This window comes from Bombus affinis, unplaced genomic scaffold, assembly GCF_024516045.1.
Source record: "Bombus affinis isolate iyBomAffi1 unplaced genomic scaffold, iyBomAffi1.2 ctg00000412.1, whole genome shotgun sequence".
NCBI lineage: Eukaryota > Metazoa > Arthropoda > Insecta > Hymenoptera > Apidae > Bombus > Bombus affinis.
This window is the reverse complement of record NW_026109077.1, coordinates 9,473-81,561: the sequence shown is the minus strand read 5'-3', so window position 1 is coordinate 81,561 and position 72,089 is coordinate 9,473. Positions and strand designations below refer to the sequence as shown.

Genomic DNA, 72,089 nt, shown 5'->3' with positions numbered 1-72,089 from the left:
CGGCGAGACCCAGCGTCCAGAATGTCCGCACCACCGAGCGGTAGAAGAAATACGCACTATCTTCGGTTGGACATTATGGACGACATCGCATACCTAAGAGCGAGGGAGGTAAGGATCTTTCGTTTATTCTTTTTCACTTTCTACCGTAATAGATCAGCCACAGATAGTCCACTTCGACGAATAGTTTCTTTCGATCGACGAGGAAACCGTCGAAAAGAAAGATTTAGGATATTGCAGCCGTTCGCCGATCAGGAGCGCCATTTACGCCGAAGGAGATCCGTTCTCTTAGAACGTTCATAGAGTCGCCTGTCTACCGTATTGGGTCTGCCTCCCTGCTATTCCTTTGTCTATATGCTGTCGATGGCTTCAGCGCTTGAGAAAGCTAAAAAGACCAGATGTGGAGTTTTCCTAGAAGTGGTGACCACTTCAACAAAAATAAACGAAAGATCCTTACCTCCCTCGCTCTTAGGTATGCGATGTCGTCCATAATGTCCAACCGAAGATAGTGCGTACTTCTTCTACCGCTCGGTGGTGCGGACATTCTGGACGCTGGGTCTCGACGATTTGGTAATATTCTCGTCACGCCTCCAAAAGGAAAACAGGCGGCTGATTCGCGACGGCCAAACAAAGTCGGTAACACTGATTCCATCGTAACGATCGAATGTCCTGATCCTTCTCCGCCACGATCGCTCATTCGTCTCACCTGTCCACACAAACATCAAAATAGTTTCGATACGCGAGAACTGTCGTAGTGACGATCGAGCCTGGCGAAAGTCAAATTGACCAACTTCATCTTTGGACAATCTCATAATTTCGCAATTTCATCGTCCAAGTACACGATTGATTCTCACAAAACCTCTAGTTTCTTAGAGCTTAACGCCACGCTCATCTTTTCACTTTTATCGCATATTGTCTCACCACTTGCGATACTTGTAATTACTTTTCTCTACTTTTCAATTTTGGAGTTGGTCAATGTGATTTCCAAATGGCTCGATTGACTATGCGAGTCTTGGATAAAGATGACAATTAAACTATTCAGATTAGTCATGTTTATTATTTTCCTATCCTTATTTTTTATAGACTTAAAACAAAAAACAAACAACAAAGAAATCTACAACATCAATCGGCTGATGAACTCCATAGTTAAGTTCGAGCCACCTCTTGTAAAGAAAGAAATAATACAATGCAAAAGGTGCCAAAGGTACGGCCACACGCAGAAATACTGCAATCATAACTTCCGGTGCGTAAAATGTGCAGGTAATCACCCCACTGACCAACGCACTAAATCCCCGGAAACCCCCGCCAAGTGTATCCACTGTCAAGGAGAGCATCCTGCGAACTACAAAGGATGCTCAGCCTACAAAACACTACATAATATAAAGTATCCAAAACTAAGACCCAAGGACATAACCACACAAGAACCTAAACACCAAAAACTCACCACACCAACAGTATCCTATGCGCAGGCAACGCAAGGAAATGTAAACAACTCGAAAACACACAGTGTACACACAGAAAATACAATTCCCACCCCACAAAACACAGACAACTTTACCAGACTCGAAAAACTTATCGAGAAGCAAACTGAGCAAATTAACAACTTGCTGTCACTACTCACACTCTTCATGGACAAATTCATACGCACAGAAGCAAAATAAAACCAATGCGAATAGCTCTGTGGAACGCCAACGGTCTAGCTCAGCACAAATTTGAACTAGAACTATTCTTAAAACAACAGCAAATCGATGTGATGCTCATATCCGAAACCCACTTCACCGACAAAAACTACCTCAAAATACACGGCTACAACTTCTACCACCCAACACCCGAGCGGAAAGGCCCACGGCGGCACCGGAATCATAATCAAATCAAACATCAAGCACTACGAACTTCCACCATTCCAGAAAGACTACCTCCAAGCAACAAACGTAGCAATAGAAGACTGTCATGGTACAATCACCACTTCAGCTGTATACTGCCCTCCCAGACACTCCATCGCCAAAGAAGACTTTGACAACTTCCTGGACACCCTGGGCAATAGATTCATAGCCGGAGGAGACTACAACGCCAAACACACCCAATGGGGCAGCAGACTGGTTACAGTAAGAGGCAAAAACCTCCTCAACAGCATAATAACCAACAACCTCAACTACCTTACCACATACGAACCCACACACTGGCTCACCGACACAAACAAAATACACGATCTCTTTGATTTCCTCATAACTATAAATATCTCGTCAAGACACGTCCAAATCAATTCCTCGGCTGATCTCTCCTCCGACCATTCCCCCGTGATAGTAACAGTCATTTCAACAATCATCGAGAATACACCTAATGGCTCCATTCATAACCAACACACCAACTGGCAGCTCTTTAGAGAAATCTTCACACACACAACTTCAGCCTCAACTTCACTAAAAACCAATGAAGAAATCGAAGCAGCCACGGAATACCTAAACACGAGCATAATAAACGCTATCCGCTACTCCACACCGGCAATAACGTCCATCAGCAAACACGAATATCCCCAGTACATATTAAAAAAAATAGCAGAAAAACGTAGACTAAGAAGAGTATGGCAGACCCATAGAACACCGGAGGACAAACGCAAACTAAACAACGCAACTAGAAAACTATCCAAAACCATAAAAAACTACAATAATGACTGTTTTCACAAATATCTCGCCAGCTTGTCCCCCACAGCCGACTCCAACTACTCACTATGGAAGGCCTCCAGGAAACTCACGCGCCCCCCACAAATAATACCTCCAATCCGCCGCCCGCAAGGCGGATGGGCGCGTAGCCCTATAGAAAAAGCCAACCTACTTGCCAAACACTTGTCTGAAGTATTCAAACCCTATTCCTCCGTAGCTGCTGCAGACGTTACCGAACACCTGCACACTCCCTTCCAAATGTCCCCTCCTATTGAGCCCTTCACTTCTGCAGAGATTATACAAGCAATCAATCGCCTAAACCCCAAGAAAGCAGCAGGTCACGACCTAATAGGAAATAAAGCAATCAAGGAACTTCCCATAAAAGGAATTGCACTCGTCGCATCAATATTCAACGCTATCCTCCGCCTTCAACACATTCCCAAGGCTTGGAAAATCTCACTAATCACCCTCATCCCTAAACCCGGGATTTAAACCAATATATGAAACCACCTCCTATCGCCCAATCAGTCTTTTACCTACCCTGTCTAAACTATTCGAGAGAATGCTCACGAATCGTCTCCTCCCACTCCTAGAAGAATTGAAAACACTCCCAGACCACCAATTCGGCTTCCGAAAACAACACTCAACAGTAGAGCAAATCCACTGCATAACCCACATGATCAGCCAAACCCTTGAAAAGAAAAAATACTGTTCAGCGGTATTCCTAGACATCCAACAGGCATTCGACAAAGTATGGCATGAAGGGCTACTCTACAAGATCAAAAAGATCCTACCCCATCCATACTACTCCATCTTAAAATCCTACCTAACCAACAGACAATTCATAGTTAAATGCCTAGGCGCCTCTTCCGCAACATTCCCAATAGAATCCGGCATACCCCAAGGTAGTGTCCTCGGACCCCTACTGTTCTCCATCTACACTGCCGACTTACCTATATCAAACGAGGTAACAATAGCAACATTTGCCGACGACACAGCACTATTAGCTACACACGCAGACCCGGCAATTGCCTCATCCACTCTCCAGCGAAGTCTCGACTCCATGGAAAAGTGGTTCCAAAAATGGGGTTTTAAAATAAACGAAAAAAATCCTCCCGTGTAACCTTCACGCTCCGAAAACAAACCTGCCCCCAGGTCACCATTAACAACGCAATAATCCCAAGCAAGGACTCCGTAAGATACCTGAGCATGACCCTGGACAGGAGGCTAACTTGGAAAAAACATATCTCAGAGAAATCAAAGCAATTGAAGGAAAAACTAAGAAAATTCTATTGGCTCACGGGCCGACGCTCCAAACTAAACATACAGAACAAAATAACCCTCTACAAGGCCGTAATAAAACCTGTCTGGACCTACGGAATCCAACTATGGGGAACAGCAAGTAATTCCAACATTGAAATACTCCAACGCTTCCAATCGAAAACGCTAAAATCCCTATTAAATGCACCCTGGTATGTTACCAACGAAACAATCCACCGCGACCTCAAAATATCTACAGTCAAAGATGAAATACACAAGTTCAGAAGCAGATATAACACGATGAACAAGAGTCAACAACCACAACAACCCACTAGTCACCCAACTACTGGACACGACGGACCAGATCCGCAGACTAAAAAGAAAATACCCTCTAGATTAAATCCTTAGTTTCTACTAGAACCAACAATATAAAACTATTATAATCCATGTCATTGTATCACGCCAAACTAAGTTACTGAAAATTCTCAACGAGAATTGATTGTAAATATTCTAATAAATAAAAAAAAAAAACATCTTCTCAATTGCGCTACCAAATACCTGCGGACAAAATTGTTCTTATAAATTTATGAATATTATGTGTTTACGTATTTGAATGAAAAGTGTTTTTCTTCACTTCACTTCAATGTAACGAGACGTGTCTATCATGATTACACCGGTAAAAATTGAGACTAATTTGGAAATATATATATGGAAGCTAGAAGATGCTTATTGCAGACGTACACATAGCAAAAAACTAATGTACAATGTAAAGAGTATTTTTAAACATATGATTGATTAGGGGTAAAAATGCTCCTACTAAAAATATTGTGACTTATTTATACAATACATAATTAACTGTCCAAATACCGATGGTAATCAATAAGCATCTTATAATTCCTATTTACATTTGTTTCAAAAGTTTCTTTCGTTTCATAAGGAAATAATAGATGCACGACACTTTTTGTTTTATATTATTCTATCGATTTATGTATGATCTATTTTGTAGTAATAGAACAAAACGAAAGAAACTTTTGAGACAGCCTAATGCATCTTGAAATTCATGAAAAGCTTCAACAAAATATTCATGGAAAGTTCCTGTAAGCGTACTTTCGTGAGCCGTTATATGTATAATAATTCGTTACAATGTTAGTGATAGCTTGGAAAGTGAACTATTTTTATTATACATCTTTTTACTATCCATATTACGCTCATAGATACTCTAAAACGCCGCGATACTAACTCTTATCTATCATGTTTACGAATGCCTATAATTTGTGAAACCGCTTCTGATTATACGGAAATTTTGCAGTTGCTTGATGAATGAAACAGATTTGTTAAGAGAATCACATGTTATAGATACCTGAACTGTGATTTATTTAATATATCTTTTCTGATTTGTTATCCTGCAACATTTCCATGTTTTACGAAGCTTTAAATTAAATTTCACAAGTTTATTTTCCTTAAGCTAAAGACGATGCTGGTGAAATATTTATTTCTGAAGTAAAAAGTAAAAATATAGCTTACATATTGCTTGTATTTAATCATGTATTACGATTAATCCTGTTGCGATACTCGTATATTTCAGTTAGGCTCTGGTTTTAGTAAACAAGAAAGATGTATAATATCTTAAGAGGATGTTTAGCATGAAATCATGCTAATAAGAAGTTTTTCATGTTTTTCTTCAGGCTTAAAATATTTTTTAATGTTGTGAAAAAATTGGGTTGAAAATGAATAAAAGGGTGCAACAGGGTATTTAAACAAACTAATGTCTCCTATATGAATAAGTCGAGTGATATGCTGTAAATTATTTTCACAAAAAGACACCCATTTTTATTATTGTTTTCTAAACAAAATTCAATATGATTTGTTATACCTGTAATAGGAAGTTTCTTTAACTAACATTTAGTTATCGATCCTATTTTTATTGAAGTTTAACAATACTGTTCAATGTTAATAATTATTAATTTATAAGTGAAGGGTAATTCCAACGAAGAAAGATATCATTTGCAAACAAATAGTTTCAGATGAAATCAGCATTGGTACTGTAAATTTAAGATATTATAAATCTAATATGTATTGTATCGCAAAGCGGGATTCATGATGAAAAATTAAATATAAAAGTCCATGAAATTTCGCAAATTTAAACATCTCAGTTGATACAGCTTTAATAAATGTGGACAAAAGTTTAGTCTATCTTTATATTTAAATAACGCATGATATTTAATTCTACAGTATAATTAAACAAAGATTCGAAGCTGAAAATTTCGAAATATAATTGAACAATATATCGTACAATAAATGTTATATGATGTTCTGTAAAGGAGAATTGCATTTTTATGAAGAGGATCAAAGATAAAAGAGATTTTTGTTGAACGATACGACCGTTTCGAAATTCCATTTTGATCTTGTGTATGTATAGTGTATCTCGTACAAAAGATATTACAACAAGCGTCCAGTCATAATGTGAAACATTAATCAAAATTTCTAATCTCGAGTGTTTCAAGCCCCAGAACTCATCTTAATAAATATAAGAAGAACAGATTAAATTCAATCTTATTTTTCTAATTTTCTCGTTAATAATTAAATATGAGCATCAATCAATCAATAGTTCATAATGCACGGTATAATGCGTGTATAACATTCATCTGATTTCAATTAACTTACGTTTAAGCAAAATAATTATTCGAACTAGTTTATCATTCACATTATTACACATTTTAATTGTATATATATCTAGTACAACATAGAAAGGATGTTTTAGGATTATGAGTATTCCTTTAATTTTTAAGAAGAACAATAAGTATGCATAGTATTTCTTTTATCTCATATTCTAATTTCACCACATTTAATTTTCTAAAGAAAGATGATCCATTTATTTTAGATAACGCAAATCCTTTATTTTAGATATGCAAAGTCAAATATATTTTTGTCAATAAAGACACAAAAAATCTTAGATGTCTAAATGTCAGCTTTAAGAACAGTAGACTTGCCTGCCTTCAAACTTAAATGTCCTTTCCAGTAGTAAAACTTAAAATGACATTAACAACGGCAGTAATATTTACGCCTACAGATGGAGGATATTAGACTTCGATTAAAATACAAGTAGCTCAATAAATATGAGTCTAAGTACGATGGTTAAAGAATAACGATTCGTCATTCTTTATTCCAGCGCTTAATGCTATCCTTCTTTCAACAAATACAATCCTAGAACAATGCCGCTGAAGAGAAATGTTATGCGTGAATTTATTTGCCTTTGCGGGACGAAGGTATATTAAATTATTAAATGAAAATATTAAATGAAAATGAATATGTATAATTGTGTGTATAAAAATTGGTATATGTATGTATGTATAAAATATATATATTTATGTATATATATATATATATATATATATATATATATATATATATATATATATATGTCGGGTTGGCGTTAACATTAGAGTTAGGTTTAAGGGCGTGAAACGAATCCCTATTGGCGCTAGACGTGATCGTTATGCAATAGAGGAGATATTTACTAGTGCAAATATGACTATGATGGAATTGGACAAGTAATCGCGATAATTAGATACTCGAGAAGCAAATGACAATGATCCTAGGCTCAATAACGAATCCGCGGTCAACGGGATGACGAACTTTACCCTTCGTTAGCGTCTAAGTTACACTGTATGTTAGAGCAAGGGGCAATTATTACGTATACGAAAGACAGGTCGATTGCCGATGAGATGGCACTAGAGAGAGTGGCTCTCCGTCGCGGTGACGCTGTCGAAGAAATCTATGATGGGTGTGCCTAAGGGCACGATCATGAGAGTCCCAAGAGATCATCGGATTCGCGGAGAAAAGTCTTCGTTCGAAGGGTGAGGGAAATTGAAGTTGCTGTTAATTGGTCAATTTCCATGTTGGTGGTTAGAGAAAGATATTAGCTGTCCTTGGAAAAAGTTGCTAGCGGGAAGCGTCGTTCGTGGAAGGATAGATTTCTCTTATCTTCCCGTAGTTGGGGCACAGGCTATTTGTCTATTTGAAAGACTTTGTATAATTGAAACTTAATATTCGTAGCCGGTCCTCGCCCAGCTAAACATATACTGTGAAGATGCGTTGGCATCTGGCAATCATCTTACCCGAAGGACAAAGTCTGCGTGTGGCGAGCCACGGGGCAGAAACCATTGAAACGTTTACCGTCGTGCCCTGTCCCAAGTATTTCTTTTAAGAAGAGCTATAGAATTACTTCATGCCTTTGTTAGACAAAACGTTCATCCCTTTGACCGCGACTACGTTCGGCGACCGGTTGTCGCCTCGAGCCCGAGCTCACTATCATAAATCTCAAATAAATACAGTTGGATCGAATGACAACAGTTTCTTAATACGGCTATGGTGAAATCTAAATTTCAATACTAGGGGTCTTCCCAAAGTTCCAAAGGGAACGTTCCGGTATTCTTTCATCTCCGACATATATATATATTATTATAATGACTTATTTTAATAATGACTTAATTTGTATAGTAAAAACAGCTAAAATCTCATGTAAGATTGTTGGGATGTTACGTGATATTTCTGTTGCATCATTGATTATCGTTATACTTTGAAAAATAATTAAGGAAGCGAACAATGCGTGGACGATTATGGTAGTTTTATTAATAAACGAACGTTTAATAGAGAATATGGATTTACTGGATAAATAAATGTTTCATTAAATGTAACTGTTACGTGCAGAATAATATGTTGTTACATGTATGAACTAAAGTTGATGTAATACGCATATTATATTTATGGTTTGAAAGAATTAATAAAATCTGCTGAGATTCAAACGTATGCTCTCCCTTTTATTCTATGAGAATTAAACATTTAGAAGATTTTATGAAAATGCACTAAACAATCAGAAGCATCTGTTTCTCCTTTTCTTTTTCTTTTTTTTTTTTTAAATATGTTGATTGCCACGCGATTTTTATACTTATTTTGACTTGGATAGATAGATTAAAGCGTACCATACCAAGACATTTCATTCTTGCAAAATATTCTAGTCTATTTGCGTACCTAAACACCTAAACACCTAAACACCTAAACACTCAACGTGTTGAAGAATTTCTGTGCAAAACAATTCCATCGCTTTGTCACGCTTAACGGCTCAATCATCGAAACATGTATCATAACGCACGAATTATGATAAAAGAGAAACTGTCTTTCGAATAAAAGCAATCCGTTTGCCAGGTGCGCTTAAGGATGTACAGGACGTCGACGGAGCAAGTGTACGAAATACAGCCGCTGGAGGGTAACAGTTCCGCTCAACGTTACACTCAACAGCCGAAACAACGATTCTCTGAAATGCCTACTCCGTCGGTTTCGCCGACGTCTTCTCTCCGAAAGCGCGTCTCGGAACTGCCAAGAGCCGCGAGTGCATCCGTTTCCGGTGCTGCGGGCATTGTCTGCTCTAATACGGATCTGATATCGATCCTAAGCTCGTTAGCGTCTTCCGCGACGGAAATCAACCGATGCGGCGAGGAAGCGCCGAGTTCGCGGGACGATAGCAAATCAAACTGGCCCGGAAAAACGACCGAACAGAAAGGAAGTCGATCGAAGAGCTTCCGTTCCAATAGCTTCGACGTGTCGACATTGCACGGAGCTAAAAGTAAGCTTAGCGGATCCTCGAAAGCCGCTATTTCGACCTTTATGGCACCGTCGAATTGGTTCACGAAGAGACACCAACCGATGTCGAAGAAGCCGGAAGATTTAGTAACGGCCAGTTTAAGTCTCAAGTTCGATAAATCGAAGGTAGTGAAGGCGGTGAAGGAAACGTTGGATAAAAAGTCCCCTAATAGCGAGGTCAAACACAAAGTTGTATGGGACAACACTAGTGGAACCAAAGTGGACGCTCAGCTAGGTTGTATTTCTCGTTACGATATCGTTTCTTGTTTAAGAGCCATCGTAGGTGAAAGAAGGAATGCAAGAACGCACATATTACGCAAAAATCTATGGCAGATTCAAAGTACAGTACTCGTTGTGATATTCGGTAAAGATAATAAGTTCTCCTATGGAGATTTCATTTTTCAAATTATTCTCGTACAAGTACGTATTTGCATAAATAAATAACACACGGTCTCTGCGTAAATACCCAGGCCAGTTATAAATATTTCAGTTTACCAACGATATCTCAACATGTGGGACACTCACATGTGTGCTACTTCGTGAGCGATGATAAAGGCGCTGGTCAAGCCTTCGTCTCGATTTAACGCGCACGATCTCGAAGGACCTCCTATATCCAATCGCGTCAACCATACAGCAACATCGTGATTTACGTCCTTCGAGGACAGCATCTTTCTGTTCCATTTGTTCACGTTCTCGAGAGATCGTCTGGCATCGCCACGGCGGACCTACGACAACGTTTAATATTTTCTTAATAAAAGCTAGCAAATATTACGAAAATATTATATTTATTATTACATCATGCATTATATACTATATATAAATATTCGTCAATGATAATAAATATATGTGCAAGTAATCGTGTTGTTGATTGTAATCAAATGTAACTTGTAACGCTATTAGTATTTTAATCTTCCTGAAAAATGTTGAAATGTTGATTCGACAGCAGAGAAGAATAGCAGAAATAGAAAAGTAAAAGGAATCGCAAGTGTCGTATATCAATGATATTATCATAGGTCTATAACATTAAATTAAGATTCTTAAGAGATGAAAAAGGTTTAATAGTCGATTATACAGATATTTCGGATACACGATAAATGCGAGGTTTGTCAATGATCCGTGAAAATTGTTTGTTTGGAAATTTGTTTCCAAGGGATCGTTCACGGTTGTCCAATTTAACAAAATGGAACTCGTTGCATTTTATCGACCTAAAACGTCATGCGCAGATATTTTGACCTATATAATTTATATACCATACACTGTACAGATAAGTAGAAAATAAAATAATTGACACTCGCATATGCGTATCTCAGATAGTTACTACTTTAGTTAAATGATTTAATTTAATGGAAATCGCTTACCATAACGTCTCGTTTTTCCGCGTATAAAATCATTCGTACGATCACTAGAATCATGTTGGATTCGAGCGATGGGTCCATGTAAATTGCACTGACCTAGGATTAAAATACGTACGAAAATGTAACAGGCGTTAAAACAGTATTACAGCCTTACAAATAAATTATTATTCAAAACTCTCGTAAATACATCGTATCTTATATAATTTTCCTAAAAAATTAATTTTATTCGTTATATTTATCTTAGGAAATGTACGTTATTAATCTCAACAGCATTGGAAAACCAATTACCGAATGGCTGAAATTAATCGATTACAAAATTCCATTACGGATAAATTATTCGCTGAACTTTTTAAAAGATACGTGTAAGCTTTGAACAGTGTAAACAGAAAATACAGAGCTTCCATCCGAATATACGATCGAGATGTTTGAAAGCAAGTAGCGTACCTTGAAAATACAGAGATACGCATAACTCTGCCCTATGTTTCCCGGCTGCTCGCGTACATATGTAGGAGGAGGTATTCTATATCTAAGTATAATAACAGAATTTCGTTTGGTATTACTTACGATGTTTAAAAGAGCCAAGATATATTGCTGTATTCGAATTCCATGAAAATCTACCACGGAGTAATCAGCAGCTATTCCAAGCTCTAGCCATCGTGGCGGCGAATCCTTAGCAGTTGGTCTTTTCTCTAGAAATGACTTATCTTAGAAATCGACTTATCTTCCACGAAATTAGAAAGTCTACTCGACTCGACTTGATAGCTTAAACGCATGATTATTAAAAGCATAAATTAATATCTACGAGCAAGTATTCGTGGAATAATTATTATGATATAAATAATTATTTCAAAAGTATAATTTCAAAAATATCAATTCGGTATCACCGTGAATTTCATCCTGCAAATTTCTTTAAAATTCTTGACAAATTTTGGTAAACGTATTCCTCCAGCAAATTTGTCTATTTTTCTATTTTTTTACATTAAATTAGGCAAGATAGATAAAGATTCGTGCAATGGACAATATACATATGTGTAATAGACAGGGAATAATAAAATAAATTAAAAACAGCGAAATATAGATGAACGTGTAGAAGATCAAGCGAGAGTGGAACGCAATAGGGAGAATAATTGTAAACCGAGTTCCTTTTAAGGCTGAAGGTAAGCTATTCTTATATTACATGCTGTTATTATTACTTTTGTACACGATAGATTGGAATATCAGTACAATTTCTTTCTTTCAGTAATATTCGATGATTCGTTAATTTATTAACCGCTATATTGTACGTGGTAAGTAGAAAAGCAACGATTGTACAAGAATGGCATTTGGAAAAATATTTGACTTACTTGATAATCTGTTCCTTTGCCATTTAGGACCAGAGAAGTATCCAATTTCCTCGGGATTTGTTATTTTATATAGGTTGGGGTTGATAATCAATCTCGGATCCACTCGGATTGGTTATCACACCTTTTATTTTCTCTCTTATACAAAACACCAAATCACACAGCAAACGTCTAAACTCTCCCAATGCGTCTTAGCAATTAAGGCGTGGTCGACTCCTATGACAAAAGAGCGTCGTTAGGAGTCGTACCAACACAACCCTAGTAACCTTTTAGTAACTAGCGGTCATACCAACTGAGCATTTCTCAACGGGATTTACGTCGATCGATAATTCTTCCACCATTGTATCGTTGTATTCTGTGGAGACATCGTCTTTTTCATCGTATAGAATCAATTTCTCAGCTTTTGGATATTCCACGTCGAAGACGTCACCGGAAAGATTATAAAATCCCTGAACATCGTGGCATAAGGAATCGCGTTTGCTTCGTTTCGACTTTCTCGTACTTTCTACAACTTCAAATTTATTCGATTTCCCTGTAACCGAATTATCAACGTTTTACCACGTTTGCCTGTCTTATCTTCGCTATTCTCGTTACGGATAAAATGAAAAAATAGTTGCAAAATTTCTGAAATTGTAAATACGACCAGACTGGAACGTATCAACGACATATACGGTGTCACAAAATTGTGACAAGTCAATATTCCAGTTGTTAGTTTGTTGAATTTACGCCACCGCTGATTAAACGTATCACGCTTTAATAGAAAATTCAATTTCCCAGCGGGGAAAATGGAATTTTGCGCTAATTAAAGTATTGCGCTTTTGTACAAAATTCCATTGTTTTCTGTTGCCCGCGAAAATGCAATTTTACGACGGACATTTCAGACAAATTTCCATCAGACGGCTTTCCATCCGTAAAAAAGAATGCTATCTATAAAAGTGTCAATGGAAATTGATCAAAGTAACGTCAAACAAACCCGTTTAAACAGCGAGGTAAATAGACCAATTGCTTTTAACAAAACCTGTATCGTTGCTCTTAACCGTTTCACTTTTAAATATCAATCGGCGCTGTTCCTCATTAAAATTTCGATTTAAATCGAACGAGAAATACAGCGTAACACTCGGAATTTTCTATCGTTTCTCAACCATACTTCGAATATTTACGTCTCATTCTTCGATTCATAGGATCGCGATGTTGGATTCTTCGATTTCGATACAAAAACGTTTCACAGATTTCGACGCGGGCAATTTAATTAAGAGAACAAATAATTTGTTTATAAACTGCCAATTACGTGCCTTGAATTTCCGATATATGCAATAAATTTCATTGCTACTTGACCTAAGTGGGTCATAAAGTTGCAACCGTGTAAACCGTGCCACGTAATTTTATTGCATTCAATTTTCCACGTTTCCAACAATTTATCAAATTAGAATTTATCCGCGCATCGTACGAAATTTTTCATAAAAATTGATTAATAATAGTAGATATATAGCTCCTCGTATTCGTAAAACAGATTTTTAATCTGTAAACAACGAGTCGTGGTAATTACGATACGATCGATTTTCAACTTAGCAAAATTTGTTTCCATTTAACATTCACATCCAGATTGTATTTCCTTTGTAATAAATTAATTATATAATTAAATAAATTTATTATTCGAACCGATATTCAGATACAGTTCGAGTATACTTGATAAATTTTCAGACTCGATTCTCCAAGTCGAAAATGAGAACGTTTTATCCTATACTTTTTCTTCATCCCCTTGACCGCGGATTCGTTAGTGAGCCCAGGATCATTGTCATTAGCTTCTCGAGTACCTAATTATCCGATTACTTGTCCAATTCCATCATAGTCATATTTGCACTAGTAAATATCTCCTTTATTGCATAATGATCACGTCTAGCGCCAATAGGGATTCGTTCCACGCCCTCAATCCTAACTCAAATCTTAACGCCGACCCGACATATATATATATATATATTCGTTTGTACTACGATTACTCTCATACTCTATGTATGGTATTATAATATCGACGCTATCAGTTCTTACAGTATCACGATCAGAGTCAATTTTAGAATAGAAGAAGCAATTAACGGCGGATCGCAAAGTAAGAAGCTTATAACATAATTGGCAAGGAAGTCGATAAATCGATCAACCAATCACCTACATCCAACCGTCTAACGAAAGATGAAAAGCCATCGCGATAACGATCCTTCTCACCTGCAGGATTTTCCGGATTCACAGACACGAAGCTCGAATTATTCCTGATCGACCACCACTTTTCGTTTTTCGGCTGAAACATCACATGCTGGCCATTCGTCAGCGGCTGAACGAAGAACGATCTCTGCCCGATCAACATCAAGGCGTACACTTCTTCTTCGCATATCGTCACGACGACGAAGGAACTCGCGTCTCCTTCCAAGCTGCCTTGTCGAAGATCGCAGTTCGCCTTGGCGTTACGTCGCTCGGACTTGGTTTTACCCTGACGCACCCAATTCACGGTGAAATTCGACGACAGTATCAATCGATCGTTGGCCATGGTCCTTAAGGTCCAGTTGCTGATCTCGAGGAACACCGGCTCTTAGTGGAGATACTCGCGCCAAGTTTCTCGGTCTTCGTGGGTCGATCTTCTGTTCCGCGCGCTCTCATTCGGGATCACTCGAGGGTAAACGATCTCGTACTCCTGCAAGCTTTGCAGAAAGTCGCTCATTCGCGACTTAGTAGCGATCGTGCCGAGCAGCCACGTGGCGAGGAGAAAACTGGGAAGTTTCGATCGCGTCATGTCTCGCGCGCTTTGATCGAAATTTCAATAGGATTTTCTGGCTACCCAGAACTCGCCAGGCATGCTCGTTCACTCGCAGACGTAGTTATCGCGATGAAAGCAGCTAATTCGCAGACCCGATATTCTCATTTCATTTCGCCGGTTCGTAACGCTTTCGAAACGCCGTGTCATATAGACGCGGATGCGACGATACTCTCGCGTTCTAACATTTTCAATGTCTCGCGCTTTATCACGTAGCTCGCGCGGAAGTAATACGAAGGTGAATCGTTGGTTTTAATACACAGGGTGTTGTTTAATCGATCGTATAATGGAGAAAGGAACGATTCTACGGTACACCAGAGATGAAATGAAATCATAGAATGCAGTGGTTTTGTAGGTAGTGCTTTATCGAAAAGATTAACCGTGAATATTTGCTCGACCTATTTATACCAAATTGATACAGAATCTTAAAATACAGACGAATCTTTCTCAATTTCCTTCGATCATCGTCTCTAGGCGTTCGAAACTGCCTCGTTGAATTCGAACGTTCGTCGATTTCCTTCGACGTCTTTCAATTTCTTCTTTTTTCAATCGCCGTTCGCCTTCTCAAAGCTGTCTTCGAACAGAATTCTTAGAACGACTTCCAATTCCTTTCGATTCGTCCAATCGTTTAGCTTTACGAAACTGTTTCGCTAAACTCCTTTTTCCACTGTACTTGCGTATCGTAACCAACTCGTGGGCGGTAACTCGCGTCGATTAACGATTCACCACCAGTAAAGTAACCGGGAATGCAGCAAACTAGTAGTCGGTAGAACGAAGCGGAACGTAAGTGGAGCGAGCGATAAGAGCGATCGCGACAATCGCACGCCTCGCCGTGCGATTCCCACACGAACGAATCATCAAATTCGAGCCAAAGATTCTCACCAACTCGAAGATTCGCGCCAGTATTTTCCACGCGCGCGTCACAGAAATTCGAACGACTTTCGCGAAAAGGACGGAAGGATAAGACGATCGATCGGATCTCGGGTCGATCGCGATACCCCCGGACAGAAGGTTTCGACGAAAAAGTGGAGTAGACGCGACGAAGGAGCGTCGTGCAGCAACTGGTGGCCAATTTATTCACCACGTGCCGTATGAATTTAATTTTCTTTCGCGCAAGAACGATCCACCATCGGAGAAAGTAGAATATAATTAATTTCGATCTCGTGTCGATCGCGACGTTCCGGATGGAACGTTTCGCCGAAGAGGTGGAATAAACGCGACGAAGGAGCGTCGTGCAGCAACCGGTGGCCATTTTTTCCACCACGTGGCACCACGTGGAAATTTAAACGTTTTCCATGAAAATGATGCACCATCGGTAAAAGTAAAATACGATAATTAATCGGTCGTCGAGTCGAACGTGATATTCCGGATAAAATTTTTCGATGAAAAAAGTGGAGTAAACGCGACGAACGAGCTTCGTGCTACGACTGGCAGCCACATGGAGGGATGAACGCGGCTGGAAACGCACGCGAGTGCAGCGGCGAATTGTGCGTAATTGAACGTTGCTCTTGTCACGACCGGCATACTTCAAATCCGATGGACCGATGATGGAGATAGAGATGTGGCGGCCTTGGCGACAATGTTGTGTACAATTTTCTAATGTTATGTGTCCACGAGAAAATTCCCATTCTATTGGGTTTTCTCAAAAGTTTCTTTCGTTTTATAAGGAAGTGACAGATGCACATCATTTTTTGTGTTACATTATGATCCATTTTGTTCTATTAGTAGAAAACGGATCATACAAAATTCAATAAAATAATATAAAAGAAAAAATGTTGTGCATCTATTATTTTCTTATAAAACAGACAGAGACTTTTGGAACAACCTAATATGTTTCTCATTGACATCCTTGGGAATTAAGTAGAGGATAATGGAAAAATGGAAATCGATAAAAAGTATTTATTATTATATCGAGAGTTTTAATGAGTTTTTTTTTTTTTAGAAAAGTTTGTTACTTTATACAATTTATTGGTAGTGTATTGCTATATCAATTTTTCTAAAATTTACAATTTAAATTACATTGGTTCGTTGAACGATCGAGTAATAACTTAGCAGTGTTTTAAATCTCATTCTCGTAGATTTGATTGTATTTGTAATTATTATAATTATGAGCATCGTATTCTTAAGAACATCCCCTTTTTACATTATCAATTGTTCTTTGATTTATCGACATCATTAGAACGAGAACATCATTATTATTTCCTTATTTCTGAGCTTCGTATTATCGATATCGTCGTAATTTTATTGACTTATTAATCAATATTCATCGTAATATTATTATAAAACACATAAGGAATGAAACTCTATGTACACATTTATAAAATGAAAACAGCATTTTCATTGGTAATGCGATAAATCTTATGTATCGTGTTGTTGTGTAATATTACAGTGTATGTTACAATGTACGTATAAACGCGTTAATAGAACCAATTATTCTCATCGGCGACTAAAATGATTCACAATCGTGTGTTACTTCGTCTGCAATGTCAGGACGGATACATGATAATTGTTAATGTAATTTGTAATACTAAAGCTAGAAACAGATCGATCCCTCTTATCGTCAGATCGTTCGCAGCACCGGTACCGATATTGCAAAACGATTTCTCGCAGCAAGTGGTGCAAGCGGAGAGTTTTGTTCGTTCACCGACCACTATACATCCGGAGTCGCATTTGTTAGTACACTTTCTCTCCACCGACCAAGTTTGTGGACTAGACGTTGAATCTTCGGTGCTGGTAGTGTAAGAAAATCGCTTTACCTGAAGAGAAAGAAGCAAACGTGAAAGGAATATTTGCAGATTTTAAACTTTCACGATGTTCGTTATATGACATGTCCTAGCGGATCGCAAGAGACACTCGTACGCTAAAATATAGTATTTCTTTTAATTTTGTCCGAGTACGAGCTCATTTTGGGCGGCATTAAACCACGAACTTGATAGTATCGAGCGAAAAGAGAAAAAAGAAGACTGAAAAGAAAAGATGAGAAAGAATTCTACATGTACGTAGAATGATTCTTGATACTAAAATTAAATTAATATTTGCAACAATTCCTTGTTTCACTCTGTATGACATTTCACATTGGAACTTGTAACGAACACGAGTGAGTGTGAACGTAACATATTTTTAGTCAAGGGAATATCAATTTTCCAGAATATCTCGCATCATTTCCAGAGAATACGGCTCGTTCATGGTTAATTCGGTCGGTTAATATCGATTACGGATTTCGTAAAATTTTTGCCGTGTATGTGCAAACTGTACAATTATATCATATCCAATATCATTGTTGATTACCAATAAATAAGAAGAACAAATAAAAAATTGCATTTGCATATTCCCTCAAATGTGTACACCATGTACATATGTTCCTATAAAGCGGATTCAATTTCAATAAAGTACGTAATTATTATGAAACTGAATTGATCGACTATATTGAACATTTCCAAACACTAAAATCGCGTTATGAACGAAATGAAACTGTGGCTCTATCTTGAACAGCCTTCTCTCGCTCTCGTGTTGACGATAACTAATATCGCTTTTAGCTAGCTGTTTGCTATATTCTATTTGCTTTAAAAGCACGCGATCAAAGCAAAATATCAAACATCTGCTGAAACACGTGCGTGACCTGTGTATAATCAACAAGCGTTTGAATCGCTGTTATCATTTGTCATTACCATACAGGTCCTTTTATCACCAGTGCACTTGTGCCCGAAAGTGGTGAAGTTTCCGGTCAGATTGGCGCATCTCTCTCCATCTTCCATTGTATCACACTGATGACACCATAAATCGTTTGCTCGTTCCGACGCTGCGTGAGTTCGATGTTCCGTAGTTAACAGTTGGCCTGATCATCGGACACAATCAACCGACAAATACGTATTAATTAATAGAAATCGTGATTTATCCTAGATTTCTAAAGATTATTAAAATCGACGTAGGAATCGGACGTAAGACGTTGGGCAAATCGTTGTCTACTTTTTAATGCTTCGCATCTTTCTCTCTTTTATTTCTTAGAAATTACTTCCTTCTACTTCTTCCTTTCTTTCATTTTTCAAACAAATGTGTCGTGCTTTCATTAACGTCAGATTTTTGTACATTTTTGTAAAAATAAATAGATATTAGTCTTGACTTTTACAGACACATCGGCGATATGCGTAAGATGAAATTTCGTCGCGTTCGTTGACAAGATTGCTAGGAAGATTGCGGAAAGGGATATCATCGAGGAAATCGTCTAATAAGGTGAAACATCGGTTTAGGTTTCTTATTTACAACGGAATTCTTCGGATGTTTAGCTTTTCCGTCGAATAGCGTCTCTAACGATATTTCGCCAAATTTTCCTGCTGTTCTTGCGATACGTCCGACGGTAAGACTTGGCAAGCAAAATATCGTAAACGTATCCGGAAATTACGAAAAATTTATTTCGATTTATTTCAATTAAACGTATTCCGAGAGCAGCAAACGTATTCCTTATCCATTGGCAGGTAATCAACGAAATCATACACGGGTACTTAAAAATACCTACAGTTATGAAAGATATTTCCAAGTTCGGAAAAACGCTTCCACGCAAGTTTGACCAATCGTACCAATCCTCTAGAGTTTCAGCTTCTTAACAGATTGGATCATCTCCGAAGACTAAACAGACGGTATACGACTACGTTTGCATCTATACGACAATTGGATCTACGCAAGACTGCAGATTCGATATCCACGAAATATTCTATGTATATTTCATGAAGTTAAAAATTATACTGTTTTATTTCACATCTGGTTCCAATAGAATAAGATGGATTAAACGTAATTCAATAAAATAATTTAAAACAAAAAATGTTGTGCGTCTATTATTTCCTTATAAGATAGACACTTTTGGGACGATCTTATGTTAAAAATTCTCTGTGAAAGTTGATTGTAATATTCTTCTTATCTAAAGAAAAAGAGAAAATAGAAATAGATGTATTCAGTATGAATTATTTATTTTATACATAGGAAACATAGGCAAGACGGTAAATGAAAAAGGTAGCCTCGAAATGAGAATTCATCGCGAAGCTTATCACGGAAGAAAAGTCAATTAAATGCACCGTGGACGATGATCGTTGTTTACACGATTCGTAACACAAATGGCTAACACCTACGAGTGAAGGCTTCAACAGGTGCACTTTCCTCTATATGCAGTTTATATGTAGAGGAAGATCTTCGCTATAAATAGACGAAACATCGTTCCTTCAGACATCTAGTGAAAACTCCTTCAACGAAACACGCTCCTAAAACGCAACTTGCTCGTAAAACAAATAGGGCCATGTAATTGAAAGGAACCTGGAGAAAGAAAGAGAAAAATGGGAAGAAACAGAAACTTCCATTTTCCATTACAGAAACGCTCTTTGTTAAAAGAAAAATTCCTCAAATTAAAAATTCTCATAGACGAAATACCGCCATTGTCTATCCTGGCAAATTATCTTCCGTCCTAACCAGTTACCTATTCTTGACGAGTATACTCGTCACGCGTAAAAAGCAGTTTTTGCTGTTTAAACTGCAATTTCAGCGAAAACTAAAATATATTCGTAAATTTGAAGACGTTTCGACCATTTGGAAGCCAGGACCAGGTAAAACGAACAAATGAAGAGATATAAATAATTATTATGAAAAAACTATAATACAGCGTGAACAAAGTAGTTGTTTTGTCCTTTCTAACGCATTTTAGTCGCATTAGTCGCAACGGCTAACTGGTCAATACATTGTCGAGTCGATCAACTTTGGTATTCCGATCGTATCGACGTGAAAATCGGCGTGACGAATAAGGCGCAAGAATCGTTTTCTTCTCTCGCAAATACCGAAGATGGACAACGCGTATCGGCGAATTTTTAATTTCAGAAAAATGTAATTTGATTCGTGGCGAAACGTGTGAGAAACGCGTCGAATTAAAGAGGCGAAGGTTTAAGCAGCCCGATAAAGCGAGTGAAATGCGAGGCTTACCATTGATGCTTACGACCATGGAGATAGACGCGACGATCAGGAAGTACGTGACAGGGTACATGTATCGGCCATGTTGATAACGTCTAGCGCGTCACATTCGAAAATAAATTCGGCTGTTTAAATTGCGATCGGCTGATGTCATTGGCGCATTGATCGCATGCTGGTGTATGGCAGCGAGCGCGTTGCGACGCAAAACGAGCGGATTTGGGTACAATAGGCAGCCATATTGAGAATAGCCGGAGTCTGCGCTGGATGGGTACAGCTGCTCCAGAAACCTTGAAGCCCAAGGAAAATCAATATCCATGGCAGCCGGAAGGTCCTGTTCGTTCAGCGGGAACGTTTGACGTCAAAGTTTCTGCGCATTCGCATCACACCCAGAAAAAAGAAAATTCACTGTCACTGAATCAATGATTTGTCGACACCGCAACTAAAATTCAACTTACAATGCCTCGAAAGCTAAAATAGCCCGACACTCGTCGTAAAAACATCTTTCGTTTCGTACGTTCATTCGAACGAAATAACTCGTCTGCAACTGTGGACCGAACCATTTGAATTTTGCTCGACGAGTTAGAGGAAATCTTCGAAATGTGTTATTTAAATCTTCGTTACAGGTCCAGCTAGAAAAGTTGTAAAAAGCTACCTTTACTTTCTTCTTCGCTATTCCGACTAATTGTACTTCTTTCAACATTTCTTTACACGTCACCTATTGTTAATCTTCCCAATTCTTCTAACTCGTAAAAAAAAAAAAAGAAAAAAGGAAAGAAACAAATTGTTTGACTCAATTTTTGAAAAGTTATTCTGTTTTAAAGAACGCACCAACGCCTCCTATAGCCCGTTACACGAGACTTTTCGGGATTTTGTTCGTTTTGTAACGAAACACGACTATCCCGATCACATTGGTAGAACTTGAAATCATCCTGAAAGTGCAAATGTAAAAGGCAGAAAATAGTTGTGGCGAATATTTGGGGGGAAAAATAGTACATAGTATAGATAGGTATTTTGAGCGTACAATAAATATCAAAAATTATTCCATTGAATATCGAGACGTATCGGTACAACAGATAATTGACTGTTTAATTAATTTCGTCAAATTAATTTCCTCCACGAGATACACCATAAAGAGCTATCTTCAACATGTTATAGACGCTAAATACTGTCCCATTGAACATTGAGATGCATCGATGTGATGGATAATTGACTGTTTAATCACTTTTGGAATCTCTGCGAAATATACACTCGCACTAAATATCTTGTTACTTAAAATACAATATAATATGTAATATGCGATATGTAATATAATATGTAACATACACGTACACACGCGATATATTTATAAAGAAGCACGTATCAGAGTTGGAATAATTTCGTGAGCAACAGTAGACGGTAAATGTAATTTGCAAACGACCTCTTTATCAAATATCGATAAACGCGATCGATATGGAAGGGATCAGTGCTTATGCTGGCCAAATATTCCGTCATCATTCAAACATCCATCGAAACTAATCCCAGTACATACCATTCGAATAATCGAGTAACTTCGTTATCACGTATGATACAGTGCAATTACTTGATTGCAATGATATCTCAACGATTATTAACAGATACCAAGATGTCTCGACAGTTGCAAAAATCTTTTATAAATAAATTACACGTGGCTCGCGAAGCTGTTTCAACGTTGCTGGAAACTTTTTGCGTATATGATATACGAAGCATTTCGAAATGATCATTGCAGCACTGTAGCGAGACACGCCTAACTTGATCGTATCGGTGAAATTTCAAACGGATTTGGAAGTGTGCATAGAAGTTATATTTATCAGGGACACGTACTTTCCAAAAATCATAAAACTATTCGAACAGTCAAGTATTATTTAGTATGTTAATAAGTAATACTCTTAAAGAGTTAGAAAGAATAAATTTTCGGAAAATGGAACAATTTGACTTTCAAATGGCTCGTACGTGATGTAATCATCTGTTTGATGAACTTTTAATTGCTATCGTAGATAGGATCGTAAAATACTACGAATGTTACAGACATTGTCGTGATTTTCCTATAAAGTAACACACGACGCGTAGTCCGTTTGATGTTCGATTTGCTTGGCTCTTGTAATCCAATTTCAATAAAATTGTACAAAATGCACGTGATACGAAAGAAAATATAAAATATACAAAAGACTCTTTACTTCTCTTTTTTTTTTCTTTTCAATCATATCCTCAAAAATATGAATTTGCATCAAAATCTACAGTCTAATTAGAATATTAGAAAGAATATTCAGACAGACGATGTATATAAAGGAGATACAAATTACGACGATGAGAGAACTCGCAAGATATTTGTATCTGTGAAATTGCAACTGTAATAAATATCTATAAATATCTACGCCGATTAAATTTTTGATACACTTCGGATTCTCATCGGAAAACCAGTAATAACATATTTCTATTTCGTAATATATTTCTGATATACAGAGGATGCTCTCAAAAATATATACACCCACTTTAATTAAATGGTATCGTGAAATTGCTGCATCGTATTATTACAATTTTTATACAAATCTTCCTTTCCTTCAATTTTGTGTACATTTCGGATGTATTCCTTTCTTTTAATCCTATTAATGGATCGATAGATTTAATTTTATAAAATTGATTTTTTGAATATTTATACATTCCATATCTTTTTAAGCACCACGTCACATGATTCTTTCGGTAGAAATAACTGCGTAAAATTACATTTTCTCTGTACCTGGGAGCTTTTGCGCGGTGAATTTTATACGATCGAAGCCCCTTTTTCGAGTGGCGTGGGTGCTTCGGCATGGGAAAGTGCCTCTCCATTATCGTTTTAGCTGGCTGTTTCCATTTGTATAAAATCGTCGTTATTATCGTCTTTATCACAACGAAACCATCCCATTACATCAGTGTATTTAAGGTTTCCCCACAGTTACCCCATCATTCGAGCAATCCACGTGCTTTACATAATTCTCAATATCACGTTTCCATTTTCTAACATCTGTGACTGTAGCTTTTCCAACGTCACGTACTCTTGATGAATTCTATCGCCGATTCTTACACCACCTCCCACGTTTTTAATTAAATTGTATTTTCTTTCTGTACGACTGGAACGTTGTTAGTTTCATACCAAATTCTTATTTATCGGAATTCTATTCTATTCTATTCGAACAGAGAAAAGAATGTGTAGATTTTTTAAAAAGAAACTGTTTTTTCGAGCTATCGCGGGGAGACGCGGTCGTTAGAATACGCGTCAACGGGAGTCGTAAATTCCCGTTACGATTAGAATGATCGACACCACGAATAGTTCGATCCCCGTATTTCGATTAAGATAATAGAGGTGATTCAGGTATGATAACACTGTGGCTCACAGAGTTAAAATATATATTTCCAACACTTAGTATACACGATTGAATAGATATAAACACTTAATAACTTATCACGCTGCAATAATATAGATATGAAAGTAACACGGTATGAGACTTAATGTTAGAAGTTAGATCTTTGACTGTGGTAGGAAATTCTGAGAGATATAGAAACGGTGAGAGTTATAGGGAATGCAGGAACTCTAGTCACCGTGAGAGACGATGGAAAACTCTGAAGCTTATTCTAATGTGAATACGGAGGAAAGCTTGGTATGGGTGTGCCCTTTGAACGAAGAACGCGGATTCGTTGCTTACATTTTTAGTTAGTAAAGTGAGGGCAACAATCCGCGATGTCGATTGGTTGGGACCAATGTTAGGAAGGAAGAGAGGAGGAAGAAACCTCCTACCAACTTGGGTCCTAGGCGACATTGTTTACAGGGAAACTCAGATTTTTCGTTAGGTATATCTCCGCTTTCTTCGTAATTCTTAAGAGCACATAATAAACCCAAGGACCTTTCTAAAAACCGGCCGAAAACTCTTCTGGAATTAGAAAGTCTTTTCTGGCAAACAGATGTGCTTAGACCATGTGTGCGAACAATGCAGCTAGAATTGCAACTTTATAGTGGGTCCTTGGGCCTCTGGAGTGTTAGAAGGACGGCAGATAGACCGTTGGTTGGCAAGCCGCGCGGGATGGCGTGCAGATGTGTTGCGCGACAGAACAGAAACTTATCCGTCACTGAGAAATGTTAGGTTCGACTGATAAAACGTACAGACACCAGAGTATTCGTGGGAGCAGTCGAACATCAACGATTCTACGATCTCGGCATATTCCACCTCAAACACGATTCCGTAAAATTCAAACTAATCGTCCAGCGAGCTGTTCCATGTTTTCCAAACTGAACAGATCGTGAGCATCGGCCAGCGATATGGGAAATGAAGATAATTTCCAATTGTTCGTAACATCTGACGATCATTCGACTTAAAACATAGTCCTCGCGGTCGCGGCAAACAAGTTACGCAGGCAATTTGTCAGCTGTCGAACGAGAGAGCTGGCTGGTTGTACTGCGTTGAAGCAGAGCGATTCGAAGAACGGCAGAGACGCGAAAGGGAAGCGTTCACCGAGAATACGTCCGTTTCGTCTTTCACGTTAGACGGTGGAAATGAATTGGCGATTTCACCATGAATACTACAAAGGAAGTTAACGCTGTAACTGGCGCGAGTTTCGCGTGAAACGTAGCCTTTGACGAGGTGAAAGCCGGTTTGTTTGCGCGTCTCGCCGAACAAATCCGATAACTAAAATTGTCTGACGAAATTGTTTTACACGAGCCGTGTTCTCGGTAACGCTAGCGGCTATTTAATCAAAATTGTCGGCCGCGTTTCTCGTTGGCCGTTCGATCGACCAACGTGTAATTAAAATGATAATCTTAATAGATCCTCATGGACATAGATAGCGAGGCTGGCAGTTGGCGAAGCGAGCTAAGCAAATAGCGAATTATATCGCGTGTTATAACTGGATCGTGGAAGTTTGCGCATATTTTTACACTGATAAATTAACCCTGCTGCTGATCCTCTAATATTTCTCGTTCGATCTCATCTATTACAAATAACAGATACGTAAGACAACATAGGAAAATATATAAGTAAATAGTATCGCGAATAATTACGAATAATTGCATTCATTTTCGTTAAAGGTAAATTATATTGTATTTACGTGCCAAGGATAGAACTGAAATTGCCGCTGATATTGATTTATTCTTGTTAAATTTCAATGTCAGAATAAAAAAGTTTAGCAGTTAGCGGTTGCGACCTCTTTGAAAAGCGTGTACCTAAAAGTGTGTCGCGAACAGTAAGCGATGGCGAGTATACTCGTCGAACACGGAGTACGGGTGGCTGTTATAATATAGAATTCAGTTGTTACGAAACGACTGTTTTATTTTTCAATTTAGTACTGACGGGGCTCGTCGTAACGTAAAATACTGCCATCTCTTCGTGACGAGTATACTCGTGGAAAACAGCCAATTGGTTAAACCAGGACCAGATCACGATACCGTTTAAAGATGAAATTTGTAGAATGGTTAGAGTTAGAGAATATCGGAACTTTGTATTATTATAACGTTTACCATCGCTGCGCTCTCGATATTAACCCTTAACTGCTGCTCTGGGACTCCCAGACGATATAAACATCCGCGTAACTTCGCTCTCGAGCAACGCGTGATGTCAAGTAATTTTCAATTAAGTCGCCCCTTATGACTATAACTTATAACTTCTGATCTTTGTTCCGTATAGGAGTAATTGAGAACGTACAACTTTCCTTTCGCTTTGTTTCGTCTTGTCCATTATGGATGAAAATGCGATTATAGTTACGAAACGAATCATTCTTCGTTGATCGCGATACAATGGAAATGTTTACAGCGAACGTTCCCGAGTGCTTCGAATAAAGAAAGAACGATGCAATACGATACTCTTTGACTTATAAATAACTTTCCTTTGAGACCAATCGGTGGATCAATTTTCTGGCTCCGCAGACGCAATGTTACACGTAATCCTAGGAATCGTGAAGTTTTCAGTCTTTTCTAATATTATTTTTCAACTTGAAATTCAATCTATTGGACGTAGGAATATTTTTACTGGAAACTATTAGAAAAATGTCCATCGTATAATCGACGAGCATCGCGAGAGTAATATCCAGGCTTTAAATTCTAAAGGCTCGTTACCGTACAACTGTAGTAGGCAACGTCGTTGCTCTAAACACGTACGTAATTTTGTTCACATTGTATAACCGATAACTATTTTCTTTTTATTATTTCTTTTTATTCGAATGTCCTTCAGCTTTCGCTTTACCACCGTACATCATCCCTACGTCATGCACCGATACTATTTTTCTTTTACACTGTGACACTTACTTGTCTGCTTGACCATGCGATCCTGATCATCATGCAAATGGTCTAAGACTGTTGTCGTAATACTCTACGGAATAACTAAAATTGTTGTATCGTTCTAACACGTTATAGACTTTATTAAAGAGGAACGTTTACTCGATAGAAGACTCAGATTCATGAAATAAGACACCGGTTTTCCCTGACGCCACTTTACGATATAAATAATTAAACTTTTTCTCCCTCGTATATGGAAAGCTTAAAATACTTTTCCTGTATTATCTATGCCAAATCTCCTGTCAATTTCGTTACTAAAATAAATGTTACAGTTATCAGCAATAATCGCCTGCACTCGACTATACGTTTCTTTAATTAAAAATTTATCAAAGCGAAGTCTTCGATTCTTTAAATTCTGCAAAATTTGATGAAACGCGCAATGACTCGAAACTTCCGACGAGTAATGTACGCGAAAGACTCTGTATACTCGTTAGGTCGTTCCTCAAACGAGAAACAGATCGAACTGTTCGCGTTCGAGTCAAACGTAAAGGGAAAAGATTAAATTTCCTAACTTTTCGTCGATAGGATCTTCATCGACGTTTATGACAGTTGACTTCTCTTAATTAGCGAAGCTTCAAGCTTTCGATATTTCCAAGTTTCAATAATTCTCATTCTCCGTTCGCCTTTCAATGACCGTTATTAGCGTGAGCGTGTGTCAATAATCAAAGCGAACGATGCTCTTTTGAACCTTCCTTTCCTCTTCCATTCGTCTTCCTTTTCAGAACGGAATAATGGCTAGATCTACTTTACTCGTTGCGCTGATTTAACGAGTGCGTGTTTATTCTCTCTTTATTCTTCGTCTGCTTCTGCCCTCGCGTCTGTTGAACATCGATTCGATTGCTGAACTCGACTGTGTGATTCTCCTATCAGGAACGACATTTGCGTCGGAATATACATGTTACGGTCGTTCTTTAAAATTCTTCTAAATTAAAAGTTCCTTAAAACTCTCCTAGCTGCAAAGTTCTTCTCCTGAAAGAGTCGCGGTAAACGTGGATATCCGACGTTACGCGTTCGTTAACGAGCATCTCTTATGTCGAATATTACAAAGCAACGATTTACCCAAAATATAGAAATATCTTCCGAAATAGCGGACTCATCGTTAGATTATTAGATCGCGGATGTTCGTGCATTTGTGGGAATTTTAAAAATGCAAAAGTCCATGAAACGTTTAGGAAACGTAGAGGATGAAATAAATCTCTATCCGTTTCGGTTTATTCAGTCGTATTCGTGAAAGTAGCAAACTGCACGAACATACGTATATTATTATTATTATATCTTGTTTTTGCGAAAAGCATTTCTCTTGCAAGCATTTGCCTTTTATATTTCTTACTTTTGGCGTTCCGCATACTTATAGGAAATTGCAGCTTAATCGTTGCAATAAAACTTATCGCTTTCTATTTTCCGTTTCTGCACATCTTCGCAAATTTATCGTATTAGCGACGTGAAGTATAACGGACGATTGATCGTAAATTGAAATCACAAATTCCCCATCGACCATTTCACAACAGACTGCCGCAGTTGCATGTTTTATAGGGGTGAATAGCCGCAGAGAAATCGATTCCAGTTCTACAAGGGACAAGTGTTATTGCTTTCATTTGAGCGCTCTGCCTAAGTATATTGTTCGTGGATTTACTGCAACAATGTTTGGGATTCTGAATTACAACCTCCCAAGAGAAAACTTCGAAATGCTCTAAATATCTTATCGGCTACTTTCACGTAATGATATATTTGTTTTTTGACAAATAAATAAAGAAAAGAAAAGAAGAGTAAAATACACATCGAGAGTATTTTACCTGGAATACGTATTCAAGGATTATTTGCAGATTTTTCAGACCAAAGATACTTTTGTAAAGTGTATAATCATTTATCTGGAAAGTATTAAAAGTACTTCGTTTCTAGTAGGATTATATAATATCAATATCGTATTTAGGAAGTTGTGAAATTGCGAACTTATTAATAGGAAACACCATATAGATACAGAGAATGAAATTACTGATCGATACGGAGGATATTAATTCATTTAATATCTTGGCGATAGCAGATGATCGCTTTGCAATTAATCAGTACTCTGCAATTTATAATTGGATATAATGCAGTTAATTATTTAAATCAATTGTTACGTGTATAAAGATTGATAGCAGATATTTATAACTTTTCTGCGATTTTCACATTAAGCATGATGAAGCAGTTGAATGATTAATTGATTCTCTTTAACATAGCCATGAGGGAGACGAATTTTTTTAAAAAGAAATATTCTCTTACCAACTACCGTCGGTAAAATACCGAGCGTAGGATTAAACTGTTAGTTGTGAAAACTATTAATATTAAATTAACGTTCGTTGGGACGATATTCGTTGGAATTATATTTTCAAAGTCTCATCTTTATGTATACTACCTGAAGTATAATATTTCTGCAAATAGTGAAATATAAAATAGTGAAATGACGATGTTACAGTAAAAATTGTTTTATCGTACAAAATTGAATATCTTTGTGTATTTGCTACGATATAATTATTAAAAAGAAGAAGAAACTTTCGATCATGAGAAAGATGGAATATAATGAAATATATTCAGACATTGAATAAAAATTTTTATTTTCATTTCGGAAGATGGAACGAACACGAAATATGCAGCAAATTTTGCGAATGTTTCAAAATGAAGGAACTGCGCAAATATAAATATTTGCAAGTTAATTGCACTTAATATGGAACACCTGACTTTAAAAGCTTCCCAAAAACAGAAACATGCTTTTCTTTTCAATTGCCTTCGAGAAATTAATAAGTCCTTTCTGTGTCGCTTTATAAATTCTTTTAACATCGATATTACGTTTTTTCCTAATATTAAATTCTAACAATTTCTTACAATTTTTCAGCTGAAAGTTGTATTAAAATAATTTTGGCAACTGCTGAAAATTGTTGAAATTGTTGCACCAAGAGCGTAATTTCTGGGAAAAAAGGGTCGATGAGAACTCAAATCCTTCCGGGACTGTTTTACTCGCTCTATTAAACAAACATGTTTAATGATAAATCATGCAAAAAGTAATATTTTTTACGTTCATTATTTAACACGACTCTCAGAAAAATTTTATAGGCTGTCAAACGTAACAATCAACTGCATTCGATCAACGCATGCTTTCATTTTTAAGGAAATGTTTCATTTATTATTTGCGTTATTACTTTAATAAACGTTTGCTATACCGTTAACGTTCATATCTATGAACCAACGTTTACTTACAGCTTTACCCTTACATAACGTCAATCTTCGAAAGAATTACGTATTTTTATTATACAATATATTAATCTTAGTTACTATAACGTTAAGTTATTAGCAAAATTACAAGATTGAAGTTACCAGAAGAAAAAAAGCGAGGTGTTCGTTTCCTCTTTTACAAATATAGAAGAGGAAGGTTGCTTAAGAATGATTAAAACGTAAAATGAAATTCTAATTAAATAAACGCCGTATTACCATTTTTCTACTATAGTTTCGAGTAAATTCCGCGCACTAATCGTATTTCTCTACGGCACAATAATAACATTCTGTTAATCAGCCTTTGAAATGTCACCGCAAATGTTCCATGTGCAACGTGACGTGTATTCCGTGATAATTTTCTTAAACTATATGAAGTTAACGTTTATAACATTCTATAAAGTAATAAGCAAACTAAATGAATAGCCTTCATCACGCTGTATATCCTGTTTGCATATTTAATATTAATATCAAAGCTTCCATGCAAAAAGATGTTGTATTTTGCAAGCGTATTTTATTACCGAGTGCATAATAATTCATTAACAATCCCCACGATTTATCGTCACAGTACGAAAGTACGTTCAATAATTTACATTCTGTTTTTACACAGTCTGTTGTAGCTATACTTTGTTTTCACGTATTTCAAGTAAACATATCATCGATAAATACACCAGTACAAACGCTATTATATCGATGCAAACGTTAAAACATTTTCATCATGGTGAAATGTATTTGGTACATCAATTTTAGCGAATTCAATTAATGTATGACGAATGTTAAGCATTTACTTTGATTCGTTGAGTTTTAAGAATGAAATTAATTAAAATTTCCTTCAATCAAGGTAGATGTAATTTTAACAGAAAATTCCATTAAATTTCTATAAGTATTTCTAATGGTTACTCTTATGCCTATAGATAAAAATTAAAAAGCAAACTATCCTATAAAAATTAACAGATAAGATTATTTTTTCCTGTTAATTTCTATGCCATAATTGCCTCTTCGATTCCCCATTTCTCTACGATTTATTCGTCTCGTACACAATTTTAACGTAATATTTGTAACAACAGACAGAGATACTTAGTTAGATTTAACACGATTCTTTTTTTCGCTTTTGTTAAAAAATTATTCGCAGACCGCAGCTCCTCCTTCGATAAATTTTAATTCTCATTACGTGTACGTACATAAAACGTAGCGAGTACGAAACAATCACAGAATAACGTGATCTTCGATGAGATGCGATGTTTTAATAAGTTCTGATAATAGATGCATCATTAAATATGTAATTGGAAATGGTTGTTAATCGCGAGCATTAAATAATAATGTAATTTGAAAATAAATTAAATTCGATATATTTATACCGAATATATTAAAGACGTTTTAACATCGACATATTCAACATTTACTACTATTTTCCAGGCACAATATCTTCTTGTCGTTACGTATTTGAAACCTCCATAATATCTGAACTTATTTTAGCGGACACAGCAGTATGTAATAGTTACATTAATGAATAAAAAAAAAAAAAAAAAAACAACAACAAATCGCGAGTATCTTCGTTAACTTACAAGATACGTATTATTAAATATCCAAAGAACAATTCTAAACAATTTTGCAGAAATAACATTCCAAACAAATATAATACTTATTAATTGATATATTAAATTCGTCGGATGCAATTTTTTAATCGCACAGGAAACAAACGTATATTTCTCATTTCGTTGAATTGTTTTCTACATTTAAATTATTCCTGGATAGATGAGAATTATACGAAACTCACGAAATAAGGAAATAAGCAAAATAAAAAGAAAAAAAGAAGAAAAAAGAGAAGAAACTGGTAGATTTCACTTATCGTTAAACTTATATTCTTAAACCAAGTTAAACTTAGTTCGCCATCTTCGTGATATTACGCAATTCAACAAACTGTCAGATGCAAATACAACGTTAACATAGAATTGTAACGATAAAAGTTATATTCGAAGTTATGGTAATCTCTTCTGCTATGACTCATCATTGTGCAACTGTAACTTATACCATTAACAAATCTGTATTTTCAGCCACGTTTCTAACTATAATCGTACATTCCATGTACATAAGTAATGTCCACATTGAGGAACGTATAACGCTTAGTTAATAAATTCGAAACCACATCGTTCGCGTGTAGTCCACGCGAACTATATTTGAATTGTGTTAAAATGGCAATTTGTAAATTTTATACGTCATATCGAAGGGATTAAGGATATTGAAGGAGAATACATAAATATTCGAGTCGCGTACATAAGTCTTAATATTATAATAATAAATAATAAGTCATAAATAAGTCATAAATAAATCATAAATTTTCATAATCTTAGTACGTTATTGATCTACGATATAGTAAAAGTTCTATACAATAAGTAATAAGCTTTATACAATAGCTCGTGGTTGATAACTCCGCGTTAAATACAATTTATGGCAACAAAATTTTATCCTATTCTAACAGTTCGTGGAAATAAAAATCGACGGACTTATGCAACTTCCAGTTGGCGAACAAATTAACGCAAGTTTCCAACGAATGAAACGCGAATAATGGGCCAAGGAATTTCCGACGATATGAAGAATTAGGTAACGTTGTCGGAGAAGAGTGCGCGAATGTAATACAATACCTTGGAAAAGTAAAACGTTTCTTTTAATAATGTAAATGGGCTGAAAAATATTGCGGCAGAAGCGAGCAATTACTGATTCTACGTGAAAAACCGAGTGGAAAATGTGGAATAAAATTTGTAAAAATTTCAGTACACCGGTTAAATCCTCAATTTCGATCCTCGGATGAAAAAAAATTAATTGTAATAAATCATACCAGGTGTTTTTCCTATCTTTCTTATTTTTCACGTAGAATCACACTCTGTGTTTCTATTCGATCTATTGGCCAAAATCTATAAAATTCACGTGGCGATCAACGTATCGATGCATTCTGTCAATTAATAAAAGAAGATATAGCTTAACGTAGAATAATCTTTTTTATTGCGATAGTGATGGAAATTTCATTATCGAGATTAATCGTTACCTTGTTGAAAGTCTGATCGGCGCTATAGCGAAAGAGTAGTTAGGCGAGCGGAATCACGGCGTGGAATGGAAAAGCGTGAGAAAGTAGTCTCATAATGTAATTAATGATCGAGGAATCGAAATTCTGTCGTATTTTACAGCGAGGATAAGAACTACTCAAGCGACAATCGAATGTCACTTAAGCGCTCTGGAGATGGAATCAATTAGTACTTGAGTGGCGTTAATTCTTGCGCGAAGATCAATTCTCGCAAACTATTCGAAAAATAAGGATTAAAAGGTTTTTACATAGGGAAGCGTAGGATTGAAGCTTAGGATTTAATTTTGACGCGAATAAATGAAAGTTTAAGAATCGAGATTTAATTGAAATAAAAGTAGGATCGTTAAATTAAAAAACGTGAATAATTCTCAATTTTTGTCGCATATGAAGTATAGACACAAGTCCTTCAAATAATAAAATATTTAACCAACGTTAAATATTTAACTATAACGTGAAAGTAATATAAATGTAAATGAATATCGAACATTCTGAATTATAACACCAATTAATCGCATGCTAATTAATATTTATGAATCATAAGCGAAACACGATGGAAAATCGAAATTCGATATATATATTTCGAACCGTAAAAATAAGATCAGTAGAATGAACATGAGTTGGTGTACACTAGTTTTTTATTAAATGAAAAATAATAGATACGAATAGTAATAATAATAGGATATTTCTTAATTAACTTTTTCATTAATAGATATTATGTTTACATATATACAAATAAATATAATTTTCTACAAATAATATATATGTTATCAATTTAGGATATGAGTATAAAATTTCTCACCATGTCACAAATTTTCCCGAACGTTATTTTTCGCATTTGAACTTGCAGTTGGATACTACGACTATATTTCTTGTATTTGTTTACAAGTTTAATAAAACTATTTTACGCTATGGCTTCGCTTGTTACTTACGGCTTCTTCAAACCAAGCGATTAAGAGATGGAATAAAGCTGAAATTACGTGATATAATATGCGCGTATACTTCGTGTGCCTGACATTACGAGCATCACACTACTTACAAAGGAGATTTTACCTTGTATAAATCATACTTTTACTTTAGCAGCATGATAAATTTTATCCGATTACTTGAAAGCTGTTTGTATTCCGAGTTATTAAGCATCGTTATAACAACGAATGGTGTTGATAATTCTCTAATTTATTTAAATTTCCAAATTAACATAAAGTGTTACGTAATTATTTTATAAATGTCTTAAAACGTTATGAATATTAGTTTATATGAAATCTTCCCTTAGAGAACGTGGGCGGATGAATATTAAACTTTGATGGAACGCATCTAACGATGAAATATTACATATCTATGAAATTCATCTAAATGATTAAATATCAGATATCTATGGTATTCATCAAACGATTAAATATCAAATAATATAAAAAAAATATAAAATAACAGTTAGCAACATTTCGATATTATGGATTAATTGAATTAACTTTTAAATCGAAACACAAACGTGTTAACTACAACCTGCGGATTAAAGCGATTACAACTTTTTCCTTTTTTTTTACTTTTTTTTTTTGATAGGAAAACTTCAACCAATACTTTTGTGTAAGCCTGTGAGGTAAGCCTCGACTTCTAAACTAACTTCGTAAGCTATAGAACTAAAAGAGCATAATCGTAATGTGATACGAATAGTCGGAAGAAATTTAACATTTATTTAAAAACTATATATATTTATTTAAAAACCGCTATATTACAAAGTCTTTAACTATATTTTTATGAATCTGTATAATTTTTTAGAATTTTAAAAGGATACATATATATATGCAAGCTCCCTAGATTTCATGTAGGATAGGGATTCTTTTTGTTTCGCGGGTAGCACGACAGGCTGTGTTTCACGGACAGACCGATCTTCCCTTGTTTTACGGACGACCATTTTAAGAAGCACGTTTTTCCCGAACGGACGGACAGAGAGTTACATTAGAGACAAACAAGGTTACGGAATAGTTATTTAAGATTTTAAAGACTGAAGAAGAAAGATCGGTAGCTCAGGACGTTGAAAATCGATTCTCGATTTTCAGGTAAACATTGTACTAAAGACTTGTTATTTCCCGTTTATATAATTATTGTTATTTATTGTTATAAACGCATATTAATTGTCGTTTATTTTTGTATTTTATTATTTACTTCATAATAAAAACTCGATTTTCAGACTACAGAATCGATCCTGAATTATCACCAAATTACCATCTTACAAATCGATTTTCACTACGCCATGCCGTTAAAAGTGAAGCTACGTATCGCCGTGAACGAGAACGCAATGGGGAGAAAATAGAATCCATAAGAATTCATAAGAAAACCAGAAGATGAAGTATGTGATGTCTTTCCTCCAGAATATCAAGCAAGAGATCATCATCCGCGGTTATTCAGTTTATCGATAGTGAAGAAAGCCGCAAACAACTTAACCAAGGTAAGCCATTACAGAAACATTGCACTCACGATGGATGACGCAACGGCAGCGTCATACATCGGTACAAGTTTAAACTTCGTGTTTCGAGATATTTACTTAGAAGAATCGGAGATCATCCCCACAAGGAAAATAAAGACCGAAATCGAAAAGCCCAATCTTCAAACAGAAACATTATTAGAGATCTTCCAGAAACAAAACATGCATGAGAGAGAAGGCACAGACTTTGTCATAAAACAATTTGATGGAACGCAAAAAGCCACAGATTGGAGTATGAAATATTCATATTTCACATACGCATCCCTTCCGTACTCTAATATGAGTATGAAACCGAATACCAAAAATACAAAATCCAAACTGATGAAAAAAGGATCAAGAATTTGAAGAAATATTTGGGAAAAACAGCATCAGAATGGTACCAGACAAATCTGCTGAAGGATGAAGAATACAACTGGGAAAATTGGAAGGTGGCAGTTCAAAAAGCCTCTGGCAATAAAGGTTGGTCTGCAGTACGATACGCTTATAACTTTAAATACATTTCAGGTTCATTCACTGAATATGCCATAAAAAAGGAATGATTAATATTGGAAGTAAGGAGGAAGACTTCTGAAGAGACAGGGATAAATCTAATTGTTATTGGATTACCCATACACATTCAAGATAAAATCGATAAAGAAACAGTACAATCAACAAATGGCTTAATCGGATTCTTGGGGCAATATCAGACGAAGGGAAGAAAAACACAAGGGAGTAACGCAAGATTGGACAGAAAGCCAGAGCCACCGCCCAAGAAACAACCTTGTGTGATTTATGAAGCACTGAATTTCCCAGGTCGATTTCACCCAATAACAACTCACCAAAGAAATACATGCACATACTCATCGATCATTTTTCAAGGGCTGTTTTTATGTCCACATCGAAAACACAACACACAGAAGATATCATAAAACTTATAGACTCGACAGGAGAAACTGATTGCATAAAAATTATCCTTGCAGACCGATACCCAGTAATGACATCCAAAGAAATTCAAGAGTATACGAGGAAAAGGAACATTAAATTAATTTTCACCTCGACAGACTGCCCATCCTCCAATGGACTGAACAAAAGGGTAAATCAAACATTAGTAAACAGGATCAGATGTAATTCAGACGAAAATAAGAGAAACTGGACAAAAATCACAGAAGAAAGCGTAGAAGAAAACAATAACACCAGACACAGTGTAACGGGGTTTGCCCCAAATCATTTACTGAATGGAAAAATGATTGAAATCGTCCCTAAGGAAATAATGGTGAATAAGATAAACCTAAAAAGAGACAGAGAAGAAGCATTCAAAAACTCAACAAGAAATTTCGAAATCAACAAACAAAAATACGATAAAAAAAGAAGAGAACACGAATTTAAAATCGGTGATATGGTCTTCACCCATAACGGAAAAAAAATGAATAGAAATAAGCTGGAAGAAATTAGGAAAGGACCTTTCATAATTCTAAGAAGGATTTCAAACTCCATATATGAAGTGGATAACGGTAATCGGGGATCTGAAGGGAATCTGTTCCACTCCCCATTCGAGGGGCGGTGTAAACTCCCTAGAGTTCATGTAGGATAGGGATTCTTTTTGTTTTACGAGTAGCACGACAGGCTGTGTTTCACGGACAGACCTTCTTTTGTTTTATGGACGATCATTTTAAGAAGCACGTTTTTCCCGAACGGACGGACAGAGAGTTACATTAGAGACAAACAAGGTTACGGAATAGTTATTTAAAACTTTAAAGACTGAAGAAGAAAGATCGGTAGCTCAGGACGTTGAAAATCGATTCTCGATTTTCAGGTAAACATTGTACTAAAGACTTCTTATTTCCCGTTTATATAATTATTGTTATTTATTGTTATAGACGCATATTAATTGTTGTTTATTTTTGTATTTTATTATTTACTCCATAATAAAAACTCGATTTTTAGACTACAGAATAGATCCCTGAATTATCCCCGGATTACTATCTTACATATATGTACATATTTGTATATTTATATATATATATATAAATACATATATATATATATATATATATAGAGAGAGAGAGAGAGAGAATGTTACAAGGAAGTAATCTAAAACTCCGTAAATTTGTAGTACATGCTTAATGAGAGAAGTATTAAATATCTGATAAGCGTAGATCCAAAAATTAATCCTATTTATTTGATATACCGTACTTTTTATTTAACATTTAAATCGAACGTTTAAATCGAACCCTCGATAGAATAGGTAGAATAAACGTGTCCAATAAAATAATCTCCTCCATCATCTGATTTGAATTCAACGAATTTTTTTTTATGAATACACATAGAGAGAAATCTACCTATTGTGGACACACGTACAAATCAATAAATAATGCATGTCGTGCAATATCGGCTACAGAAGGAATAAATAGAGAATTATGTATTATCCACAGATGGCAGTTATACAGTGACTACGAAAGGTATTTAAATAATATGAATATAAATACATGATACAGGTATTAAACTTGGTATTATTTAGTGGTACTTTCATACGATTATAAGGATTTGATTTGAAATATAAAAGCTGATAGGAAAACGGTTCATTGGAAAATATGGACACGCGCAAATATTTTCTCGTGCCCGCAGTATATTAAAACAGAAAGTCAAATATTTCTTATCAATGGCGAAGGATATTTTTCTCTTCTTCTTGACCCAGCAATTGGATTTCATCAATATTATATAACGTTGATTAAAATTTCCTTTTCTCTCGAGTGAGTACTATAAGATCACAAAATAACATAGATCTTTTCTTTGCAACTTGCTGAATATAAAACTGCGTCCTTTTACAGGCAACCATGTATATTCCAAGCGTGATGAAGGGATTAGATCATCGTATCGTAAATTATGCTTACTTCCAACCCCAAAGGCAGACTTTCTATGTGCTTGTCTCTTTGCTTCGAGGGCCAGCGAACTCTTCACTCTATATGACAGAAACAGCCTAGAATCCAGGGGGAAATTTGAAAGTCAATCAAGGAAGGAACTGCAAGATGGACAGAGCAAGGTCTCGTAGAAATGTATGTGAGATTCGTTTCTCGCAAATTACGAGATACGGAAACGTTTAAAGTCATCTACAGGCGGAAATCTGTTCAAGACAGTCGCGGTAATGTTTCGACGTTATATTTTATACGTTAAGCCAGCTATTATTTAAATATGTTCTTTGAAATTAAGTAAAATCAAAGTAGCTGAAAAAGTACAGCTGATAAAATTACGTTCAAAACGTGAATGAACAATAATTTTTACTTTCGTTACGCTGTTGTTATCGATTATCCATTATTTCTTATGGCAAGAAATGGGAACGTGCTTAATTTACGATAAAAACGAGAAACAATACGTAAAATATTTTTCACGATAAATTATTTTCATATTGTTTGAAATAATTTTACGCTTCCGCGATATAAGTGGCGAATGTAATTGAACAAGAATCATTTTTGATAAATGTAACAGATATATACCGTATATATATGCAAAATATATTATAACGTGTTAATTCATAAAGTTACTTAAAATTATTGGAAATCTATGTACGTAGGTATGTTTAAATATTTCATTCATGTTTTTATTCCATTGAATTGCAAGTTATATAAAATCATTTCATTAATAGTATAGTTAAATAATATAAGAATTGCGAATTAAGAATATTGTTTATTAGTGATATAAATAATTAAATTAGTAATAATGTATACTTAACACGTTCTTGTATTTTGCTATTAAGGTAGAATTAAATGGTTAAAGAATTAAAATTATTTCGCTCTTCTTTCAAAATTATTTCAATCTCGATCTCATGTTTTAGAAGGGAAAACTATAATTTTTGTTCTTAAAACATATCATCCCCTAATAGTCTGCGTTCGAATCATGATTATTCTAAAAACCACTATGATTGTGTTATTGAAATAACGTCATCAACTAGTTTCTTAAACTACGTAGATGCTACTGAAACAAACTACGTACATGCATAGTAAGTTTATATGAATATTAAACACAAGAAACTTCGTTTGACTTGATTTGGCTGAAATCAGCTTGTCGAAGTGCATCATAGAAATAAGTCACGTCGATCAAAGTTGTAGCGCAATATCTATTAGACCGTCATTAAAGTCATCGTTGGTACATTAATAGATGGTATCACACAGTTAAACGACATGTCATAATATTCTTTCATCTAAACCATAGTAGCAACAGACTGTTTCCTACAGACTAGAGGTATTTCATGGGACGATCATATAAATTCTTAAATACAATAATGTATAATACACATACGTACATACATGAACCAAGTCTGTAAGCATAATCTATAGACTATAATAAATACGTGAAACATTTTGAATTCTGTATTAGATTTGAAGAAATCTCGAATAAATCAAAAGATATTAAATACTACAAAACTGTGAGCATTATTAAGGATTAGGATGTGATTTTTTGAAAGATATAAATATAATTTATGAATAGTTTCAAAGATGAAGGTGAAAGAAATCTGTAACAAGAATTAGTCCCTTAAGGAAACGTTAATTACTTTGTTACTGTAGAAACACTTGTGGATTCTTCGATATAAAACTAACAATTATCTTTTATCTAAAGGATATGTTATAATACAAAGATCCTTAAAATTATTCGATGGAATATCCAATTGATATTAATGCTGATTACCTACTTTTTAACCTATCATTTACAAAGAACAGTTTATTTATCGAAGCTATAAACTCTTTTGCCCGCTTCAGAGCTTCCATCGACGATTTATGACGTACATGGTGCAATAATGCCTAAAGCGATTCTCTTTAATATCCCATATTGCATACATTCTCGTACCGATTACACAAATTGTTTGAATTCAAGAAACATGCGATCACTATACCGGTATAAATTTGTTATTTACTTGATCTGAAATATCCTTTCAAGTTTGAAGTGAAATTGAAATTCTTTCAAATAATCTTTGACTTAAAGATGTTATTTATAGCTTCGCGTTTATCGATATTGATTCCCTAAATTTAACTGATTTTACATGTATATTTATTTTACGATTTAAGCATTACATGTTAGTTTAAGTATCATTTACATACCAGCTACTTGAAATCCATTTAATTTCATGTAACAACTAATTACAGAACAAGGTTTAATTTTTACGCTAACTAAGCTCAAAATGTCCATGAAGCATGATTTGTTTCTGGAAAGTCATTTAACTATTTTAACTAACGAAATGTATAACGAAAACTATCGATTTTCAGAACTTTATAATATAATGGAATCGTTTTACATATTTGCGGACAAACAACACAACAGTTTTCGTCTATGAATACGAAACAAAAAATTTAAATAAAAATTATATTAATCCTTTCGGTACGAGTTGTTTTTTAACATCGATGGTACGTATAAAGCAGTAAAGCATGTGCGTGACCTGAATACATTTCCGGTCTTTTTATAACGATTGTGAACAAATAATGTAAAACTATAACTTCAAAACTATAACGTATGTTTCCAGATAAAGAAAATAATCACAGACTTCGCTGGATGCATAAGCATTCATAGACAACATCAATGGAATTTTTTCTGATGAATATGTCCTTCTCCTGTAGGAAAGTATGAGATGACTCGTTTGTTTGTAAGAAATGTTCAAGAGCAGTTATGAAATCATTTACGGATTTCACTACGTTTTACATATTCGAAACTTTCCATCTTTGCATTTCTTTTCTGTCTCCCCTTTCTCGTGAATACTTAAATACATGATTTTTTCAAAACTTCACAAAAATAATCGTAAGAATCTATTCTATTTTTTCTCGTATATTTCCTTGTTTGGAAAAAGGAATAATTTATGACTTGTAATTTGTAAAATTACGCTAATAATATCAGTTTACTTGTACAAGATGGCCACCATACACATATTTGTCACATTAGAAAATATAGACCTAACCAAACAGGAATATTACACATTACAAGTTAACGTACATATATATGTAGTATCTATTTACAAGTATCGCAGATTACCTCTTGAAAAGTAAGAAAACATAAAGACTAAAGTAAAGTTGTAAATCTAAACTACAGTTCAAGTTATACAAGGCATGCAAAGCTTCTCTTGAAACGTTAGGTGCGTACTTCGATATACAATATAAAGAAACATAGCCCGCGAGAAAAGCTATATAGTACATACCATACAGATCCCTCGCCATAACTTTGTCAATATGCGCAACGAAATCGGTAATTTTCGCGCCACCACTCAAACGCCGTTTCCCTCGCTTTGGATAATTGAATTAAATCCAGATCGTCCATGTTTACAGCGAAGCAACATGTAATACCGCCAAAAGTGCTTTCCACCCCCTCACATAACTGACATCGGCCGTCCGTGGATCCAACGGAAGGATTTTGAACGTTGGGGAATGCGTAACGCTGATTGGCTATTGAGCTCGGGGGTCGATCGTATAAAGGGACGCCGGGTCGCAACGAGCCTCACAGTACCGCTTCGACTGTGAACGCGATAGGAATTGGACCGTTTATTTTACAAAGCTCATTTATCTTTTGCAACAATTACATTCGAATGTCTTTTCAAGCGCTAACGACATAATCGACGTTTGGTAAGCGATTAGTAACTGCGAATTCGTAGAATTCGTGGATAATTCTCGAGCTGTTTCGTGCGTACGCGATATTAAGTGGCACGCAAACAGGTGCACCTATTCGCGTAGCGCAAGAAATGTATCACGGAGGTCGTTGCAGGTAATATCCATCGACAGACGGGACAATTCGGGTGCACGATCTATGCCTATGACTGTGCAGTAGGGCATACTCTTCTCGACCACTTGTCTGGCGCCAACCACGACTATTGTCTCGCGAAGGCCAAGCTGTAAATCTTCGTTGCTTATACCGTTTTCTTGGTGAGTGTTAATTTTTTACTTATTCGATGGTATAATAATACCGTTATTACGAGGTAAAAGTTTTGTTAATTTTCATCAAATTCCGTTCGTTTTTCATTACCAATTTTCAATAAATTATCGTTGCTTGTCTGTCGGATTCGTATTATTATAGTATTTTAACTGTCTATGTTTTTAACGTTCCATGGCTAGAAATCCACGAACAGTACACAAATTACCAATTGCTGTTCTTTTATCTACGCGACGTTTAATTTCCGTTAAAATTAAATTACGTTTAAAAAGCTAGTTTAAAAAATGACTCGGTTAACCGGTTAATATCGGATTCTTGCTATAGTTGTTACATGACTTTTTACTATTTTTTGTCTATTGCCAAATAACCTTTCTCATGGTAGGCGGATCGTACACGATTATAACGTGGAGAAAACGTGAAGGGTAATCGTTTTACTAACTCGTTGCCTTAATTGGTTTACCTTAACTATGTTGGCTGTGTCAACCGATGATACGGGTTACGCTTATTTCATTGTTCACGCAACACGGTATAACGGTACATATCTGGAATCTGCATAGATGATTAGGGATGAATGTTATGGAAATTTCCAATCTAAACAACCCAGTCTTCAATGAGTATCGATCGATCGCATTTTAATGTCGTTAATTACGAGCAATTATATTAATGAAACTATCGTAAATCTTGTACAAATAAAAACAAAAAAGGATCAAGAAATTAATATTATTGTTACCATCGTTGCGCGCAAATATTACGTACAGTGGGTATTTTATCGTAAGAAGGAACATATTACTTTGTCCCAAAAGTTTCTTTCCTTTTATAAGGAAATTATTTAATTGTTAGTACATACGCATCTTCTAACGAATGGGAACAACTTCGAGTCACCGTAATCATCATATCGAATGGAGAAAAAAAAAGATCGAAAAATATATATATTGGAAACTTTGAATCTAAAATCTGATATTTATACGAACGTTGTAGCACGAAATTTAATTTCTCTTCTTTTTCCGGCTTCCGTAAAACGACTGCGTCTAAAGGACTTTCGAAACTTAATTATCCCGGTTGAATCTTTAAAGTAATATACATGGACTAACTTTTCATTGAAGACACCGGTAAGGAAGAAAATCGCCAGGAACTGGTAATTATCGAGCGCTTCCACAATGAGTAGACGGTCAGTTTGTCTAACTCCTTCATTCAAGGATAGCGCATACTTGAAGTGTTTCCTACTCCGGGGACTGTTATTGAAATGCTTGGAATTGCACGTATAGTTGCGCAGTTATGCGTTTAAGGGCCACATCTGTCATCTCGATTTTTTTATTATCGTTGCACACCACCTTGCATGATTTTAATAATATTTAGACAGAAGAAAAAATATGAATAAGTATTCTTGTTATTATTTGCGTTATTAAGTCAAAATGGAAAATACCTTCGGTTCGAACAGTTGATTTTAATCAACTTTAGTTGAAATTCGATTTGTACTTTGGAAATTTTAATCGGTTGCAGAATATATAATATTAGAATATATAATAACGGATATAATATGCAAAGTTAAATGTATTCTACGTCATTGTCATTATTGTTATTGTTTGATCGTGATCGGAGAATAATATTTTAAAAGACATGACGAATATATGGCATAGAATTTGTATTATGAGATCGAAATGGAAGATACTTTTAGTTCGAAGGTTTGATTAAAATTCAAATTTCATTGTGCTTGGCGAATTTCCATCGATCGTAGAATATACAGCTAAAACATCGATGTAACATCGAAAGTCAAGCAATATTCTACTTTCTCGTTTCGCTTGTTATGGTCATGTACAGCCTCGTAATATTTTTAAAACCATAGGACACATATAAATGAGATATAAATACGTAAGTGCGTTATTAAATCGAAATGGCAAGTACTTTCGGCTCGGATATCGATCAAAATAATATTGAGAGTGAAATGCAAGCTATGTGTATCACGCGTTATTTCAGCGCGAAGTTTCGGTGAAATTGAACCGAAAAATTTGATTTCAACGCAAATCAAACGCTGGTTGGCCGTGTCAAAAACATATCGCCGTATCCACTGTTTTGGTCCGGTTATTTCACGCGTGATGACACATATGCAAAATTGAAAGTCCTTTACAACGTACGTACACAAGTGTCCCGTGTGCTTCTTATCTCTCCTTACGCATAAAACGCTATGTGTATATTTCGAAATATGAGAAACGGTTGATTTGCTGTACAAAGTGCAACGTCACGTGATTTTTATCGAAAGCTATAACCATACCAGATATAACGTTACAGAATAAAATACGTCGCGAAATACCATTACAGCGTGCTTGGTTTTATTTTCTAATCTTTTTATCCTAACTTTGTCATTTCGCTCGTGCGTGTGCCTTGTAACGTAACGGTAGTAATACAGTTTTTACGTTCACTCGCATACGTAGCTTGCAACGTAGTATACTTTATGTTCAGACTGCTGGCCATAAACTCGATTTACAATAATTATCCTCCCTCTTGCCTTGTATTCTCGCTTAATCATACACACACACACGCAAAACCTTATTTTTATTATTCTTTTATTTTATTCTTTTTTTGTTATTTTACCTTCAGTTGCGATACGTAAAAGATTCTTGTAATTACGCTCCATCTAAGTGTTAGCCTTATACCTCTAACGTTATAAATAAATTCTTAATATCGAATCGACATCGCAGAAAAGGTAAAATATGGAACACTCAGATCGGTTAACAGAACAGAAATGTAGTTGTTCGCAATCATCGAGATCCGAGCATCAAATTGTTTGACTACTCGATGATCCACATTTTGCCATCAGAATAATAAATCTAAAATTTAGCGAAAATAGTTTCTGGCAAAATAAACGTTCAGAAAATGAACGACTAACTGAGTGAAGTAGCCTATAGTCGTTTGGCAGACATTCATCATCGATCGGATTAAGAAAGAAAGGGAGACCTGTTCCATATTTGGCCACTTTCCTCTATGTATGTAAAGTGTTTATAACGTAAAATGCTAAAGTCGAACCTTGTTAGCTCGAAGCCCAAGGGATGAGCAAAAATTTCCGAGTTCTAGAGGTTTCTTCTTATCGAAAACGTCGAGCAAATGAGGTTCGACAAGCGGAAATTCGAAGGAGTACGAAGGTTGAATTGCGTTCATCTTTTCAGGAAACGTTGGTATTTTAAGGTTCCCCTTCGAATTCGTTTGATTCGACGCAAAAGATCAACCCCTGTCATTTTTGCGACTTAATGCGTCTCTCGTTTCAAATATGTCAAATTGACAGAATAGTAGAACATCGACTACGCGAAAGGATAAACAATTAATTTTCCTCTTTGTCATTTGCACGCATTCTAATTCGTTCTTTTTCTCGGAGATATCGGATTTCGTTCACCCGTGAAGGTCACAAACTTTTAGACAAATCGTTGCAATCTCCTTTACATCTTCGATGTGTAATACGAATGGATACGATGGATACGATGGATAATACGAAATCGTTATCGATGTATTAGGTATAATATCGGTTGGTCGGAAAATTCGTTCCGATTTTTAAGGAATTTAATAAAATAAAAGCTTTGCTTAGTACCTTTCCATTGAGGAAATTTCAAGTATGTTTTCATTTATGTTTTTAAGCATATCACGCTGAAAAAACGTTACTGTAAATGTTTTTAAATATGCTCGTTGATTTTTAATAAAATATTACACGTGTTAAACGCTGCTGGGAAAGTTCGTTCGGATTTTTAACTCTTTGGACGATGTAAAAAATCATATTGAAAAGTTTCCCGCCGGAAAGCCTGAGAGGTTCTGGAAGAATGGATATTCAAGTTGCGTGAAATATGGGAAAAGTTTGCGGAAGAAAAAATCGTGCCTGTATAATTCGATAAACGTATTTCGAGTAGAAATGCAAATTAGAACCAAAGGATCTTTTCAATCGTTCGAAAAATACGTGGCAATTCAGGCTATATGCTTGTCAGAGCATCCGCGGAATATTAATTCTGTGTTATAACAGCCACGCATACTCCACGTTTCACGAGTATACTCGTCGTCGCTTACTTTTCGCGACGCATTTTAACACGCTTCTCAGAAAGGTCGCAACAACTAACAGCTTCATATCGTATAAATAAATTAAATCTTTTTTAAGAACATTTTGGCCATTGTATCTTTGATAGCTAAAACATTTTATTCCAGACAAATCCCTTGCTTCGTGCAACCAACACCGAATTATTTTAAATTAGATTGGTCGTTTGGAAAGAAGATACGCGTTTTCCTTTGCCCGCCAATTTGACAGGTGTTGGTAAAAACACGGTGGAAATGACTGGCGCAATGACGAAAAACCTTTAGCTTCCATCGATATGCGTCTGACGTCGACCTTCGAAGAAGTTGGGATACAACTTGCGTCTTACATTTTTCGTCTCGCGTTATTTGCGTAAATATACAAAGAAAGACAGACGTCTGTCTCAGTGTGGTTCCGATCGTTCGGGATCTAAATTCAGACCTAAAACTGTAGGTTCATTCTTCGCCATCCGCACGCTGTTCTCGTGATTCTTTGCCCAGAGTTTCATAAGACAGTCGCTAACGAGCTCGCTAACCGAAAGGTCTGCGACTGCGACCAAATGCTCTGGAACCGTACGACTTTTAAAACGATAAGGATTGACGACGACGAAGACTGAAAATGCGAAATATATATATATAATGCGTTCGTCTAATAACGCACGCACATTCGTACGGTAAATACCTGAGGTTATTTGGTGCAGGATGTGTAGATGTTTAATAGTATATTTATTAACAATTCTCGTTTTCGACTCTTTACGTACAACTTTTGATTCAACAAATGTTTTCTTGATCCGATTCGTTTCTTTTTGTCGCCCTTTAATATCCCCACTACGCACGCGATTGGTGGGCGTCCGAGACCGTTGTCACGTAACAACGGTCTCGGACGCCCACCAATCGCGTGCGTAGTGGGGATATTAAGAGACGACAAAAAGAAACGAATTTTTTTTTTCCAACGTCATTTTCGTCCGTGACCGTTTACACGTGGCAATGGTAGCGGACGCCCACCAATCGCGTGCGTAGTGGGGATATTGAGAGACGACAAAAAGAAACGAATTTTATTTTTCCAACGTCACTTTCGTCCGTGACCGTTTACACGTGGCAATGGTAGCGGACACCTACCAACTGCGTGCGCAGTAGGGATATTGAGAGACGACAAAAAGAAAGGAATTTAATTTTTCCAACGTCATTTTCGTCCGTGACCGTTTACACGTGGCAATAGTGGCGGACGCCTACCAACCGCGTGCGCAGTAGAGATATTGAGAGACGACAAAAAGAAAGGAATTTTATTTTTCGAACGTCATTTTCGTCCGTGACCGTTTACACGTGGCAATGGTAGCGGACACCTACCAACCGTGTGCGTAGTGGGGATATTGAGAGGCGACAAAAAGAAACGAATTTTATTTTTCGAACGTCATTTTCGTCCGTGACCGTTTACACGTGGCAATGGTAGCGGACACCTACCAACTGCGTGCGTAGTGGGGATATTGAGAGACGACAAAAAGAAAGGAATTTTTTTTTTCCAACGTCATTTTCGTCCGTGACCGTTTACACGTGGCAATGGTAGCGGACGCCCACCAATCGCGTGCGTAGTGGGGATATTGAGAGACGACAAAAAGAAACGAATTTTATTTTTCCAACGTCACTTTCGTCCGTGACCGTTTACACGTGGCAATGGTAGCGGACACCTACCAACTGCGTGCGCAGTAGGGATATTGAGAGACGACAAAAAGAAAGGAATTTAATTTTTCCAACGTCATTTTCGTCCGTGACCGTTTACACGTGGCAATAGTGGCGGACGCCTACCAACCGCGTGCGCAGTAGAGATATTGAGAGACGACAAAAAGAAAGGAATTTTATTTTTCGAACGTCATTTTCGTCCGTGACCGTTTACACGTGGCAATGGTAGCGGACGCCTACCAACTGCGTGCGTAGTGGAGATATTGAGAGGCGGCAAAAAGAAAGGAATTTTCCTTTTCGAACGTCCTTTCGTCCGTGACCGTTTACACGTGGCAATGGTAGCGGACGCCTACCAACCGCGTGCGTAGTGGGGATATTGAGAGACGATAAAAAGAAACGAATTTTCGTTTTCGAACGTCACTTTCGTCCTTGACCGTTGACACGTGGCAACGGTAGCGGATGCCTACCAACCGCGTGCGTAGTGGGGATATTGAGAGACGACAAAAGGAAACGAATTTTCGTTTTCGAACGTCATTTTCGTCACGCCTTTTTCCAAATATTCGGTGGAGGGATTGTAGGGATATCGATGACTGGTTAGGCCTATTGGCACTTACGCTTCGATGTTATACTTGTATCGACGAAACCGTTGGAAAGTTTTGTTATCGCAGCTACATACGTAAGTGTGTAACACAGATTAACCATCGTACCTGATTAACACTAACTCTTAACGAAATGAATAAGGGCAAATGCACAATTTTAAATAAAATTTTCTATGTCGTTTCACCGGGCTTGGTAAGATTAGCGTTGAACAAGGACAAAAGGCGCCTTTATCCGTCTAACAGGGCATTCTCTTCCCATTCTCATATCGCATCCATTTACACGGTAACGTACGACCCTCGTACTCTGTATTTCTATATCTTTATGGTTATTCCAGACAATGTCAACAATAGAAAGAAAGATTGGTTGCTGACGGCTCGTAACGTATAGCTGCAAAAGTTGGAGCTGCAGAGAGCAACTTGTTAGAGTAGCGGCAATATGGAAGTTGTACTCGCACAGGTAAACTTGGCCATGTAGAAGTCTGGGCTGGGTTAGATCGTGTTCTAAACTCGAGTTACAGAGTTAAAATAACGTATCCGGACGTGTAGATGATTCGAGTTAAAGCAAGCATTATTTTCACTTATAGGAGGCAGCGAAACGAAAGGAATCAAAGAAAATTGTTACAGCCTCGTGCAGGTTTTTGAAGTCATAGGGGCTCGATCGTAAAACAAAATTCGCCGAACGAGCGGGTATTCTATTTACCTGATAAAGTTAAATATTATCGCCCGCGCTACAAAAGAAAAAATCTATTATCCATTTGTTCCTATCTCCACCATTTACATACACCGTTTTTGCAACGGTAAAATTCCTTTGCAAATCATTTTTTAACGAAAACTACGAACAATGTTTTCCGCGTTACTCTGACGCGCTTTTAATTCGCCGTGCTTCATGCGGCTTTTGTCGCAGCCGCTAGCATTGAAATACGTGTCGCGGAAAGGTCGTAGTTGAAGCTGCGCAATAGTAAAGGAAAAAAGGCGCGATATCGGTTCATGTTGTAGGCGATTCGGCGTAAACGCGTGGGAGAGATACCCTGCAACGATTGCCGCGCTTTATTAACTAGCGTAGAGAAGTTGAAAGCGAGAGAAAATTTCAGTGACATCGATGAACACCCGGCGGTATGGAATACGGGTCACGCTTATCCCGGGCATCGATTGGAATTACTCGCACGAGATACGACCACGGATAAACGTTTCGAGGAACTTTTCCGTTGTTCCCAGCGTCGTCTCCTCCGATTTGCGAAATCTTTCGTACTTTTTCCGTCGATGTAACGAGCGTAGTTTCGGTCCAATTGGAACAAGGGTCGAAGAAAGGAAGCGAAATTGCTTTTTGACTCTCGATAGCTCGCTAAATCGCGACCTAGCAAACAACGAATCAGCTTACGCGGAAATGCTGCATTTATGCATAAGAAGCGCGCGAGCCAATTTCTTCGAAGATAATTACGTTCAATTAGCATAGAATTAATATCGTAAGGTCGGAATTTTTTTCCTTTTTATATAAAATAAAAACTGGTATTTTTAACGAGACTTTTTACTCGAGCAGAAAGAACGAGATTGGTTGTTAGTTGAAGTAGCAATAACGATGTGACGAATATCATCATTCGTTCGTTTCACTATTAATTTGGTGACGTTTTAACGACCAGGTATACCGGTTTCATGTTCTGTGCGAAACAATCAGATTGTGACACGTATACGTGTGGGAAATGTTTAAAGATTCGGAAGATAAAAGAAGCGAGTAATAGAATTTAAGGATGCATAGAATTCACAGAATATGCAACGATATATAGGACATTCAAAGTATAATCTTCGTTAGGATATTTAAAAAGTACGACAAATATCTGTCCGGGTTTTAACACTTTAGTGTGACCGTAAAAATATAAATATTCGTATATCCACAATGTAAATATAAAAATTTCAAATAATATTTCCATGTGATGTGGAATAATCGACGAGGAAGTAACAGTCGAAGACTGTTTGATGCACCCTTCTTGCGTGTCAGTATTGTTTCATAAAAATGAATTTAAAAGAAACTATTTGGAAATTGAGGTGGAAGATACCCTAAACTACGATAAAAAATACACACGTACACACTATTTATACATACGTACTGAGAGTGTTCCAAGGATGAAATGTTAAACAGCGTTGAATATTAAAACTATTTTAAAAATTAGAGGAAAATTAAGCCAGCTTACTGCTATTACTATTAGGACCGAGTATTAAGAACCAGATGTTACTAATCAGATGAATAATGAATGAACGAACAACGCAACGACAAGAACAAATTCTTTTTTTCGAATAAAGTCATCACACACACGCGCGCTTGTACGTTCACCTGAAGTATATAATAATTTATTATATTAATTAATAAGCCTATATACTCTACAATGATATAATTAGTTAATCGTTGAGCGTGGTATCGCAGGAAATGCGTGGACGAAACGTGCAAGTGCATGTTTATGCTCGAACGAGAAACTAAGTTTATCGAATAATTGAAAATATTCCGCGAACCTATTCCATAGAATTAAATAAAACGTGGATGTTAAACGTGGATGTCTTTAAACGTTATAAAATTCCTTCTTCTTCTCGTCTATTCGATTTAAACCCGACTTTTTCGCGCCTTCTTCTCGAACGACAGTAAATTAGAGTTGGAAATATTTAACGTCTCAAATAAATAAATAAATAAAAACTAATCGAAATTCTGGATTGCGTGATTGTGGGAATAATTTTCCCAAGTATTGAAAATTCAGGCAACATAAAGAGCTTAATACGTAAAGATCGAAAGAATGATCGGAAAGTAAAATAGAATTACCTGTCTGTATTATTTATTCCCGAAACTAATGAACTAAAGAGAAAGCGAATGAAGGTGAATTTCCTTTTGAAATTTTATCTCGCATGGGCAAATTACTCTATACTTTGTAGTACGTATACAGGAAATTCAATTTTCATTTAAATGCGGTGCACGTAACCTCTGGTCTATCGAAAGGAGAAACCTACCTGAAGAGTTCAATTCTGCCATGTGATATTTAGACTCATTCTTCTTTCATACATTTTTTCTATATTTCCATTTTAACCTCGTTTCTCCTTTCTCCGCTACCGATAATTTCGCGTTTCTGTCTCCTCCAATGTTTCATCTGTCCACGATCTGTGCAGTGTACGGGTGTCTCGTAGAATTTGAATTTCAATGCGCCGACAATGAGTTACCTACCTGCGGCTTGGAAATTATTTTTCATCGTCCTATTCGAGAGAGTTTACGCAATAGGTAAATTTCGTTTGTTTCGATAAGTCGGTCAAATTAGAAGCGATGCATAATAAAATACGGGTAAAATGTTTCGGGCGAGAAAGACTCCGTGGAACAGCGATTAACCTTTCGCGATTGCATGTAGATTCGATGACGAACTCGAAGATTCTTTATATCGAATAACCTTTGAAGCCACCATCTATGTTTATTTGTTAAGATTCAGATTCAAGTGATCGACCATTTCTGATTTCAAAGAGATGGCTTGGTTTTCTTATTTAGAAGTTTTACATTCGATCTTATGTACGAAGGGAACGTGAATCTTTATATTACTGCAGGGAAAGCTTGAAAGTTGGGGAAAAGTATTCTACATTCGTATTCTACATTCAAAAGTATTCGTATTCTACATTCACCTTTGTTCAATTCATTTTTATGTAAATCATTCCGCGACACAGATAATCGCAATAGAAAAGGACTGAAACTTCGATAAAAACGTCCCGACAATCCGATAAAAATTGTCTATGCAAAGATATTTAATGTTTCCCACGCCTTTCCTCGATCTAATGTTTCTCATCTAATTTTCTATTCGTGCATTTATTCTTCAGACTCGACGAAAAGATTCGCGGACATATATACACGTGGTTTCACGAAATTCTCGGGAAACCGTCCAATTTTCCAATCGTCAGAAAGATTCAGTCATTGATATGAAAATTGGTTTTGTTCCGCTTTCGAAATTTTTCAATTCGTCGTACTCGGGTTTTTGAATCCGATTGGTCTGCCCCCAACAACCTTACGACGAATCGCTCGCTAGGAGACGCCTCCATAGATGTCGGTAGAATTCGTCCAAGTCAAAAATATCCCTGGATCGTCTACCCCCTGCGGAGCAAAACAGATTTCAAGAAAATTTTCTCCGCCCATTATCCAGCAGCGTTTCGTCTTAATGAACAGTTCAAAAGACTATTAATCAGAGGATACGCCGCACGAAATCCTTTTTACGATCCGTCTCACAGTTTGCTAACCGTCGCCAGTAACAAACTCCAATCTGTTCCACAATCAACTCTAATTTCAAGGCAATCTCCACGCTAATTTCATTTTGGCATTCCAAATCGTATCTCGAAATGGAAATTACGTCCGAATACCCGGAAGATATAGTTCGCGGATCATCTCCGCGGGAAACATCGACTTTCTTTATTAATTCGTAATTGAGACTGATTTGTGTGGTTCGCGTGCTGTAATTCTCCGTATGTGCGTATAGCGCACGCGTGTGTGCGAGATACGTGACGGGGGAAAAAATGTGTGGGCGAATGGGAAAGACAGGGGTGGAAAAGAAATGTAGACGCCCAGTGGTTGCAAACAGTATCCGTACATCGGTGTATTTACTGCTTCATCTACGTTGGCGGATAAGGTGAGGCAGCTTCAAATTGATACATCACGAATTTTATTAAGTTTTCTTCTTTCTAAAATTTGTTCAAAATCGTCGACGATAATCGTCTATTCTGTGACACGTACGTGCCGGTGGCTGTGAAATTGCAGCAAGTCGTATACGATGGAGGACGAGAGGAAGTTTAAAAAAAAAAGGATAAAAGAAACGCGACAGTTTTAGAAAAAAAGAAAAGTTGTAATTGATAAGAAGAATTGGATTGCGAACAAGCTTGATACGGATGACTGTCTTCAACGTTGTTGGTGATGAAAGTCGCAATTAGTACGTAAGGTGCAGTTATCGTACACTGTTTTGTGAATTTTAAACTTCCCTTCGATCGCCGCTGTATCTCGTTTTTAGACGCGTTTCGACGTTCGACGTTCGGCGTTCGAGCGCGTTAAAAAGTATTTTTCCGACACGCAATAAAACGTTTCGTAAAATATACGATCTTCTAAAGTGAGATTTACGCGTCGTACAATTTTACGAGCAGTTTGTTCGAAAATGTGCCTCTTAAATGCTTAAATCACTTGCACTATTTTTAGAATTAATCGTATATTCTAGCTGCTGACTTACGATATTAAAAGATAATGGATTTTGTTGAAAAGACAAGTGAGAAACGAACAGATTTATTCTTTTATATCGCATATATGTATTGTAATTTTGCACCATTACATTGTTACATTCTCATCTGCTTCGATAACGAAATTTTCTGTTCCGTACGCTTTAAAGGCTCCAAGATATTTCGTGGTTCGATGGAACGTAGAATATAGCAGATCCATCGTGTCTTCACATTTTATCTTTTATCACTGATCTCTCACCTGCATATAATGTGGATTATAACGTTATTTTAGCATCCGCCTTTTCAGCGAAAGGTATAAAACGCGAAACTCCTCTTCGAGATCCATCGATGTTTCCATAAAACATTTTGTATGGGGTATTACCATACACGACACTTTAAGCTTTATAAACAACGTTTTCTCACTCAGTTACATCATACGAGTTACGCCATTGAAAAATTTTAGGCCGACATTAATAAAATTACAAGATAAAACAGTCGTTTCGTTGCAATTTCATTCTACGTTATAACAGCCACACGTACTCCGTGTTTGACGAGTATACTCGTCACCGTTTACCTTTTGCGACACATTCTAGGCACACGCTTTCAAAGAGATCTGGAAGAGCTGATTAATCGTATCATAAATTCACTTATCACTCGCTTTTTATCGAGCAATTATCACAATTTATTAATCACTGACAATTAGTCGGCTAAATGGTAACATGGACCGTTAGCATGGAAACGTAGAAGCATTTCAGCGTTCGCTGCGTACACGGGATTTATCGAGAAAAATACAAGTAGAGTAGAAATGCGTTTATTGAAACAAAACTTTAATTAACGCCCAATTAACGGAACGTTTGCTGGTATTATTCGAGCAAAGAGCGATACGTAGCGAGAAAAATTGGTAAGCTTCCATTATACGAACTCCAATTATATAAACTGTTCTCGTTTCCTGACAACTTTAGATAAATCGTCTTCCGCCATATTTGTCGAACGCGGTTTAACATCCGCAGCGGTCTCTCTGAATCCCGTAAAAACTGTGAAATGAAAGAAACGCATTTTGATCGTTCGCCTGTGCAACAGAACGAACGTTTCTACGTCGCTTTTGTTATTAAATGGTTTCGTAGAAAGTATTACGTGTTTCGTAGTATAGAGCCTTTTAATACAGTGAAAATACGGCCAGTTGGAAAAATCTGCGTACATCTCTTGGATAGAAAAAATATTTTCTACGTAAAGACGCAGGCAGAGAGGCGTGTGCAGTTGTTTAAGCTGTAAGCTGTTTGATAAATGTATTTTTAATATCTTTCTCGATAAATCCTCGTACATAGAAATACTCCGAAATGCTTTCACGTGTCTCTGCTAACGATTGATATTACATTTAGCCGACTAAAAGATTATGACGCGTCAGAACGCCTAGCGTTGCAGCGCGTGAAGTAGATGCGACAGGAACACGTTTACGCGTATACGGTAATAACTTTTAGTTAAATATCAACGTTTTCCTGACTTATCATCGCTCGTACGCAGAGACGAGCTCTGTCACGAAGCTGATCCTCGCTTTAAATTCTTACGTACTTCGACGATATGATTATTTAACGGGGTGTCCTGAATTAGAATGTTCTAAAACAGCGTCTTTTTGTGATTTTTTTTAGAAGGGAAAGAAAGAAACAAAGTTATTGAATTTTGAGGTGTGGCTTTATATATATTTAACGAATACAACAAATTTTTTTTAATGTTAACAAAAAAATTATATCAGATTTCTAATCGTTTTCAATCGGCGTGAAAGATTCACCTCGTAATTCTTGACTGAAACGGAAAAACTAGAAAGGATTAAATTATTATATATTTTTCTTCTCGATGAACTAAAAAAGTTTGTCAAAAAGTTGATTTAAATAATTGTTATAGCACCTTGAAGTTTATTCTTTCTTCTTAAAAAACACATTTTTTTATTTTCCGCCTTCTTTTTTTTTTAGTCCATCGAGAAGAAAAATATATAATAATTTAATCCTTTATTGGTTCTTCGTTTCAGTGGAGGATCACGCCGATTGAAAAATGCAGCCCATGAAATAGGCTTAGAAATAATTTTACGCTGTTATAATTTTTCTTTTACTTTAAAAGAAATAAAAAGAAATTTTTTGTATTCGTTAAATATATATAAAAACATACCTCAAAATTCAATAACTTCGTTTCTTTCTTTTCCTTCTAAAAAAAAAATCACAAAAAGACGCTGTTTTAGAAGTGATTAACTTGCGATTTATCGTATATTTCATCTGTTGAAGTAACTTCATGAAAAATTCTACATCTTTATTTATGTATATCCATGGCCTGGAGATTGCTATTACGCAGATATATTGCAAATAAGGAGCGGCGCATATTATCCTACCCTTGAATGTATATTATATTCTGGGTTGCAAGGTCTAGGAACAAAGAAACTAATAAACAGATTTCTCTTTATGTTCCCTGAAGCCTCTAGCCAAAGCCAGAAGCTTACCTTTTTTGGTAATATTCTTTTGCCATAAATTTATGAACGTGCTCCCTATCGTTCCATTTTCTAGTAATACTAAAAGATTAAGGATCTGAATCAGTATTATATTATATTTATACCTTTAATTTATACCTTATATTTATACCTTTAATCATTTCAGTATACTTTTCTATTACAAATTCATCCATTCGTTATTCGATCAGTCAACGTCAAATTCAACATCATTCAAAACACGAATTAAACGACGAACGAGAAACGCCAGTTCTACGAAACATAGAAAAATAGAAACATTCCGATTTTTCTGATGAAGTTATCGTTTACAGTTATCGTTTCGAGTCAGGTGTTTCCGCTCGATGCGTAACATTTTTTACAATTGAAAGTGAAATTGTCGAGCATCGTTGAAAAAAAATTCTGCGTCGCAGCATGTACGAGCAATTTCAGATAAACACAGTTTATATTTTAATCGATGAACGGAGGCTCGATCTCGAGAACGTTTGTCGAAATTAATATTTGTAATCGTGGATTTCGATAATCCGAGAATTAGCTTTTACCTGATAGAAAAGAACTTAGTGGTAAAATATTGTTTTGTCAAACGAGAGGCTGTCTTTAAGTTTCAATCATATCGGGTACTTCGATTTCTTTAGGTGACTTTGATATTAACCCTTTCCACTCTGAATTTTATTTCAATTTCGTTACCAGCAGCTCGCAACGCTTTTAAATTCAATTTGAAATTTACTTTAACTAAAAAAGAAGACAATTTAAATAAACAAAGGAAGAAACAAATTCATTTAAATACCAGTTTTATTCACACTATTGTCGTACCTTGTAATTTTTAAGTGTATGGTATATCTTGGAACAACTTCCAGGATGCAATCCTGGCTTTTTTTCGCGCGTTTCACAAAAAAAGGTGGGTCTGAAAGAATGTCTAGTGGGACTCGACAAAGGAGTTCCTGAGGTAAAAACTGATGTCGAGTCACACTCCACACAGGAATACAAAGGGTTAAATATGCCATGTATCGTTCGTGTACATACATAATTTTCTAATGTAATTTGATTAAATCCGCATGTTGCACGGTTGCACTTGATTGTCCGTGCATTAAACCACCAAGATCAATTTACTGCCGGTATCGACATTAGTATTGACATTGCTAGTATTACGCTTGACGCTTTACGCCATCAAGATCATGAAAATCTATTTCGTCTATTTTTTCACATATGCCATGCAATTTCACTCCTTATCGATATATTTCAATTTAACTTTATTCCAACTTGATCGTGGTGTTTGAAATTAGAGAAAAACGTAAAATAATAAACAGAAAATAATTCTAGTAGTTTCTTACAGTAATTTTCTAAAACGATGCTACGCAGTTGATAAAAATATATAAAATAACGCGTAGGGCAACTGCTGTATCATTTTACCGTGTTGCTGATTTTATCGATATAGACGTAAATTCGAAATATCAAATACCTTGACAGGATATTCGACCTGTGATCAAGCTGCTATAAACTCGATGGTATAAACTCTTGGCAAATTATATCGTAAGCATTAAGAATTTGCTATAAATCGTTCGTCGTGCCGTAAAATGTATCAGTTACAGAGCTGATAAAATTTTTCCATCGACGAACGAAATAGACACGCGAATATTTATTCACTTGACCGTGTAACGCTGACAATTTGCAAGTCGTGCCAAATCCGCCGACACGGTTTTGCCTCTTTCTCGCCATAAATCGCACGTGTCAAGAGATTCGTGTGACAATCGATTGCGTTGCTCTTGCTTGGTGATGTTAATCGTAATTAGAAATATGTGCGCACGAATAAATTTGCAAATAAAGCCAAGAATAGCTTGCAGCTTGCAATTTCCGTTCCGTCGGGCGATACTGCGCGAACAAATCAAAGAGGACAACAGAATCTCATAAACAAGCGAATCTGCTAAACAAGATCTAAAATGTTAAAAACACGTCGCTGATGGCCACGAGTGGTTTACTGGATATCGAAACTTTAAACTACGTTTCTAATTCGCGAGATGCGCGGGTTACTCGTGAGATAAATGAGATATAGTGGAAACTCATTGTCTAACTCGCTACAAGTTGCAAAGAAGAAGCCATGGATCATTACTACGACGTCGTGCACTGTGCACATTGATTCGTTTGAAACGAGGTTTCTTTATTTTTAAGCGAACTCTATTTATTACCGAACCGAGGTTTTACCAATCTACGCAATTTGTGTTTGTACCGTAACTACCCTTAGGTAACACGAAAACAGAGGTCCTTGTGCCCCGGAGTACCACAGCACAGCTATGTGCCTGACGATATACGCGTTAATAAGCCACGACCCATGCGCATTCTTGAACCCGATAACAGGATAGTTGCGTTGATGCGTAACATTAACATTCGTCATTTTTTCGATCAATTTACTTTATCCAATTCTATGGGATTCACGTTGCAACTATGAAAAGAATTTGCGACTGTTTAGTCGGTACTTCTCTTCTTGCTATTTATTACTCTTCCACCTTTTTTTTTTTTTGTACATGAAGAAATCCTCATGAACACTCCGCTGCTGCTAATAATCGGTAACAGCAGAGTACGACAGGAGTGCTCCAGGAACCTCTCATGAATTGTCTTCAGTTGCACCCTTTTCCGTCGTCCTCTTGTTCGAGCCAATCCTAATAATTCTCCGACTGTTGAATTTGATGCTAGGGAGGGGGGGGGGGCATTGCCCCTAGCGTTATCCCCTGTTTTAGTCGTGGGTCCGTTAGGACGGCGATGAAGCGGTTCTAGGGCCGCCTGACCGCCATCCCCCTGCATGCGTTATCCTACAAGGGTGAGAGTTCTTCTTTCTCTCCCTTTCTGCTCGCTCGCTAAAGAGGCGGACAGCCTCGTATTCCTATGGTTCGCTCTCAACATCGTTTCTAGAATCGCCGAGGGTGTGTCAATCTTTCACCTATGACGTGCCGCAGGGAGCAGCTGTGTAGCTCCCACGCCGGACAAAGCTCCAGCGCGTGCTGCGCCGTGTCCCTGCCCTCCCTGCTTTTTAAAATTCGCGATTTAAAATTTATATTAATTTATATTATATTTAAAATTTTCGCGATTCAACGTTCAAATTGAAATCTTTTTCGTTCTTCATTAAGTTAAGATTACTAGAAAATAATCGTAAATGCTGCTTTATAATCATATAATTCAAGTTAGAAGTGTGCACATACCTTACTATCATATATAGAATGAGCAAATACTGTTTACTAATATCTTCTACACGTTTCAACGATATATTCTGGACGTTTTGCTTGCGACGAAACAACGAATGCGACTGGTTTGTTGAAATAAACGAAGCCATGTTATAATGCGTCGCTATCAATTGCGCCACAGTGGCCTCCCCTGACCACCAATAAGATAAATGGTCCATTGGGGAAGAATGTTGTCTTACATCGTCATTTTATTATTATTTTGCCATTATATGCTTGGAACAATAAAAATATTCCCGTGGCGTGCTGAGTGAAACATGTGATTTCGGCGTGTCAGTCAAAGTGTTAAGGAAATTGAGCTACTTCGTAGTAATACGTCGAACTATTTTCTTTTAATTACACAACTTCCGTTTGTGTCTTGAAGTTTCGTAATAGACCTCCGTGGCCTGTCCGTGGTCCGTCGTGTTGATACGGCTTTTGCATATTCTCACACTGAGTTTCACATCTTGTACGTCTGTACGTTGTCAAAGTTTAGGCGCAGCGATAGTACAAGTAGTTAGAGGTATGTTCGAAGGTGAAGTTCAAGTTTCAAGCTTCGAGCGTAGATGTTCAGTAGGAGAGACGCGAAGGTCGTTGGTTGAAAGAGTAGACCATGGACGTAAACCAAGGAGAAACGTAACTGAAATTCTGTGCTACCCAGGAGAACGAGGATGATGAGAAGCGAATATAAAACAAACATATAGGTTGCTGGCAAACTCGAGGGAACAATAACTCGCCTCGTTCGCGTCAATGTCGCCATTGGTACGCGGTTATTCCGCTTTTTGATCCTCGAATTGAATTAACGCGAAATAGCAGCCGAAAGCCTTTGTGATTGACGTGACTTTGAATAACAGCGAACAACAAAAATTCGATGCGACGCTCGAGCGCGTGGCAATGGGAGCAGAGGACGCAAGTACGTCAACAGCGGTGCAATTTAACAATTCGAATGTGGTGAAGTGCATGGAAACCTTTAATCCGAAAAATAGCAAAGAAATAACTGCTGTCCCTTGCACGATTCTCGAGCGGCGTCATCGACCGTCAGCTCTATCGATAGCGTCCGTCGCGAAACAACAGTTTGCGTATTGTTCGTTGATAAAATTGCCGAGTATCGATTATCGTTCAACCCGGCGCGGCAATCTTTGACCCGCGGCCGGCATTATTGTCCAATTATTGGAAGAATTCGAGAATCGACGCAGCTTCCTATTGGCTTTGTTCGAATTCACATCCAATTCGCGGAATTAATTGGATTCATTCCTTCAAACGTATCTTCATTTACCTTCGATGTGCGAACGAGTTTCGCAACGTGATGGAACGTACCTTGTGCTACTTCGTTTACCCCAACAGACACAAAACAGAACGATTCTATCGATCAACGAGGATGAGGTGCCTTTATTTCTTTTTTTTTTCCTCCTCGGTTTGAGCAGAGTAAAAACAGTGCGCGTAGAGTGCGTTTTGGCACTCGGTTCGGGGATCGGCAATCCATTAACGCTTCTCTGGCTCGTGTTGTTGCAGTTGTTTGCGATTCAAAGTGATTCGAGTTATCAAGCGACGTATAGTTTGGCGGCGTAGCCTGTACAGCTCTTAACGTACCAAGCTAAGAGTTCTCGTAGAAATCACCTCGAGTGCCACGAAACAAGTTTTTTCGCCAGCAGGAGAAAACTTGATGTAGTTCAGCCTTAACATATTCCAGATTCACGAACGAGGGAAGCGTACGGGTAGAGAGGCGTGTGTGTGTGTCGGCTGTTACTTGCAAAGGAAATTCTATTCGTCGAGATCGATGGCATAGACGAAAGCTAAGAAACGATCGACCAATGTTTATTGAAATTTATATTCTTTTTTCAGAGAAACGACGTTGCGACACAATCTTCCAGTGTTAGTGGTAGCTTATTCGGTAAGTGAAATCACAGTTAAATTTCATAATACGGTATTTTTATCGGTACGTAGAACGTTCTCCGGTAAAACATCAATATTATTCAATTTTGCAATTTACAATGTTTTCTTCGCGCAAGTACCCTTCAAGTAAATTTATTAATTTACTGCAGAGATTAGTCGCGTGTTTTTATTCTTCGAAAGAATTGCAAATTAAGCGTCTAACGCAATTTTACGTCGTGCATATTTATGCGCAACTGTGATACGAATTCAGAGGTTCGATAAGGAAAAAAAGAAAAAAATGAAAAAATAATGTGTATTCTGTGCAACCACGGAGAAAGGAATATCCGTTGAACAACCAGTTTGTGAAATATCGATTGAATTTTTTACCGAATAACTTGCTGAAAATAACGTCAATTGTTTTAAAATTAATAAAATTTGTATTCCATGCAAAGATATTAAACCGATAGAAATGCTGATTTTATCTTGACGTTTTCCATTATTTTCAAAACAACTTTCTCAACATTTGTAGCCTGACCTTTTACGGTACACAGTTTAACCTTTATACGGTAACGCACTGTCGTAGAACGTATTTCGCGTCGTATAAGAAACAACAGAGAATAGATCTTCTGTTCGAAAACAATGAAAGAGATTTAATAAAAACAGTTTTATTATCGTGCAGGTACGAGAGACTTTTATCGTGAAAGCTATTGCACGAACATATTTACCATGGTGTACAAAACGGTGGAAAATTCGTGGAAAAGGAGATAATTTTCACGAAAAAGAGATATATCACGTAGAAACGTATCATCGAGAAATATATATTAATTATCGTTTGTTCTAATAAATAATTAATAATTCAATTACGATACGCTTATGGTCGATTACAACTCATTCGAATATCTCGTAATGATTTAAACGAAGACGTTTAAAAGACATGCATTGCTCCTTCTATCAGCTCGACCATCGTTAAGATTCTCTGAAAAAGATCATTCCGCGAGTATAAAAAATTACCTTCGTTAAGTCCACACCGTTCATCAAGTCCGTTAAGAAGTTCATCCTCCGAGGAAATGTTTAAGACAGGGGACCGAGGCAAAGCGTTCGATGAAAGGGCAATTAAAGCGAACGCGTCCAATGAAAACATATCAAATCGAATTCGTTGTTAACTAATTTCTCGAATTATCGAAAAACATCGCTTTAATTGATTTTCGAACGAAATACATCGGTTCGAGGGTTTCAGGGTTTCAATTAGACTGCCGATGTTTATATATTTATGGAAATTCGCGTAGCATGAAAAAAAAAAAAAAATATACGCGAAACGTGAGAAGCGGAAAACACATTGTAGATGTGGCAATATCGATAGTGGACGAAACAAATTTTAATTTGGCTCGCATATTTTTATGGAAATTCGTAATTCCATCGATCCGAAATTTTATTAAAAAATATTTTTTATCGCTTCGATGAAGGTACGAATGAATTTACGCGTGAACACCAGCGATCTAGTTATCACGCAGTTGTAAGTTAGTTATGCTCTTAACGGGACCCAGAACTTGGCAGCTTTGTCATCTATTTTAAAAAACCTTCCATCGTTCGATTTGATAGGCTGTTTCCCTTTTTGATCTGGTATTAAAATATTCCCTTTGCTCAGCCTGGAAGTGATCTCCAAGTCATGGAAATAAAACGATAAAAGAAAAACAGAGCGCAGATAAAATTTTCCACGAAACGTTGGACATGTCTTATGCCGTTAAAATTACTGAACCTGCTCGAACAAGCTGAATAGCCTTTTTCGCAGCTGTACGACTAGTTGCACATCGTTGCACGCCATTTGTCGCGATTAGCTGCCGCCGACTAATGTGGAGAATTTCGTACAAGTCGTTGACTCGCTGCTAATTAAGAAGGCAAAGTTGCCGAGTAAGACGTCCGAATTATCTCCCTTTCTTTTTTCCCTTTGTCTATCCAAACGAAACTGACAGTATCAAAAATGAACGTTTTGGCGGCGAATAAAAAAGCTGAAACTACGTTCCTACTAACGCGATTCTTGTCGTGATAACAAAACGCAATTACTATGCACGCAGATTTATTTAATTTTGCTTCTCGTTGGAATTTCTGAGAGAAATTTTTAGTGATAGTGAAAGTAGCGCAGGATGACAGCTAAAACAACTTAAGGCAACTTCGACGAGTTAAAAAAAGGGCAGAAGTTTATTCTACGTCGAAGATAATACCGAGCTTAAGCGGGCTTTATCGCGATATCGTTTCACGTCAAAATATTTTTCTCAATAACGTCAAAGTCTTACGTTCGTTTTTAAAATCCTACAATTTCGATTTTCTTAACGTCTCGGAAGATCGCAGAGGAGAAAAAGCGCGACAAGAATATTTTCATTGACCTTTTCGCTTTGTGACCACCTTGTAATTAAACGGAAAGATTTTAATACTCCATTTATTCCATTCCTAGGATTCCTGAATTCCATTCATAGGAAATTCGAAATGGAACACGAAAAAATATATAAAATATATAAAGTAGCGTTTTCTACAGCAATTGGTTGGTAAGGCAATTTTCAACCGAGATTCTACCTTTTTACATTCTCCAAATAAGGATCCGCGGTTTAATTAGAATTTATTGGGAAGAATATGCAGAAACACGATGCAAGGACGAGATACAAGTTACGAAAGGATTTGCGAGTAACTTACGAGTAGCTTAGCAGCTACGATCTGTGAAATTTCAACTTAGTAAATCTTCTACACGAGGAATAGCGAGAGACAGGAATTTTGCGGAATTGGTCTTGTCGAACTTGGATTCGGCTTGGATTATTCGATAGAAAGAGTGACGATCTGTCGTGTGTAGCGGAAAAGCGTGTGAAGCTTTTCACAGAATCGTCGCAAAGGGAAACGATTATCGCGTGAATCGCTTCTCCGAGATATCGAAAGCTGCATCAGACCTGTTTCGAAGAAAAAGAATTTAACATACCGTGTCCCTTATCGATCCGGAGCTTTCACGGGCATTTATCCGCCAACAAGAGAAAGCTTTCGCTTTCGATATTTCTATCGGGCGCGGTGTGCGTTGTCCTGGAAAACGGCCACGAGTTTAAAGCGTCGTTGAAAGGCGTATTCGCAAGAATTGTAAAGATCAGATCGCAAGCCGAAGGCAACGGGAAACCGATGCTGACAAATGATGTTCATCGTAATATCGTAACACGACGTATTGTACGGGATATCGACGACGTTGTGTTCGCTACCGATGTTTTCCACTTAGCTGTAATTAAATAAAAGCGAGGATAATCTGAAAGATCAACGACGACAGTCAGTGGCTCGTTCTTCAACGTTACAAGTTCTTGCGATTATCGTTCATTTTCAAAAAACGAGATGCATAGAACAGTCGTCGCGTACGTTTTCTCTGCGTTTATGAGAAATTCGAAAACGAGTACACAGAGTGTACGAAATAATGCAGAAGCGTATAAAATATTCAAAACAGATATAAGCAAATTTTCTACTTACAAGACAAGTTTCGAAAGATTATGAAACTTCCGAGACGCGTACAGGACATTCTTTCGCTGTCCAAAGTTGCTCTAAGGGGATGAAATTCTCCTCCGAGAATCGGCCTACTTTCCGATTTTCCGTTATAGCTTTCAAGCCACAAGTATACATAGAAAGAAACTTTTCGGACGAGAGTTACATCTTTCGATCAGCGCCTATCGTTCGATAAAAGTATCCGTCAATGTTACAGCAATAGCGGGAAATTGTCAGAGGTAGATTTCACTCTCCGAGGGTGAATTGTGGCAGAAAATAAAAATTGCGCCATACGCATCCACGTATTGTCTGCGTGCAATTTCAAAGTTCCACAATTTGTTGAATTTACGCGTTGACGTGTGCCTGCTTAATGAAGCGCGTTTTTATTTATTTTCGTTGGAATATGTATATCGTGGTCGTTTTATACGTTCAAGAGAAATCTGAAATCATGCAGAAATGGATACAACGTGCTCATAACGTGTAAAAACGTATCGGATGTCGTATACGTAAACGTATACAATATCTAAAGTAGAGTACCTGTTGTTTGTAACAACAGCAGGTTGTCCCCTAATCGTCTTTGTTTTACAAACATATCTTTTACGACAACGCATCTTTATACAAACACGAAAATTCAGTCAAACAATGCGATCTTCATCTTAATAGGACAAAATGGATCGTACGTAATTCGATAAAATAATAGAAAACAGAAAAATGTTGCGCGTCTATGATTTCCTTATAGAACGAAAGAAACTTTTGCCACGATCTAATATAATATTTAACAAATAACGGCAACTTCCGGTTCAAGTGTCTCTCTTAATTATTTTCGTGGAAATATGAGCGCGCAATAAATATTCACAGTCTAGTTAGACACAGTACTGTGAGAAGAAAGTAATAGAATTTTTATCACTATAAATAATAGATGCATATCCTTTATCACTGGTGGCATCCTAAATCATGCTAGTGGCTTTTGTCGTGTGACACAGCCTGGATATTTCTCTTCGGTTATTATCTGTTAGTCTGTATGTCCGGAGCAAGCTACATATGTAAATGTACGTACATATATATGTCGGAGATGAAAGAACACCGGAACCCCTCCCTGGATTCGCGGGAATACCGCAACTCTGTAACTTAGATTAAACAAATGCCGCACCGATTATTCGAGTTTTATGATCATGAGCTTGGGCTCGAGGCGACAATCAGTCGCCGAACGTAGCCGCGGTCAAAGGGATGAACGTTTTATCTAAGAAAGGCACAGAGTAACTCTATACCTCTCCTTAAAAGAAATAGTCGTAGCGATACGTGGCAGTAAATACTTCAATAGTTTCTATCCCGCGGCCCGCCACACGCAGATTTTGTCCTTCGGGTAAGATGATCGCTGGGTGTCGGCATGCCTTTGTGGTGTATGTTTAGCTAACGTGAGGACCCGCTATAGATCTTAAGATTTAGTCAAGCGAAGTCCGTCAAATAGTCTTTGTTGCAACTACGGGAAGATAGGAGAAACCTATCTTCCACGAACGTTGCCCCCCGTCAACAACCTCCCCTCAAGGGCGGCCAGCATCTCTTTCAAAACGCCGATATGGAGATCGACCAATTAGCAACAGCGCTAATTTCCCTCACCTTTGGAACGAAAGCTTTCGTTGACGAATCCGAGGATCTCATGTCCTTAGACACACCCATTATAGTTCTCCTCGACGGCATCGTCGAGACGGAGATTCATTCTTTCGTACGATCTCATCGACGAATGACAGTACCACCTTACAACCAGTGAATACCTCACGTCTAGTTAACAGAGAGTTAGACTTGAACTGTGCGAGAACATACGTTTATCATCCCGTGACCGCGGATTCGTTTCGAACCTAAGGTCATTATCACTAGTGCTACGAGTGCCTAATCTTGTTGATAAGCCTGTGTTAGTAAACTCTTTATTGTATCACGGCAATGGCTAATTGTAATGAGAACTCATCAAACGCCCCTCTCCATAATCCTGACCCTAATCCGACATATACATACATACATACATACATACATACATAGTATATAGCAACGACAGGAAAAAGACTCGCAGCGATTAATTTTCGTTTGCCACGAGTCTATGAATCATTGGCGTTAGTCTGCTTGTTCGACTGCATTTTCCGTGGTAGTTCGATGTGATTAGGATAGCTCGTTACATGGTCGAAACATTGTTGAAACTGCTATATGACCATGATGTTACACAATGAGTGTGTAAAGATGAGAGAAAAGAGAGCGCGATAGGGAGAAATTTTGGATCTTTGTTTTGATCTCAAAATGGATCTTTGTTGAAACGACCTTTTTCGTTTAAATAATATGTAAGTTTTTTATTTATTTAAAGATAGCTACGCATCTTTCCATTTACGTAAATCGATCTCTTCCATCTTCGTGAGTTAGATCTGTCGAAAGTTTTTTCGCTTTCTCGAGTTGGCAAGTTGGAAAAAAAAGAATCCCTGACATCGCGACGCGAAAGAATGATCGATTTGCCATAGAATGGTCATGTACAGTGAACGGCGATACTATCGCAACATCCTTCGCAATTGAATAATTTCTTCGTAAGGTCAGATCAAACGACTTGAGTTTTTGCGATGAACAAGGTAGAGGTTTATTTTTCAAGCTTTCTTTATCTGGGTTTAGAGCAACGGAAATTGGAACGTGTTTCGAAGATTCGCACACGTACAGAACGTTAAAAAAATAATTTATTTCGAAATCTTTCAACTTTCGATTCGCCTTTCATCTCTTCGATTCGCCATCTGAACAAATATTTTGAAAAATTCAAATCAATTTATATGCTCGTCCTTGCTTCTTTCATAACACGGATTACTATCATTTTGAATGAACATGTGCTTTTTTCGTGATTCGAATTAAAAGAATTAAACAAATCGGAACGTTGTTTTCCTTGTTGTAGCATTAACATTTTTATTGCGCTCGTAATTCACGATACTTAGGCTGCAACATACCGAAGCTCTTCTCATACTTGTATCGCATTAGGGGCAAATGTTACATGGTTGCAGAACCGTACAAGCAATATGCTGGAGACAAAGTGGGGTGGGATTTTATGTACCAAGTTAATGCTACATTCCGTTCTCGTTCACTCTAATGGGACGGCTTAATAAATATCATTCGATATATCTTGAAGGTTCCGCCATTTCTATCTGAAAGTTGTTCACCAAGGGTAGAAGGTAAATTATCGTTGACATTCCCTTCCTACACTCCCTTCCATCTGACATAAGAGACACGAAGGGGACGAAAAGATTGAGAATTAATGGTCAATATGATCTTGTAGATGATTTCTAAAATGTTCTGAAAGGGAGATAGCGACTGAACCTACACTGAAGCTATACAATCTTTACATTTTTTTTCGTGTTTAAAATTACCAATTTCTACATTTTACGTTTCCTTCATAAAATTAGAAACTTTCTTGACGAAGTTGCTAATAATCTACTTGGCCAGTCGACTGTTGCCACCTGTTTGGAAAACGTTTTCCTAAAAAGCGATGACGAGTATATTCAAACACAGGGTATGTGCAACTGTGTAGTATGGAATTAAGTTGTCAAATAAACTAAACCAGAATAACTAGTGAAATTGACTGGTTTTACAATTTTATTTTAAAATTCCTACTTCATGTTATATTCTTTTCCGCAATGATGTAATGACTTTTGCAACGATAACTAAAAGAATAATATAACGAATCTTGTTTTGTTTTTTATGTATTCAAACTCAAAATAATGTATCAAGGCTACCTATACCAATATCAGTTAAAATACCCGGTACTTGTCAAGGTGTAAAAGGGTAAAAGGGTCCCACAATCTGTTTCCCACAATCTGAATCCCAATTAACCAGTTTCCTCGTTTTGTACAACTTGCCACGCGTTCTTAAAATGTTTATTGCGTGTCATTCGATATAATGATAACATTTATCAGGAAGTGTATCAATCCTATTATAAGTGTATCAATCCTAGTTCAGGGATGATGGTCCCAGATGTATTAATAATCCCAAAAATGCACTACATAACATGGAATTCCTTCTGTAAGAAAGTAATAAATCACTAAATATAAAAATATTCCATTGTTACGTATTTTTTAAAGACCAGTCATTTTCGCTGGTTTTAGTAGAAATAGCTTCGTGTTAACTATCGGTAGTTCTAGCGTTAAGTTGTAACGAAACGACTTTTTTATTTTTCAACTTTATTGCCGAAATTTATCGCAATTGAAAACAGCAAGTTTTAACTATTTTTTACGCACGACGAGTATACTCGTCAAAGACAATTAACTGATTAAGATATTCTGTATGAATTTACCATAGAATCTAAGCGGACTGACATCGATGATAAACGTACTGTCTTTTTCACCTTAAAAATATCTTCTTATTAGGTCTAAAATAATGAAAAGGGCAGGAAACTTGTGAAACTGCTTCCGAGGTATAAAAAGAAGAAGATATAGGGGGGGGGGGGGGCGTTAAAGGTTTTTAGCAGGGAGCGTTTCAAAGTCCCCAAATAAAAACTTCGAATGTGGTAATTTTTTTTTAATAATAAAAGTTTTATCGATGCTATATCGTTTCTCCCTGGTGTCTTCTGTACGCTTTGAGACATTTATGACCATTCGTAGGTGAGAGTGAAAGTTAATGATATCTCGCTTACATCGGAACAGCGACTTTATCCCTTCAAATTTATAATTTCGATCTTTTATTTTATCTTGTGAAGTTTTATGCTTCCAGCGTGTAGAGAGGTGTCTTTGCATCTTCGACTTTGCTTTGATCAACGATCGAGAATTTTATCTTCTGCAATCAAGTTTATTAAGTTGGACCAACAAAAGAGTTGCTCCAGTATTACTGTTCCTTTGCAAAATATTCTAGATTTACTTATTCGTTTATTTTTATAATTATTATTTATCGATTATGTCTTATTTATCAAAATATTTCTTTGTAGTCAACAAGCGACACGAAGGTCATCGAATGAACAAACACGAACTTATCGTATTTGTGGTTTTCAAGTATGCCGCTAATATTTATACGTTTGTTAGAAAATTTGTGCGTAGCACGGCGAAAATATGTGAATTATCAGAGGCAAGGTACTTTATTTAAGCTCCGTTCCGCCAATAATATTTACAATTATATTAATATATACAATTATATTAATTTGTACGACAATCTGCGGTTTATTGACAAATTCTCGTTTGATAGATTTTTTATAATCGGACAGAAAGCTGGCAAAGGCAACGGAGAATTCGCAGAAGCGTTCAAAAGGGAATGTTACCCTCGTTCGTCAGTCTGCTTGTTAGCACCCCCTGTAAAATTAATGAGGAGATCACACAATAAGAAATAACTGCAAATTTACAGATAGGGTTCCACCCACGCAGAGTTTACCTTCTAATGAAATTTCCAAGAGATAATGCTTTCTTCAGACAATTCCTCGGACTATTCGCGCGTTCAATTTGTATAATTGCTTCCTATCAGCCAGGACAATTTATTACGACGCAGTTTGCTAGCGATTAGCTATCAAACTTAAACGAAACTATTCAGATCGACGCTTTGGTAATGACATTATCGATGATATATCATTCCATGATACGTGATATAATTAATTTATACGTTATATCAACGTATTATATTATTTTCATCGCGTTGCTCTATCTATTATGGTTGTCGGAGCATCCCATAAATAATTCGATTGATCGAGGAGCGAAATTTGCGACAATGGAACTCGTCTCCGTAGAAATTTTATAAGAGGAAAGTAGAACATTTCATAGGAAGACAGCAGGCAGCTGTGGAAAATGATAAGAACATTAAACGGATAGACTTAACCAGTTAGCCGTCTTCGACGAGTATAGTCGTCACGAAGAAGTGGCAATATTTTGCCTCACGACGAGCCCTGTTGGTAATAACATTAAAAAATGAAACGGTCGTTTTATTACAATTTAATTCTGTATTGCAGCAGTCACTTTGTGTTTGACGAATATACTTGTCGTTTCAAACAGATTGCAACAGCCTAATGTAACAACATTTCCCTGTAAGTGGAAACTTATAAGCGACTATTATTATTATTATTATTATTGTTATTGTTATTATTATTATTATTGTTATTATTATTATTATTATTGTTATTGTTATTGTTATTGTTATTACTATCATTATTATTATTGTTATTGTTATTGTTATTATTATTGTTATTGTTATTGTTATTGTTATTATTATTATTATTATTACTGTTATTATTATTATTACTATTACTGTTACTATTATTGTTACTATTATTGTCTCAATTATTGTTTCTTGAAAATTTTTAAAATTTCAAATTTTTAAAATTTTTAAAAATTTGAATATTCGAATTTTTAAAAATTTGAAAATTTGAAAATTTGAATTTCTATTTTTGTTTCTATTATTGTTTCTATTTTTGTTTCTATTATTGTTTCTATTTTTGTTTCTATTATTGTTACTATTATTGTTTCTATTATTGTTTCTATTATTGTTACTATTATTACTATTATTAT

General features: G+C 36.6%; 2 protein-coding genes and 3 long non-coding RNA genes across 6 annotated transcripts; 3 read left to right on the top strand and 2 right to left on the bottom strand.

The window, feature by feature from the left end:
• Positions 1 to 10,160: 10,160 nt before the first annotated feature.
• LOC126927991 (uncharacterized) lies at positions 10,161 to 12,520 on the bottom strand. 2 transcript variants are annotated; one of them, XR_007716127.1, is made up of 4 exons: positions 12,256 to 12,520; positions 11,477 to 11,601; positions 10,916 to 11,008; positions 10,161 to 10,282 (listed from the first exon to the last, which is right to left on the bottom strand). It is a non-coding gene; the product is annotated as an uncharacterized LOC126927991 (long non-coding RNA). The 2 variants fall into 2 exon arrangements; XR_007716126.1 differs by lacking the exon at positions 10,161 to 10,282 and adding an exon at positions 10,592 to 10,762.
• Positions 12,521 to 17,510: 4,990 nt separating this feature from the next.
• LOC126927989 (uncharacterized) lies at positions 17,511 to 21,201 on the bottom strand. The gene is made up of 3 exons (XM_050743946.1): positions 21,011 to 21,201; positions 18,721 to 18,887; positions 17,511 to 17,808 (listed from the first exon to the last, which is right to left on the bottom strand). Exons 1-3 carry the CDS (start codon positions 21,069 to 21,071, stop codon positions 17,539 to 17,541), a joined length of 498 nt encoding a protein of 165 aa, XP_050599903.1. The 5' UTR covers positions 21,072 to 21,201; the 3' UTR covers positions 17,511 to 17,538.
• Positions 21,202 to 36,658: 15,457 nt separating this feature from the next.
• On the top strand, positions 36,659 to 37,766 carry LOC126927986 (uncharacterized). The gene is made up of 2 exons (XM_050743945.1): positions 36,659 to 36,907; positions 37,075 to 37,766. The coding sequence occupies exon 2, from the start codon at positions 37,089 to 37,091 to the stop codon at positions 37,683 to 37,685; it is 597 nt and encodes a 198-aa protein (XP_050599902.1). The 5' UTR covers positions 36,659 to 36,907; positions 37,075 to 37,088; the 3' UTR covers positions 37,686 to 37,766.
• Positions 37,767 to 37,824: 58 nt separating this feature from the next.
• On the top strand, positions 37,825 to 38,736 carry LOC126927988 (uncharacterized). The gene is made up of 3 exons (XR_007716125.1): positions 37,825 to 37,907; positions 38,039 to 38,553; positions 38,636 to 38,736. It is a non-coding gene; the product is annotated as an uncharacterized LOC126927988 (long non-coding RNA).
• A 3-nt stretch (positions 38,737 to 38,739) lies between these two features.
• LOC126927987 (uncharacterized) lies at positions 38,740 to 39,077 on the top strand. Its single transcript, XR_007716124.1, has 2 exons — positions 38,740 to 38,844; positions 38,923 to 39,077. It is a non-coding gene; the product is annotated as an uncharacterized LOC126927987 (long non-coding RNA).
• Positions 39,078 to 72,089: the final 33,012 nt, after the last annotated feature.

Bases quoted from the DNA above. Each gene is read 5' to 3' on its own strand.
- LOC126927989 (XM_050743946.1), bottom strand. From the start codon at position 21,071: ATGTACCCTGTCACGTACTTCCTGATCGTCGCGTCTATCTCCATGGTC. The intron at 18,888-21,010 runs GTAAGCCTCGCA...TCCGATGATCAG, and splicing joins CATGGTCGTAAGCATCAATG to GCCAACTGTTAACTACGGAA. The intron at 17,809-18,720 runs GTAATGACAAAT...CTTTCTCTTCAG, and splicing joins GTGATAAAAGGACCTGTATG to GTAAAGCGATTTTCTTACAC.
- LOC126927986 (XM_050743945.1), top strand. From the start codon at position 37,089: ATGACATCCAAAGAAATTCAAGAGTATACGAGGAAAAGGAACATTAAA.